Here is a 71,321-nt window from a genome sequence, read left to right on the forward strand (position 1 = left end):
AGTTGTAATCCTTAATACTTCTTTTGTTTTCATAGTGATGCCAGATATTCTAAGCAGGTTACATGGATTAATTTATTTAATCCTTAAGAATACCTCTATGACGCTGTTTCTATTATTATCTCCAAATAATAACGTCTCATACATTTCAGTTGTCATCCACACAAAAGCCATGTGACTTGGTGGAAACCTTCTAAGTTCTCTGAGCTCCAGACTCCTGGTCCACAAAATGCAAGTAAAGAATCATAGTTCATGTTTTAGATCATAGTTATCAGCAAAATAATAATAAAATGAGACTATCGGGGTACAGAGATGTTAAAGAATTTTCCTGAGGTGCAGTGGCAGTGGTAGTCTAATCCAGAGCTCCAAGCCATTTAAAGCTCACTCATGTTTGCATTTGTTTATGAAGTTCAGATGTTACTCACTAGGGCTTCACCCCATAGGGCCTGCTGCTGCTTCCAATGAGACACCCACTCTCGCAACAGGAAGGACCAGCTGGCTTCTGATCCGTTACTGGGCCCACTCGCATGGCTTAGGAACCGGTTTGACTGTTGGCCCCTCCCTACTGTGAGCTCCTTGAGGGCTTTGTCTATACCTGGCGCATGCGAGAAGCCCCAGTCCCAGCCCAGGGGATTCCTTGGAGGCCCCTGAATGAGTGACCCCACAAGTGCATATTCAACTCCGGTTTAGAGGGTAAAGGGATCTGGGATTGGGTTGCCAGTATGGAGGCCAAATTCAAAGAAGGATCATGAAAGGTATTAATTGTTATTATTACTACATTTAAACAGTGTTTATAAGCTCAGAGAGGACTTTCCCTTAGCCTGTTTTACATGTATTGTTCACTATTTCATAAGTGAGGAAGCTGAATAAATGTAGCTTAAGACTGTTGGTCAGTGACCCATCCCAATGCAACCAGAACTGATATGGGTACCACCTCACTGAATTCCACATTCAATGTTGGTGCCTTGGTAGGGTGGTATGCCAGATCTGGTACTGCTTTCTTTGCTGCCTGGATTAATTTCAGCAAACCATTTCTTTCCCTCTCCCTTCCCTGTATTCATCTCCCCACACCATCTTTCCCAGCAGTGTTTTGTCCCCTCCCTGTGTTTTTACATTTACTCTCCCAGCAGCTGTCTACAAGCTTATATGGGATCCCTTGTATTTTATAGAAGCTCTTCCTTTTGTAGACCTTGTGAATTCTTAGAATGCTATGCTCCAAATCTTCTGTATATCACATTCTCAATTACATGGAGATTTTTGCTGTTTGCAAGAACGTCAGTCTTAAAAGAGTGTGAAGATAAGCATTCTATCCCTGGCAACCCCATTCATTTAGGCCGTTCCTTTCCCTTCTAACCTCCCCTCCCAGGTTTCTCCTAATTTACGCAAGTGTAACTCTCCCAGCTTTGTTGAGAACATTGATTAAGGTAATGCATGTGAAGACGCTTTGTAAGCTCTAAAGCACTATAGAAATGTCACCGATACTGTTTATCTGTGACCTTCATATTATAAAGATCATGCCCAAGAAGCCAGCAGAGGAAGGAAATGATTCGAAGGGAGTGCCAGTAGCATCTGCCCCACAAAACTATCAGAAGCAGCTGTGCCCACCCCCCTCCCCCCACCCCCCCGCCGAGGAAAAGCAAATACCTTTAGAAGATTGACAAGAGATCTGGTAAGAGGAAACAATTCGGGAACAAACCCTCTGGCTTTCCTGGCTATGTTCAGGTGTGTGGATTGGGTGTGTGGCATGGACCCCAGACAAGCCTGGGTCCCGGCTGGGCTGAGGAGCTTGCCCAGCTCCAGAAGAGATGTTAGACATGACTTCCAGAGACACAGAGTGGAGTTGTCATCCATATACAAACCACGTGACTTGGGGCAAGTCTTCCAAATTTTCTCAACTCCAGATTCCCAGTCCATAAGATGGAAATAAAGAATCATAGTTCACAAATTCGTTGGAGGTATTAAATTTAACCTAGAAGGCCTGATGACATGAAAGGTGCTCAAGCAATTCTATCTGTAATTACCTGGGATCATGTCTTACGCAGTTCAATGCCTGACACCCAATCAGGTGTACTTCAGAGATATTTCAGGTTCGGTTCCAGACCACTGCAATAAAGTGAGTCACACATTTTTTTGTTATTGTCGTTTCGCAGTGCATGAAAACATTATGTTTACACTATAGTGTACTCTACTAAGTGTGCAATAGCATTGTCTAAAAATGTACATACCTTAATTTTAAAATAATTCATCGATAAAAATGCTAACAATCTTCTGAGCCTTCAGTGAGTCACACTCTTTTTGCTGGTGGAGGGTCTTGCCTTGGTGTTAATGGCTGCTGGCTGATCAAGGTGGTGGTTGCTGAAGACTGGAGTGGCTGTGGCAGTTTCTTAAAAGAACACAACAGTGAAATTTGCCACATTGATTAGCTCTCCCTTTCATGAAAGATTTCCCTGTAGTGTGTGATGCTATTGGATAGCATTTTACCCACAGTAGAACTTCTTTCAAATTTGGAGTCAATCCTCTCTAGCTACGAAAGTCCTAGATGGCATCTCCTTCCAATAGAAGGCTATTTTATCTACATTGAAAATCTGTTGTTTCGTATAGTGATATTAGCTAGATCTCCTGGATAACTTGCTGCAGCTTCTCCATCAGGGTTTGCTGCTTCACCTTGCACTTTTATGTTATGGAGTTGGCTTCTTTCCTTAAACCTCACGAACCAACTTCTACTAGCTTCACATGTTTCTCCTGCAGCTTCTTCACCTCTCTCAGCTTTCATGGACGTGAAGAGAGTTCAGGTCTTTCTCCGAATTAGACTTTGGCTTAAGGGAATGTTGTGGCTGGTTTCATGTTCTATCCTGACCACGCAATCTTCCTCTATTTGAGCAGTAAGGCTGCTTTACTTTCTTATTCGTGTGTTCACTGGAGTGTTAGTATTATTATTTCCTTCAAGACCTTTCCTTTGCGTTATATGCTATTATTTCCTTCAAGAACTTTTCCTTTGCAATCACACCTTGGCTGTTTGGTGGAAGAGGCCGAGCTTTCAGCCTGTCTTGGCTTTCAGCATGCCTTCCTCACTAAGCTTAGCCATTTCTAGCTTGTGATTTAGAGTGAGAGACATGCGACCCTTCCCTTCCTTTGAACACTTAGTGGCCACTGTAGGGTTGTTCATTGTCCTAATTTCAGTATTGCTGTGTCTCAGGAAATAGGGAGGCCCAAGAAAAGGAAGGTAGGCAAGGAAGAGGTAATCGGTGGAGCAGTCAGAACACACACAACCTTGATCAATTAAGTTTGTCATCTTCTGTGGGTGCAGTTCCTGTTACCCCTAAAACAATTACCCACAACAGGGTGATTATTGTCAATAATAACTTAATTGTACATTTAAAAAAACTAACACAGTGTAAATGGATTGTTTGTAACACAAGGATAAATGGTTGAGGGGATGGATACCCTATTTTCCATGATGTGATTATTACGCATTGCATGCGTGTATCAAAACATCTCACGTACCCCATAAGTATATACGCCTACTGTGTACCCACAAAAATAAAAAAATTATTTTAAAAGACTAAAGAACAACAAAACAATTGCAATCATAATATCAAAGCCCACTGATCACAGATCACTATAACAGATATAATAATAATGGAAAAGTGTAAAATTGGTGAGAATTTCAAAAACAAAATTGCAGTACCTGCAAAGCAGGATAAAAATGAGGTGCCATAAAACAAGGTTTGCCTTGTGCCCTTAACAAATACGTGCAGCATGAAAGGAAGTATGGGTGAATGTTCCCATAAGTGAAGAGGTTGGGAATTTAAACCTGACAACGGAAGGAGCCAGAAGCTAAAACTTTAATTGGTATTTATCGTGTATTGGTGTGGACCTAAGGCCTCAGCCTCTCTAAGCCAGAGAATGTGAAAAACTGGATAAAGAAGGCCCATGGGCACTTGGTGGTGGGGAGGCATCTCCTTTTTTGAGAAAACAGAGCCTAACACTCTCCAACCCACCCAACCCTCACTTTCCAACTATTCTCCATCATAGGACCCAAAAGGGGGAAACATGCCTGGACCCACAGACTGCGTGAGAGAAAGCAGCTAGTGATTTATGAAGCGATCAGCGACCCTGAGGAAGATGACGAGTAACTCCGTAAGTGAACCTTTGGCTCATCCCCCACATCCCTGCAGATGTGCTATTCTGTTATGATACTGGTATCCCATCTTCTCACTTGTTCCCCAAATAATTCCCTTTTCTAGGGTACAGCATTGAGGCTGAATGATGAGATTTCCCATTCTCTTTCTTTCTTTCTTTCTTTTTTTTTTGGAGGGATTCTTGCTCTGTCGCCCAGGCTGGATATGGTGGGGCAATTTCGCCTCACTGCAACTTCTGCATCCGGGTTCAAGTGATTTTCCTGCTTCAGCAACCTGAGTAGCTGGGATTACACGTGTGCACCCCACACAACCCGGCTAATTTTTGTATTTTTAGTAGAGACAAACTTTCACCATGTTGGTCAGGCTGGTCTCGAACTCCTGACCTCGGGATCCACCTGCCTCGGTCTCCCAAAGTGCTGGGTTTACAGGCGTGAGCCACCGCACCCGGCCGATTTCCCATGCTCTTTCTACTCCCTACTCTGTATATCCAGGGATGCTCCCTACCCAGGATGCTGTGGGTTCCCAAACCCCAGGTCAGCCCTGATATGCCGGCCACACCTTCCTCTAGCCTAGGAATGGATAAACCAGGTGAGGAAGTCACTGTGGCATGAGCAGAGGGTTCACTTCGAGGAACCGTGGAAGGCATGTGCAGGTCCTGGGGTAGGGCAGAATCAGAGTGTGCAGGGTCTGCAGGTCAGGAGGAGTTGAGATTGAGTTGTCACGTGGTGGGAACTCACTGCCACTTACTTTCCTTCTCTCTTCTTGCCTCAGCCTCGGGGATATGACACATGCCCATGATGAGAAGCAGAATGTGGTGACCTTTCACGAACATCAGCGTGGCTGCGGACCCCTCGTCATCAGGTGTATAGCAAGCGAAAGCAAGTGTTCACAACAGTGAAAAGTTGAGCGTCATTTTTCTTAGTGTGCCAAGAGTTCGATGTTAGAGTTTACGTTGTACTTTCTTACAGTGTGCCATTCTGTTAGATATTAACATTTTCACTGATCAGCAAGACATGCTTAATGCATATTTCGGTTTGTGTATTCATGCACCTACCTTAGAAAACAAGTGTAGTCAGGTATTCTCTCCGTAGAACAGCATTACCCTCCTCTCTCCCCAGATGTGACTGCTGAGGGGAGGTCTGAGTGTTTAATTTCAGATTTTTTCCTCTGCATTTACACACCGCACACACACACACAAACACCAAGTAACACGATAAGCATCTCCCTTCTGCTTGTACTCCCCTCATCTGATTCCCCTCTATCAGTCACTGACAGTTAATAAACATTTGCAGACGTTCCCCAGTTGTTTGCTCCTCTCATTATTGTGCACACAGCTCTCTGCATGTGTATGAATATTTCTTTAGGAAAGATTCTTAGAAGTGGAATTGCTGTGTCAAACGAGTCACTTATTCAACAAAAAACTAATGAGTGCATACTCATGCTGAGCGCTGTTCTAGGTGCTGGAGAGACATCAGGGAACAAGGCAGACAGATGTTTCTGACCCCCATTTTAGAGGAAGATGTTTCCGGTTGTTGGGTTTCTTGGTTTGTTTGTTTGTTTCTTCTAGAGATGGGGTCTTGCTCTATCCAGGCTAGAGTGCAGTGGCATGATCATAGCTCAATGCAGCCTTCAACTCCTGGGATCAAGTGATCCTCCCACAGCAGCCTCCGGAGTAGCTGTGACTACAGGCATGCACCATCACGCCCCACTGATTTTTTCAGGTTTTGTCTAGAGAGTCTCACTATGTTACCCAGGCAGGTTTCCAACTCCTGGGCTCAAGCAATCCTCCCACCTTGGCCTCCTAATATATTGGGATTACAGGCGTAAGTCACCACACCTGGCCTCCAGTTTTTATTTTGATAGAGACTATACACTTCAGTCCTGGAGCAGGATTCTGCAGCAGGTGTTTGGGCATCTTGGCCTTCGCTCTCTGAACCATTTTCGGGTTCTAGGGCTGGGACGGTCCATTTGGGAGTATGTGGGAGGAGACACAGATGAAATCGTCATCTGGGGAACGCAGAGGGATGAGGAAGATGCGTGCACTCTAGACCCCGTGATGCACAGGGAATAGAAGAGTCCGCTTAGTCTCCATGCAGAGGAGCAACGGTGGGAAAGTCCCCTGGACAGAAGCATGAGACTGCCCATCAAGGGTCTCACCAACCAAGGGCCTGGGGGCTGGGGTGGGGACGATGATTTGGGAATGGGAGAGTTCTTTCTCACAGGTACCATTGCACGGTACAGAGGGGAAACAATTGTGGGGAAGGAAGGGCAGAGGGGAGTCCATTTTAGAACAAACCAGTGTGTGTGAATGAAGACATTAAACCTCCATCCACACACAACAGACTTGAAACACCAGCCCCAGGTGGAGGCAGGATTGGAGCTGTTTTGACCATTCATACCCCATCACCTTGGCCTCCTGGTTCTCCCCAGCCTTGGAAGGAGGACACTATCATCATTATGCCTATATGACAGATGAGAGACGGAGTCCCAGACAGATGGTAGGCGTCTTGTCGCGGGTCCTACAGCTGGCAGGTGCAGGAGGAGCTGAGTTTGGAGCTCACTGACTTCAAAAACATTAAGGAGGAAAGGTGTGTGTGGTGGAGGGAGGGGGAATTGAACAAGCCCCGGGTTCTGTCCCCAATTGCAAGGTAGAGGTTGTGGGTTCATTTTCGAAGACAAGGAGCCCTTAGAGATGGAGAGTGCAGGGAGGGAGAAGCAATCGTGGACATAGTGGGGACAGCGGGAGACAGAGATGTGCAGCCTGGGCAGAAGAAAGGCAGGCAAAGAAGCAGGGGATACCCAAGACCAAATGTGGGCTGTCACAGCCACCAGAGGGAGAGGGTGCCAGGAAGGAGATTGTGGGGCTCCAGGAGCAAGAGGTTCCCCAGATCTGTGAGCATGCCCTGCCTGGCACTGCAGGAAGAGGTGGCTGCCACCCAGGTCAGTGTGGGCGTACCTCTACCTGTGTCTCAGAGGAAACAAATTCTATTTTATCCCAATATAGTTCTGTATTACACAAATGTAACATTCGGCTACTAGATATCGGGTGCCTTATCCTCCATGCAAATAGAGGAGAGGATACCCTAAAAGAGATACTGAAGGATTTGATTTTTCTTTCTCCCTGGGAAGATGGGATCCATAAGTTGAGTCCCCCAGCCCACAAGACAGGTGCAAGGAAGGGTGGCTGGAAGATTGTGAGTCATGACAGGGGACATTTTTCCTTAGGTTCCATGGGTATATAAAGCTCCCGACTATCTGTCTATCATGGATAAAGAGTGAACATGGTCCCCTCTCCACAAATGTGTTTCTCTCCTTCACTATTACAATGAAGGTCTGAAGTTCCGTCAAGTTCTGATACATTACTTTTATTATTATTATTTGTTTTTTTCTTTTTTTTCTGAGACAGAATGTCACTCTGTCGCCCAGGCTGGGGTGCAGTGGCGAGATCTCCCACTGCTCTTCCAAGTTCGAAGGAATGTTGAGTAGGGCACGGGATCTATCTGCCATCTTGCTCCAATCATCTGGTTTTAGATATTTTATGTACTTTTGTCGCTATATATGTGTAGTTTTTCTCAATTTGGATTTCTAAATGGTTATTATTGGTATGTAGAAAAGCTATCTATTACTGTATATAATATTTTGTTACCTGTCTGGGTGCAGCATCCCCTGCATTTTGGCACAAGACTCAATCTGTTTTATTCTAAAAAAAAAAACAAAAAAACAAAAAAAAAACCTGATAGCCTGGATGCGGTGGCTCATGCCTGTAATCCCAGCACTTTGGTAGGCCGAGGTGTGTAGATCACCTGAGGTCAGGAGTTCGAGACCAGCGTGGCCAAGATGGTGAAACCGCATCTCTACTAAAAATACAAAATAAAAAAAAAATTAGCCACGCCTGGTGGCCGCACGCCTGTATTCCCGGCTACTAGGGCAGCTGAGACGGGAGGATCACTTGAACTCGGGAGGCAGAGATTGCAGTGAGCCAAGGTGGCACCACTGCACTCCAGCCTGGGCGACAGAGATTCTATCTCTAAAGAAAAAGAAAAAGAAAAAAAGAAAAATCACTTCACAGGCAATAGATAGTTATAAAAGGATACTTTATGGAAGATTTCATAGAGGAGACTGATGGAAGGAAAGAAGTGTGTATTTTACAGAGCTGAGCAGTTCACAGCAAAAATCACCAGAACTGCCTTTTTCTCCAAAATTATTACCCCTAAGCTATTCTACTACTGGTTCTTCTAGTCCTTCCCTCTATTCCAAATCCTCAAATTGTCCATTTTCTTATTGCAATAATTTTCCTCTGCCCAGATCTAGGTCCTCCACAACACTTAGCACTCTCTTCGAGTGTTTGAATGCCCATTATTTTAGCTCAGGTTCCCAAGGAAACAGAATTTGGGCCATTCTGGACACCTCTAGACAGACTATACTGAGAAACCATGCCTGGAACGGTGCATGAGGAGAGGAGAGGAGAGGAGAGGGAATTTACGTACCTGGTTCTCGCTCCTGGTTCCTTTTCTTAATGGTCAAAATGTATCCCACAGGCACGAGCTCCCCTACACTTCTAGATTGCATCATCTGCCCCCTTGGCAGCTGTCTGGGAAGACAGATGCCACACTTGGAAGTGTAGTTTTTCATACAATCCAAAAGTGGTAGCAGAAGCCAGGTGTGGTGGCTCACGCCTGTAATTCCAGCACTTTGGGAGGCCGATGCAGGCAGATCATGAGGTCAGGAGTTCGAGACCAGCCTCGATAGCATGGTGAAACCCCGTCTATACTAAAAGTACAAATTTAGCTGGGCATGGTGGCGTGCACCCGTAATCCCAGATACTCCAGAGGCTGAGGTGGGAGAATCGCTTGACCTCGAGAGGCAGAAGTTGCACTGAGCTGAGATCTCACCATTACACTCCAGCCTGCACGACAGAGCGAGACTCAATCTCAAAAACAAAACAAAACAAACAAACAAACAAACAAACACAAAAGCGGTAGCAGAAGTCAGAAAGCCCAGGTATGTAGCTACTTTGCCTAGTTGTAAAGCAGCAGCCAAGGGTGAAAACTGAATCCTCCCAGGCAAGTCCTAAGTTCACTGAGTAACTGGAGTACCCACCTGTGTTAGTTAATTGCCTTTATCTGAAGGAAAAGTAAAACTCGTGTCTCTATGACAACCAGCTGCTTACAGCTTGGAGCGAGGCACCTAGGCTAAACTCCTCTGGTGACAGGGAGACAAGGACATCATGTTCCTCAATGTTCACATTTCAAAAAGATGGCTCCAAGGCCCTGAAGAAAGACATTCCTAGGGTACGGGCTTGGTGGCTCATGCCTGTAATCCCAACACTTTGGGAGGCTGAGACTGGAGGCTCACTTGAGGCCTGGAGTTCAAGTTCAAGACATTCCTGGGTTCTAGGATGGCCAGAGGCTTACAGATCAGAGGAAGAATTTACAAATACAAATTTTCTCAAGAAAATGCTCTAAGGAAAGTGAAATGGGGAAAGGTCTCTTTTTCCCTTATGGCATTGGACAGCCTGGTGAACATTTTGTGTGGTCCATACAGCAGGCACAAGACTTGTTCCTTAAAATTATGCACTTTTATCTTATAGAACTTGTAGATCAAAAATAAAATCCTATCCCCCGCCATCCCGCAACCGTTTGAATGGACTTCTTCCTCAGCCAGGGCTCTTTTAAAATTTAACCTGAGAGACGGTTTCAGGCCATGACAGGAAGTGGGGGTCAGGCATGCCTCATTATACCTCTCTGGCATCAACATCAACACAGACTTTCAGTCAACCTAGTCTCTCTGAAGCCTAGTACCCGAAGGCTTCCTCTGCAAATAAGAACTTGGGTCTCCACAGTCCTTTATCTTAACCCAGGCATTCCTTTCTGTTGATCCTAGGGCTTTGTTTTGAGATGGAGTCTCTCTCTGTCGCCCAGGCTGGAGTGCAATGGGCGGGATCTTGGCTCACTGCAACCTTTGTCTCCCGGGTTCAAGCAATTATTTTGCCTCCTGTAGCTGGGACCAGAGGCGCGGGCCACGACACCCAGCTAATATTTTGTCCTTTTAGTAGAAAAGGGGTTTTGCCATGTCGCTCAGCCTGGTCTTGAACTCCTGGCCTCAAGTGATCTGTCCGCCTCAGCCTCCCAAAGTGCTGGGATTCCAGGCGTGAGCCAACACGCCCGGCCTACTAATTAGGTTTCTTCTTGCTTAGGAAAACTGAGCTTTGAAAGGGTAAGTTTTTAAGTCCATGTAACTTTCTGTACTGCTTTTGAAGTCTGTGGACTATCACTCTGGTTAAATGAGTGACTATTATTTCACAGTGACCCGTGATCCTGTTTTGCACAAGTGTTTTGAGCCTTTTAACATCTTTGACAAACTTCCCCAAAATGCAGTTCTCTTTTAATTTATCTACTGCTGTTGAACAAACTAATCAAATTCTAATTTAAGTCTTTTTAACCTAAAATTGACTTTGAGATTTACCAGTGAGGCCCCTGGAGAGCCTCAAAGAATGTGTCTCTCATTAGGCTTATTTGATGTGTTAGAGTATATGAAAAGCAATGTCAGATAATAAAAAATACTAATTGGTGTTTACATTTATATAGATATATTATTGATGTTAATGTTCAGAAGATCATATAAAATTTACAGAGGTCTGATGGCCCTGGTGTGATGCTATTAGTCATGATTCTGGTTGTTATCTTAAAATGCTCTCTATAATAGAAATAACTGAATTTTCTTGTCAATTATTGAACTTTCATCAGATTTTAATCGTTACTATTCTAAGCTTTATCATCTACAGTGCTGATTCTTCTCTAAAGGCATCCAGAATCAGATTCATAAAAAATATTTTAACAAGTACTGTTGAATATAGATTTGTAATGACTTTCAGAGCAATGAACTAAATAAATTATTTTTGAAAACTCTAACGAAAACTGAGGGGTTCATGCAACTGGTTATCAAGATCAAGCAGAACAAACATTAATTATATGAGGCCAAATAACCAATAATGTTTTGTGACCTTTATTTAAAACTTGATTTATTCTTGGGCTGGGTGCAGTGGCTCACACCTCTGATCCCAGCACTTTTGGAGGCCGGAACGGGAGGATCCCTTGAGTGCAGGAGTTCAAGACCAACCTGGGAAATATAGGAGACCCGGTTTCCGAAAGAAATTAAGAAAATAAAACTTTATTTGTTTTTTACCTAAATGTTTTGTTTTCTACATTTAAGAAAATTTTCTGGTAGGATGTGGTGGCTCACTTTGGAAGCCAAGGCAGGAGGATCACTTGAGCCCAGGAGTTCAAGACCAGATTGGGCAACATGGCAAAACCCTGTCTCTACAAAAACAAAAACAAAAATAAAAAGATTAGCTGGGCATGGTGGCACGCGCCTGTGGTCCCAGCTACTTGCAAGGCCGAGGTGGGAGGATCACTTGAGTCGGGACGCAGAGGTTACAGGGAGCCGTGTTTGCACCACTGTCCTCCAGCATGGGCAACGGGGCACAATCCTTTCTCAAAAAAATGAAAAAAAGGAGAAAATTTTCTCTGTTAAACTATCTATAGTTTATAATAATTTTGTGAAGTATACTTTTGTAAACTGAGATGGAAATGTTTGCTTTTTCTTACTACTCAATTCCTCCAGAATTCGAAAACTATTTGTAAATATTCCTATGGCAATAGGGTTATTTACACAGGTCTAGTAAAAACCTATTCTTGGTGCCGCATTCAACTCCAACATGGCAAAAGTCTCCAGCCCTACAGAGAGTCCCTGATTGCTATTTTCCAGAAATAAGCTGGAAAGGATGGTTACGATAGTATTCACTCCAAGACGGAGTTCCCAAGCTTCATGAATACAGAACTGGATGCCTTCATGAAGAACCAGAGGGCCCCAGTGTCTTTGACCACATGATGAAGAAACTGGACCTCACTAGTGATGGGCAGCTAGATTTCCAAGAATGTCTGCATCTGATGGATGGCATGACTGTGGCTTACCATGACTCTTTTCTCAAGGCTGCCCATTCCAAGAAGCAGATCTGAGGATCCCTTGGGCCTGGTTTCCAAGCAACCTCCTTTCCTTCCAGCCTCACCATCACCATCTCCTCACAGCCCACATGTACCCTGGGCCCAGCACACCCACCACCTCATGCAGGCCCTGCCTGCAGGTAGTAATAAAACCATTCCCTCCTCCGTGCCGTTCCACCGCTCCCCCTCCCCTGTCTCCTTCCTCCCCATCCCCTCGCCCTTCTCCCCTACTTTCCTCCCCTCCCCTCTCCTCTCCTCCTTTCCTCTTCTCTTCTCTCAAGTACACCCACCACCTCATGCAGGCCCTACCTGCAGGTAGTTATAAAACCATACTTCTTTCCTCTTTTCTATCTTTCTTTCTTTTTTTTTCCTTTTCTTTTTCTTTTTTTTTTTTTCTTTTATTTTTTTTTTAGCAATGGGGGTCTAGTTATGTTGCCCAGGTTGATCTTGAACTTCTGGGCTCAAGTGGCCTCCCAAAGCTCTGGGATTTTAGGTGTGAGCCATTGCACCTGACCCACCTTTTTGCTAAACACACACACATAAATCTGCTCTCTCTTTATAGACAGATACAATTAAAAACATTGGTTATAGGGCCGGGCATGGTGGCTCACACCTGTAATCCCAGCACTTCGGGAGGCTGAGGTGGGTGGATCACCTGAGGTCAGGAGTTTGAGACCAGCCTGGCCAACATGGGGAAACCACATCTCTACTAAAAATTATAAAGAAAAAATGTAGTAGGGCATGGTGGTGTACATGTGTAATCCTAGCTACTCAGGAGGCTGAAGCAGGAGAATTGCTTGAACCCAGGAGGTGGAGGCTGCAGCGAACTGAGATCTCAGCAGTCTGGGTGACAGAGCAAGACTCTGTCTCAAAAAGAAAAAAAAAATTGGTTATATTACCAAGGCTTTCATCAAAATGCATGGAATGCCTGACTTCAAGTGTTTTTAGCTTTAGAGTGGGTGAATAAAAGCGGTCACTTTCTGTCAGGCCCAGGAACCTTAAGAAGGTAGGTGAAATCTAAAGTCGGCCTTGGTTTGACTTTCTATCCTCAAGAGGTTTTTAAATCTGAGATTCCTAAGTGATCAATGTATAGAGAAAAATTATGTTGCTAAAGAAAAACTCTAATAGACCAGTTATTAGATTGTAGCTCTTTGCATTTTTTCGAGTTCTTGTTTTTTTTTTGTTTTTTTTTTTTTTCTTTTTGTGTTGTTGTTGTTGTTTTTGAGACAGAGTCTCGCTCTGTCACCAGGCTGGAGTGCAGTGGCGGGATCTAGGCTCACTGCAACCTCCGCCTCCCGCATTCAAGCGATTCTCCTGCCTCAGCCTCCTGAGTAGCTGGGACTACAGGTGCATGCCACCACGCCCAGCTAATTTTTGTATTTTCAGTAGAGACGGTGTTTCACCATGTTGGCCAGGATGGTCTCGATCTCTTGACCACGTGATCTGCCTGCCTCAGTCTCCCAAAGTGGTGGGAATACAGGCCTGAGCCACTGCGCCTGGCCGAGTTCTTGTTACCTACATATAGACTAGACTAGATCCAACTTTTTCCCATAAAATTACTAAAAACAGAAATTGCTCTGTTCCTGAAGTCTGCTGATGAAAAGAGTCAAACTCTGGAAAACACTTGAAGAGACTTATTCTGAGCCAAATAGGAGCGACCATGGCCCATGACACAGCCTCAGGAGGTCCTGAGTTGCCCAAGGAGGTTGGGGTGCAGCTTGGTTTTATAGATTTTACGGAGACTCAAGCAAATACAGTTAAGAAATACATTGGTTTGGTCCAGAAAGGCAGGACAACTCGAAGCAGGGGCTTCCAGCTTATAGGTAGATTAAAAAATTTTCTAGTTGACAATTGATTGGGTTTTCTAAAAACCTAGGATCGGCCGGGCCTGGTGGCTCATGCCTATAATCCCAGCACTTTGGGAGGCTGAGGCAGATGAATCACCTCAGGTCAGGAGATGGAGACCAGCCTGGCCAACATGGTGAAACCCCGTCTCTACTAAAAATACAAAAAATTTAGCTGGGTGTGATGGTGGGTGCCTGTAACCCCAACTACCGGGTAGACTGAGACAGGAGAATTGCTTGAATCCGGGTGGCAGAGGTTACAGTTGGCAGAGAACGCACCATTGTACTCCAGCCTGGGCAACAGATCTAGACTCTGTCTCAAAACAAAAACAAACAAACAAACAAACAAACATGCCTAGGATCAACAGAAAGGAATGTCTGGGTTAAGATAAAGGATTGTGGTGACCCAGGTTCTTATTTGCAGAGGAAGCCTTCAGGTACTGGGCTTCAGAGAGACTAGGTTGTAACATGTTTCTTATGAGATTTAAGTCTGTGTTGATATTGATGCCAGAGAGGTATAATGAGGCATGTCTGACCCACACGTCCTGTCATGGCCTAAAACAGTCTCCCAGGTTAATTTTAAAAGAGCTCTGGCTGAGGAAGACGTCCATTCAGATGGTTAAGGGTGGGGGTGCTTAGGATGCTGTTTTTGGTTTACAAATACTCTAAGATAAAAACTGCATAATTTTTTTTTTTTTTGAGATGGAGTCTCACACTGTCGCCAAGGCTGGAGTGCAGTGGTGAGATCTCGGCTCACTGCAACCTCCGCTTCCCGGGTTCAAGCGATTCTCCTGCCCAAACCTCTCGAGTAGCTGGGACTACAGGCACGTGACAACATCCCCGGCTAATTTTTTGTATTTTTAGTAGAGGCGGGGTTTCACCGAGTTACCCAGGATGGTCTCTATCTCCTGACCTCGTGATCTGCTCACCTCAGCCTCCCAAAATGCTGGGATTACAGGCATGAACCACTGCACCTAGCCAAACTGCATAAATTTTAAGGAACAAGTCTCGTGTCTGATGTATGGACCACACAAAGAGTTCACCAAACTGTCGAATGCCATAACCAGAGACATTCGAACGACAAATCAGGATGAGAAGTTGACGATTCCACATTGTAGACAGCTTTTCCCAAGACATCAGAATAAGTCTTCATATCATAATGGGACTCTTATCCCCTTAATGTCTACATTTTTCACTTGACGGACCATGACTCCCAAATCCTTTGATTCACCTAGTGAATCCTTTTTATAGAGTGGTCCCTTTTATAGAGTTGGCACTCTGCTTTAATTCAACCCAGTCCTAAAATGCTACTCAAAGACTATAAGAGGTCTCATTCAATTCCCCCATAGTCTTTTGATTTGTTTAGCTGGTGGCCCTTAGGCTTGGGATCTTAGTTCAAAATCATTGTACAAACTAAATTTATTATACTATTGCTAATTATAGCTGGGTGCAGTGGCTTGTGCCTGTAATCCCAGCACTTTGGGATGCCAAGGAGGGCGGATCACTTGAGGTCAGGAGTTCGAGACCAGCCTGGCCAACATGATGAAACCCCGTCTCTACTGAAAGGACAAAAATTAGCCGGGCGTGGTGGTGAGCACTTGTAATCCAAACTACTCGAGAGGCTGAGGCAGGAGATTCGCTTGAACCCAGGAGGTGGAGGTTGCAGTGAGCCGGGATCACGACACTGCACTCTAGCCTGGGCGACAGAGCAAGACTGCATTTCAATAAAACAAAACAAAATAAAATAAAATAAAACGATAGCCAATTACTTTTGTATTATGATCTTTGAGCTCCATTCTTGTTGCCTGTCTAATATTTGTTAAGCCAGTTCTACCAACAGGAAAATGTTGGCCTAGTGCTTCAAGATGAATGCTAATATAGATGGGACTAATAAGATGGAATTTGATGCTGAACTCCAGACAAACCTGCCTGAATTTTTGTTTTTCCTTCTGGCCTCTTTGTGGCTCAAATATGGCCCATGTCCCTGATCTAGACTCCCTTACCTTTCCCTTGACGTGGGACAAAGACAACCGGCCCATGTCCATCCTGGCATGGAGTGACAATGAAGCCTCACTTTAATATGGTTAATCAGTGAGGTTTTCAAACAAAGATGTTGATCAAAAGAGGGAATGTGAAAGCTGATTGTGCGAATGAACCAGCTTCTCCAAGGCCAATGAGCCTCATTTCAAAACAATATGTAACATTTTTCTTTCTAATAAAGCTTCCAACTTCTGTTTGTTCGTTGGACATTCTGAAGACCGCGCCAGTCCTTGTATATGCCGTGGATTGCAATTTTGTGATTCCCAAATACAGCATTTGATTTAGGGATTTGTCTCTATAATTTATTTTGACTTTGACACAATTAACCAGTATGATGTGTTTAAAGGTCCCCCCGCCCAAAAAAGGGGAGTATCATACTGAATTTAAGAATTCTTTCTAGGCAGGGCACGGTGGCTCACATTTGTAATCCTAACACTTTGGGAAGCCGAGGTGGGTGGATCACCTAGGGTGAGGAGTTGAAGACCAGCCTGGCTAAAATGGTGAAATCCCATCTCTAAAAAAATAGAAAATTAGCTGGGCGTGTGGCACATGCCTGTAATCCCAGCTACTCAGGAGGCTGAGGCAGGAGAATTGCTTGAACTTAGGAGACAGAGGTTACAGTGAGCCGACGTCGCACCATTGCACTCCAGCCTGGGCAACAAGAGCAAAACTCCATCCCGAAAAAAAAATCATTCTATGACAATCTTGATAATTGCTTTGTTTGCATTTTACTATGGACTTGTTGGATATGTAGGTGGCTGTAAACTACGCAGAGAAAGATAGAAACAGCAGTGGAGATAATTAGAAAATTGCAGTGTTCCTGTAAAACAATTAACAAAAGGGGGAAATCGTAAGGGTAACTAAACATAAAGTTGAATTTTTCCTGTTGCCAAGAGAGAAGAAGAAACCTGTCTCCATTTCACTTTCCTTAGAGCATTTCCTTTAGAAAATTTGTATTTGTAAATTCTTCCTTTGATACGTAAGCCTCTGGCCATCCTAGGACCCAGGAATGTCTTGAACTTGAACTCCAGGCCTCAAGTGATCCTCCAGCCTCAGCCTCCCAAAGTGTTGGGATTACAGGCGTGAGCCACCACACCCGTCCCTTAGGAATGTCTTTCTTCAGGGCCATGGAGCCATCTCTTTGGAATGTGAACATCGAGGAACATGATGTCCCTGTCTCCCTGTCACCAGGGGAGTTTAACCTAGATGCCTTGCTCTAAGCTGTAAGCACCTGCTTGTCATAGAGACACGAGTTTTATTTTTCCTTCAGATAAAGGCAATTAACTAATACAGATGGGTACTCCAGTTACTCGGTGAACTTAGGACTTGCTTGGGAGCATTTAGTGTTCACCCTTGGCTGCTGCCGTACAGCCAGGCCAATTACCTACATATCTGGACTTTTTCTGATTTCTGCTACCACTTTTTATTGTTTGTTTGGTTTTTTTTTTTTTTTTTTTTTTGAGGCGGAGTCGCCCTCTGTTGCAGTGGTGTGATCTCAGCTCACAGAAACCTCTGCCTCCCAGATTCGAGCGATTCTCCTACCTCAGCTTCCCGAGTAGCTGGGATTACAGGCGCGTACCACCATGCCCAACTAATTTCTGTATTTTTAGTAGAGACGGGGTTTCTCCATTCCGGCCAGGCTGATCTCCAACTCCTGACCTCATGATCCGCCTGCCTTGGCCCCCCAGAGTGCTGGGATTACAGGTGTGAGCCACCACGCCTGGCCTCTGCTACCACTTTTGGATTATATGAAACACTACACTTCCAAGTGTGGGATCTGGCTTCCCAGACAGCTGCCAAAGGGGCGGGTGATGCAATCTAGAAGTGTAGGGGAGTTCGTGCCTGTGGGATATCTACTGCCTGTGAAGTGAATTTTCTTTTTTTTCTTTTTCTTTTTTATTTAGAGACAGAGTCTCTGTCGCCCGGGCTGGAGTGCAGTGGCCCGATCTCGGCTCACTGCAATCTCTGCCTCCTGAGTTTATGTGATCCTCCCTCCTCAGCTGCCCTGGTAGCTGGCACTACAGGCATGCAACACCAATGCCTGGCTAATTTTTTCATTTGTATGTTTAGTAGAGAAGGGGGTTCACCATCTTGGCCAGGCTGGTCTGGAACTCCTGACCTCAGGTGTTCCACCCGCCTCAGTCTCCCAAAGTGCTGGGATTACAGGCGTGAGCCACCGCACCCAGCCTGTCACATTTATTTTGGAGAATTAAACAGGTTGAGTCTTGTGCCAAAATGCAGGGGAAGTTGCACCCAGACGGGTAACAAAATATTATATACATTAATAGATAGGTTTTCTACATACCAGTAATAACCATTTAGAAAACCAAATTGAGAAAAATTACACTTTCATAGTGACAAAAGTACATACAATATCTAAAACCAGATGATTGGAGCAAGATGGCAGATAGATCCCGTGCCCCACTCACCATTCCATTGAACTGGGAAGAAAATGTTTTCAAGGGTCAACTCTTAACAGTAGAGGAAAATAAGAAAACGTGTCAGTGGTCCACCAGAAATATTGAGGCATTCCTGGGAGATAGAGTAGATGGGATCAGACTGATAGAGAAACCCAAGGAGACAAGACCACAGCTCAAATCACTGTAGGCGAGAGATGCTGTTTGAGACAGAGACTTACTCTGTCTCCCAGGCTGGAGTGCAGTGGCGTGATCTCGGCTCACTGCACCCTCCGTCTCCCAGGTTCAAGGGATTCTTCCGCCTCACTCCCCGCAGTAACTGGAATTCACAGAGGCCAGCCACCACTACTGGCTAATTTTTGTATTTTTAGTAGAGACGGAGGTTTCACCCTGTTGGCCAGGCTGGTCTCAAACTCCTGACATCAAGTGATCTGCCTGCCTCGGCCTCCCAAAGTGCTGATATTACAGAGTGGGTCACCGTGCCCGCCCAGGAGATTCTCTTTGTAACAAAGCCTCTGAAAATCTCCAAACCCTGAATCAAAAAAAAACATGGAGCTGGTAAGGGCCTTAGGATAATCATCATGTAGGTTAATTTAAAAGTTCATTAGAGGAACCAACCCAAATATCCAACAATGATAGACTGGATTAAGAAAATGTGGCACCTATACACCATGGAATACTATGCAGCCATAAAAAAGGATGAGTTCGTGTCCTTTTTAGGGACATGGATGAAGCTGGAAACCATCATTCTCAGCAAACTATCCCAAGGACAAAAAACCAAACACCGCATGTTCTCCCTCATAGGTGGGAGTTGAACAATGAGAACACATGGACCCAGGAAGGGGAACATCACACACCAGGGCCTGTTGTGGGGTGGGGGGAGGGTGGAGGGATAGCATTAGGAGATATACCTCATGTTAAATAACGAGTTAATGGGTGCAGCACAGCAACATGGGACATGTATACATATGTAACAAACCTGCACGTTGTGCACATGTACCCTAAAACTTAAAGTACAATAAAAAAAAAATCATTAGAAACACCTGAATCAGCCAGATTCCCCTCCAACACCACAGACAGATTGGCTGGCAGTAGCCACTTTTGCCTGTAAGATGAAACTCTGATAATTGTTCATTAAAGAAAGTGAAGGCCTGGAGAGGTGGCTCACACTTGTCATCCCAGCACTTTGGGAGGCTGAGGCAGGAGGATGCCAGAGGCCAGGGGATCCAGACCACCCTGGGCAACATAGTGGATGCCGTCTCTACAAACAAATACAAAAACTAGCTGGGTGTGGTGGCGTGTGCCTGTAGTCCCAGCTAGATCGGAAACTGAAGTGGGAGGATCCCTTGAGCCTGGGAGATCGAGGCTGCAGTGAGCTGTAATTGCATCACTGCACTCCAGCCTCAGCGACAGACTGCGATTCTGTCTCAAAAAAAAAAAAAAAAAAAAAAAAACTCACGAAAAAGTAATGTATGAGGACTTGGTGTAACTTCAGCCCTTTACAGTAATAATCGAGGAGAGAAACACATTTGTGGAGAGGGGACCATGTTCACTCTTTATCTATCCATGATAGACAGATAGTCCGGAGCTTTATATACCCATGGAACCTAAGGAAAAATGTTCCCTGTCATAACTCACAATCTTCCAGCCACCCTTCCTTGCACCTGTCTTGTGGGCTGGGGGACCCCACTTACGGATCCCATCATCCCAGGGAGAAAGAAAAATCAAATCCTTCAGTATCTCTTTTAGGATATCCTCTCCTCTATTTGCATGGAGGATAAGGCTCTCGATATCTAGTATCGGAATGTTACATTTGTGTAATACAGAACTATATTGGGATAAAATAGAATTTGTTTCCTCTGAGACACAGGTAGAGGTACGTCCACACTGACCTGGGTGGCAGCCACCTCTTCCTGCAGTGCCAGGCAGGGCATGCTCACACATCTGGGGAACCTCTACTGCTCCTGGAGCTCCACAACCTCCTTCCAGGCACCCTCTCCCTCTGGTGACTGTGACAGCCCACATGTGGCTTTGTGTCTCCCCTGCTTCTTTGCCTGCCTCTCTTCTGCCCACCCTGCATATCTCTGTCTCCCACTGTCCCCGCTGTGACCACGACTGCCTGTCCCTCTCTGCACTCTCTCTCCCCTAGGGCTCCTTGTCTTCGGTAAGTGAACCCACAGCCTTCACATTGTGATTGGGGACAGAACCCGGGGCTTGTTCAATTCCCCCTCCCTCCACCACACACACCTTTCCTCCTTAAAGTTTCTGAAGTCAGTGAGCTCCAAACTCAGCTCCTCCTGCACCTGCCAGCTGTAGGACCTGTGACAAGATGCCTACCATCTGTCTGGGACTTCATCTCTCATCTATTATATTGGCATAATGATGACAGTGTCCTCCTTCGAAGGCTGGGGAGAACCAGAAGGCCAAGGTGATGGTCCATGGACGGTCAAAACTGCTCCAGTCCTGCCTCCACCTGGGTCTGGTGTTTCAAGTCCATTATGTGTGAATGGAGCTTTGATGTCTTCATTCACACACAATGGTTTGTTCTAAAATAGACTCCCCTCTGCCCTTCCCTTCCCCACAACTGTTTCCCCTCCACACCGTGCAATGGTACATGTGAGAAAGAACTGTCCCATTCCCAAATCATCGTTCCCACCCCAGCCCCCAGGCCCCTGGTTGGTGAGACCCTTGATGGGCAGCCTCATGCTTCTGTCCTGGGGACTTTCGCACCGATTGCTCCCCTGCATGGAGACTAAATGGACTCTTCTATTCCCTGGCCATCACAGGGTCTACAGTGCGCCCATCTTCCTCATTCCTTCATGTTCCCCAGATGACGATTTCATCTGTGTCTCCTCCCACATACTCCCAAATGGACCGTCCCAGATCTTGAACCCGAAAATCATTCAGAGAGCAAAGGCCAAGATGCCTAAACACCTGCTGCAGAATCCTGCTCCAGGACTGAAATGTATAGTCTCTATCAAAATAAAAACTGAGGGCCGGACATGGTGGCTCACTGCTGTAATCCTAGTACTTTAGGAGGCCAAGGTGGGAGGATCGCTTTGGCCCAGGACTTTGAGACCGGCCTGGGTAACGGAGCGAGACTTTCTTGACAAAACCTAAAAAAATTAGTGGATCATGATGGTGCATGCGTGTAGTCACAGCTTCTCTGGAGGCTGAGGAGGGAGGATTGCTTGAGCCCAGGAGTTCAAGGCTGCATTGAGCTATGATTGTGCCACTGCACTCCAGCCTGGACAGAGCAAGACCCCCATCTCTAGAAGAAACAAACAAACAAACAAAGAAAACCCAACAACTGGAAACATCCTCCTCTAGAATGGGGGTCAGGAACTTCTGTCTGCCTTGTTTCCTGATGTCGCTCCAGCACCTAGAACAGCGCTCAGTACGAGGACGCACTCATTAGGGTTTTGTTGAATAAATGACTCCTTTGACACAGCAATTCCACTTCTAAGAATCTTTCCTAAAGAAATATTCACACACGTGCACAGAGCTGTGTGCACAATAATGAGAGGAGCAAACAACTGGGGAACGTTTGCAAAAGTTTATTAACTATCAGTAACTGATACAGGGGAATTGGATGAGGGGAGTACATGCTGAACAGGAAACAGAATGAGGGGGGCTTGACCAGGACGCATGGCAATGGAGAAAAGCAGATGGGAGATGCTTATACTGGTACTTGGTGTGTGTGTGTGTTTGTGTGTGTGTGTGGTGTATGGTTTGTGTGTGTGTGGTGTGGTTTGTGTGTGTGTGTAAATGCAGAGGAAAAAATCTGAAATTAAACACTCAGAACTGCCCTCAGTAGTCACATCTGGGGAGAGAGGAGGGTAGTGCTGTTCTATGCAGAGATACCTGACAATACTTGTTTTCTGAGGTAGGTGCATGGATACACAAACCGAAATATGCACTAAGCATGTCTTGCTCATCAATGAAAACGTTAATATCTAACAGAAAGACACAGTGTAAGAAAATACAGCATAAATGCTAACATCGAACTCTTGGCACACTAAGAAAAATGACGCTCAACTTTTCACTGTTGTGAACACTTGCTTTCACTTGCTATACACCTGATGACGAGGGGTCCGCAGCCATGCCCATGTTCGTGAAAGGTCACCACGTTCTGCTTCTCATCATGGGCATGTGTCATACCCCTGAGGCTGAGGCAAGAAGAGAGAAGGAAAGTAAGTGGCAGTGAGTTCCCACCATGTGACAACTCAATCTCAACTCCTCCTGACCTGCAGACCCTGCACACTCCGATTCTGCCCTACCTCAGGACCTGGACACACTTTCCACGGTTCCTCGAAGTGAACCCTCTGTTCATGCCACAGTGACTTCCTTGCCTGGGTTATCAATTCCTAGGCTAGAGGAAGGTGTGGCCCGCATATCAGGGCTGACCTGGGGTTTGGGAACGCACAGCATCCTGGGTAGGGAGGATCCCTGGATATACAGGGCAGGGAGTAGAAAGAGCATGGGAAATCTCATCGTTCAGCCTCAATGCTGTACACTAGAAAATTTTAAGAAGGGAATGATTTGGGGAGCAAGTGACAGATGGGATACCAGTATCATAACAGAATAGCACATCTGCAGGGATGTGGGGGATGAGCCGAAGGTTCTCTTACGGAGTTACTCGTCATCTTCCTCAGGATCGCTGATCTCTTCATAAATCACCAGCTGCTTTCTCTCACGCAGTCTGTGGGTCCAGGCATGTTTCCCCCTTTTGGGTCCTATGACGGAGAATAGTTGCAAAGTGAGGGTTGGGTAGGTTGGAGAGTGTTAGGCTCTGTTTACTCAAAAAAAGGAGATGCCTCCTTCCTCCCAAGTGCCCATGGGCCTTCTTTACCCAGTTTTTCACATTCTCTGGCTTAGAAAGGCTGAGACCTTAGACCCACACCAGTATAGGCCAAATGCCAATTAAAGTTTTAGCTTCTGGCTCCTTCCCTTCTCAGGCTTAGATTCCCAACCTCTTCACTTACGGGAACATTCACCCATACCTCCTTTCATCCAGCACGTATTTTTTAAGGCCATACAGGCATACCTTGTTTTGTTGCACCTCATGCTCATACTGCTTCGCAGATGCTGCAATTTTTTTTTTGGAAATTCTCACCAATTTTACAGTTTTCCATTATTATTATATCTGTTATAGTGATCTGTGATCAGTGAGCTTTGATATTATTACTACAATTGTTTTTATTGTTTTTTAGTGTTTTAAAATAATTTCTGTTCTTTATTTTGTGGGTACACAGTAGGTGTATATTCTTATGGGGTACATGAGATGCTTTGATACAGGCATGCAATGCGTAATAATCACATCATGGAAAATAGGGTATCCATCCTCAAGCATTTATCCCTGCCTTACAAACAATCCATTTACACTCTTTTAGTTTTTTTAATGTACAAGTAAGTTATAATTGACTATAATCACCCTGCTGTAATTGTTTTAGGGGTACCATGAACTGCACCCATAGAAGTTGACAAACTTAATCGACCAATGTTGTATGTGTTCTGACTGCTCCACCGATGAGCTGTTCCGCGTCTCTCTTCCTTTTCTTGGGCCTCCCTATTTCCTGGGACACAGCAATACTGAAATGAGGATTATTAACAACCTTACAATGGCCGTTAAGTGTTCAAATGAAAGAGAGAGTCGCATGTCTCTCACTCTAAATCACAAGCTGGAAATGGCTAAGCTTAGTGAGGAATCATGCTGAAAGCCAAGACAGGCTGAAAGCTAGGCCTCTTGTACCAAACAGCCAAGCTGTGAATGCAAAGGAAAAGTTCTTGAAGGAAATAATAGTATGTAATGTAAAGGAAAAGTTCTTGAAGGAAATAATAATACTAATACTCCAGTGAACACACGAATAAGAAAGCAAAACAGCCTTACTGCTCAAATAGAGGAAGTTTGAGTGGTCAGGATAGAACATGAAACCAGCCACAACATTCCCTTAAGCCAAAGTCTAATTCAGAGCAAGACCTGAACTCTCTTCAAGTCCATGAAAGCTGAGAGAGGTGAAGAAGCTGCAGGAGAAACGTGTGAAGCTAGCAGAGGTTGGTTCATGAGGTTTAAGGAATGATGCCGTTTCCATAACATAAAAGTGCAAGGTGAAGCAGCAAACCCTGATGGAGAAGCTGCAGCAAGTTATCTGGAAGATCTAGCTAAGATCACTGATGAAGGTGGCTACACGAAACAACAGATTTTCAATGTAGATAAAATAGCCTTCTATTGGAAGGAGATGCCATCTAGGACTTTCATAGCTAAAGAGGATTGATTTCAACTTTGAAAGAAGTTCTACCGTGGGTAAAATGCTATCCAATAGCATCACATACTACAGAGAAATCCTTCATGAAAGGGAGAGCTAACCGACGTGGCAAATTTCATTGTTGCGTTCTTTTAAGAAACTGCCACAGCCACTCCAATCTTCAGCAACCACCACCTTGATCAGCCAGCAGCCATCAACACCGAGGCAAGACCCTCCACCAGCGAAAAGAGTGTGACTCACTGAAGGCTCAGAAGATTGTTAGCATTTTTAACAATGAATTATTTTAAAATTAAAGTATATACGTTTTTAGACATAACGCTATTGCACACTTAGTAGACTGCAGTATAGTGTAAACGTAATGTTTTTATGCACTGCAAAACAAAACAAAAATGTGTGTGACTCACTTTATTGCAGTGGTCTGGAACGGAACCTGCAATATCTCTGAAGTACACCTGTATTGGGTAACAGGCATCGAGCTGAGTAAGATATGATCCCAGGTAATCACAGATAGAATTGCTTGAGCACCTTTCATGTCATCAGGCCTTTCATGTCATCATCTAGATTAAGTTTAATGCCTCCAAACAATTTATGAACTATGATTCTTTATTTCCATCTTATGGACTAAGAATCTGGAGCTGAGAAAATATGAAAGACTTGCCCCAAGACACGTGGTTTTTTCTATGGGTGACAAATCAAGTCTGTCTCTGGAAGTCATGTCTAACATCTCATCTGGAGCTGGGCGAGCTCCTCAGCCCAGCCTGGACCCAGGGTTATCTGGGATCAATGCCACACACCCAGTCCACACACGTGAACATCGCCAGGGGAGCCAGAGGGATTGTTCCTGACTTGCTTCCTCTTACCAGATATCGTGTTAATCTTCCCAGAGGTAGTTGGGTTTCCCGGGGAGCACAGCTGTTTCCCATCGTTTTGTGGGCCAGAGGCTTCTGGCACTTCCTTCGAAACATTTCCTTCCTCTGCTGGCTTCTTGGGCATGATCTTTATAATGTGAAGGTCACAGATAAATAGTATCAGTGACATTTCTATAGTGCTTTAGAGCTTACAAAGGGTCTTCACATGCATTAGCTTATTCAATGTTCTCAAAAACACTGGGAGAGTTACACATGCCTAAATTAGGAGAAACCTGGGAGGGGAGGTTAGAAGGGAAAGGAATGGCCTAAGTGAATATGGTTTCCAGGGATAGAATGCTTATCTTCCCACTCTTTTAGGACTGACATTCTTGCAAACAGCAAAAATCTCCATGTAATTGAGAGTGTGACATACAGATGATTTGGAGAAGAGTAGCATTCTAAGAATTCACAAGGTCTACAAAGGGAAGATGTTCTGTAAAATACAAGGGATGCCATATAAGCTTGTAGACAGCTGCTGGGAGAGTAAATGTAAAAGCATAGGGAGGCGACAAAACACTGCTGGGAAAGATGGTGTGGGGAGATGAATACAAGGAAGGGAGAGGGAAATAAATGGTTTGCTGAAATTAATCTAGGCAGCAAACAAAGCAGTACCAGATATGACATACTACCCTACCGAGGCACCAATTCAATGTGGAATTAAGTGAGGTGGTACCCATACCAACTCTGGTTGCATTGGGATGTGTCACTGACCAACAATCTTAAGCTACTTTTTTTTTCTTTTCTTTTTCTTTTTTTTTTTTTTTTTTTTTTTTCTGAGACGGAGTCTCGCTGTGTTGCCAGACTGGAGAGCCGTGGCATGATATCGGCTCAAGGCAACATCCGACTCCCGCGTTTAAGCGATTTTCCTTCCTTAGCCTCCAGAGTATCTGGGACTACAGGCAGGCACTACCACGCCCCACTAAGTTTTGTATTTTTAGTAGAGACGAGGTTTCACCATGTTGGGCAGGATGGTCTCGGTCTCTTGACCTCGTGATCTGCCCGCCTCAGCCTCCCAAAGTGCTGGGATTACAGTCATGAGCCACCGCGCCCGGCCCTTAAGCTACTTTTAATTCAGCTTCCTCCCTTATGAAATAGTGAACCATACATGTAAAATAGGCTACAGGAAAGTCCTCTCTGAGCTTGTAAACACTGTTTAAATGTAGTAACAATAACAATTAATACCTTTCACAATCCTTCTTTGAATTCAGTCTCCACACTGTCAACCCAACTCCCAGATCCCTTTACCCTCCAAACCAGAGTTGAATCTGCACTTGTGGGATCACTCATTCAGGGGCCTCCGAGGGATCCCCTGGGCTGGGACTGGGGCTTTCCAGATTCCCCAGGTGCAGACAAGGCACTCAAGGAGCTCACAGTAGGGAGGGGCCAACAATCAAAGCGATCCCTAAGCCATGCGAGTGGCCCCAGTAACACAGCAGAGACCAGGTAGTCCTTCCTGTTGGGAGAGTTGGTGTCTCAATGGAAGCACCAGCAGGCCCTATGGGGTGAAGCCTTAGTGAGCAACATCTGAACTTCATAAACAAATGCAAACGTGAATGAGCTTTAAATGGCTTGGAGCTCTGGATTAGACTACCACTGCCACTGCACCCCAGGAAAATTCTTTAACATCTCTGTACCCCGATAGTCTCATTTTATTATTATGTTGCTGATAACTATGATTCTTTACTTCCATTTCATGGACCAGGAATCTGGATCTCAGAGAAGTTAGATTTGCGCCAAGTTACATGGCTTTTATATGGGTGACAATTGAAGTGTGTGGCTCGATAGTATTCGGAGATAGTAATAGAAACATCGTCATAGAGGTCTTCTTTTTTTTTTTTTTAATGATGAAAAGGTCTTTAATGAGGTTTGAAATACAGTTAGAATATTACAGATAGAAAATCAATTTGAAAAATGCTGTCAGCTTAGGATTAAATAAATTAACCCATGTGAACTGCTTAAAATAGTATCTGGCATCACTATGAAAACAAAAGAAGTATTAAGGATCACAACTGTTAGTATTATCAAGCCGTTGGTGCTACATAAGTTGTTGTGATAGACATGGAGAGAAGGATGCAGTGAGGGCATTTTTGATATTCTCCCACTCTTACCAGTGTTTGCATCCGTGGAGGGACAAAGGTTCTCTGGTCCTTTAGATTTGAGAGATACTCACCTTCGGGACAATTCTCTGGAGCCTGCCGAAAGTCATCTGAGGACGTTCAACTGAAAGAGAATACATCAGAATTTTTCTTTGTTGGTAAACATTTCCAAACTCTAGAGAGACTTCTGTCGCATGAGGGCATTCTGCAGCAGAGGTTATGAGTCCACTCATTGTTGAGGAGTTATTTGAGATTTGCTTCTGAATTATGTTTAGTCATGGTCGGTGCATTTATCTGTGGCTTCAATTCAGAATTTTCCGTCTCGTGGTTTATCACATGGGGACTAAACCCCATCACAGTCTCACCTTATTCCATTACATATCTTTTACTTTTTCCCAAATAATTAAATTGATTGGTTAGGAATCTGAACTGTATCCACTCAAGATGTGCAACATCATTGTACAGTTCAAATGGGTGAATCTTATGGTATGTGAATTAAGCTGTTAAATGTGTGATGAACCATGGATGATTTGGTCCAGTGGCTCTGAAATATTTTCAGTGTAAGGACACTCCTTTAACGTCAAAAACTTGGCAGATACTCAAGCACTGGCTTTTCAGATCTCTTATAGTGATTGTGGGAGATTGTAGAATCTGGCCTGTTTAGTTGGCGAGTAATAGGTCTATTGGAGACGGTTTGGACATTCTGACCTTGTCTTATAATTATGCTGTCAGAGTAGAAGAGCAAGTAAACACATATGTCCCCTTTATATTCCTGAAATGTACAAAGATCTCTACCCAACAACCTGTCTTTTTTTCACCCTATGTTATCTCTGCTCACTGAGAAGTGGGAAAGCTCTCTGTGTGTTGGATGAGGGATCACTCTTTCAAACTCTCTTCCAAGCTCATCACGGAGAATCAGGGTTCTTTGGGAATGAGAAGACTATTTGGTTTTGATAAAATACAGAGAAACAGCGATCTTTATTGCATAATGTGTTCATCACCCTCACTCCTAAGATACCTATCCAATACCTACATGCTGTTAATGAAACAACCTCTGGAAGTTTTTGGCGGATCTACAGTTTTAGCACTTTCTTTCTTTTTTTTTTTTTCACTTGTAACATTTTCTTAACTGTCCTTTGATTCATTAACAGTGCTTAGGAAGAACAACATGTCACTTAAAAAAGAAATATTTCAAACACACAGAAAAGTATGGGGAATAATATTGAGTCCAGTCGGATCTCAACATTACCCCACAGCTATGTTAGGTCTGATCTATTTATTCAGAATATTAGAAAAACTGCAAACAGGCCGGGCGTGGTAGCTCACACTTGTAATCCCAGCACTTTGGGAGGCTGAGGCGGGTGGATCACCCGAGGTCAGGAAGTTTGAGACCAGCCTGGCCAACATGGTGAAACCCCGTCTCTACCATAAATTTAAAAATGAGCTGGGCGTGGGGGCACGTGCCTGTAACCCCAGCTACTCGGGAGGCTGAGGTAGGAGAATCACTTGAACCCAGGAGGTGAAAGTTGGAGTGAGCTGAGATTGCCTTGTTGCACTCCACCCTGGCCGAGAAGAGTGAAACTCCATCTCAAAAACAAAAACAAACAAAACACACTATCAACAAGTCACAGCTGAAGCTGTCTGTGCAGCACTCAGCAATCCCTGCCCTCCCTCCCTCCCCCACTTACAGCCAGTCACCTTAATTTGATGGCTTTTTATTCACATTCATGTTTGTATACATTTACCATTTACTTATTATCCATAAAAATATATATTCTTCTTTTGCATGTTTTAAAATTTTATATGAATGACCTCTGTAGTTAACTTTCTGCATGCAATTTTTTTTTTTTCCACTCAGCCCTGATGTGTATGAGGGAACAAATGCCTGAGGATCTTTCTCAGGTAGCTGAGCTGAAAAGCAATTGGGCTTGGGGAGACCCTTTCCAGCCCCTTCCCATCTACTCACCCTGATTCCCACGGTTAGGGTCATTATCAGAATCATTCCCCTGGAAGTCTTCGGCCCGTTTATTACGCATGAAAGGTGGGAGGGTGGCCTTGAAACCTAGAAAGAAGCAAAATGTTTATTCCTTAAGAGACAAGCTTGGGCCTGGTATGGTGGCTCACGTCTATAGTACCAACACTTTGGGAGGCTAAGGCTGGAGGATTGCTTGAGGCCAGGAATTCAAGGCTGCAGTAAGCTATGATTGCACTACTGCCCTCTAGCCTAGGTGACAGACTGAGACTGACTCAAAAAAAAAAAAAAAAAAAAAAAAAAGAAAGAAAGAAAAAGAGACAAGCCGAGAGAAGGTAGGGTGGGTATGTGTGGGGTGGGGGTAGGGGGGTTGCCGGGATGCCACAGAGACAGTTGGGCTCATCAGAACAGAAGCCTAAGGGAGAGAAACGTGCAGGATCCAGGTATAAGCTCCACTGTGGCCAGTCCCTGCCCTCAGCCCTGACAGGATACAGAAGAGCAGAACACCCAGAAGCTGCCTTGCGATTTTTCGCAAGAATGTCTTTCGTAAGGTTCCTGCACAAAAGGAAAATGTGAGGTACTTTCTGCAGCCTAAGAAGTAGCCAAAGCAGGAAAAGGGATGCTCATGTGTCCCCAGACTTGTCTGTACCTAGAACTTTCTGTTACCTAGTTTAGTCATGGCCTCATAGTTTCTCTTCATATACACATAGATGATTTTCTCCGAGGCTTTCATCTTTTCCCACTCTTCCTTAGAGAAGTATTTGGCAATATCATCAAAGGCCTACAAAAAAAAAAAAAAAAAAAAGGAATTATGGCAGGGACTCAGCTAGGCATGTCTGCCATTCAGCTGGAGCCGCTTCCTGTGTGCTGGATCTGGGAAGTGGGGATGATAGTCCTTCCTGGTTGATGCCATGGCTAACTGATAGAACATGGGGACCTTCCCTAGCTTCACCCCTGCCACACAGTAGGGCTTCAATGATGCTGGCTGGCTCTCTTCCCACCTTCCAGAATGGACTGAGAGTCACCAAACGTAGTGCAAGGTCACAGACTTGTCTCCAGGGATGCTAGGTGATGACAGAGCGAGGGTGGGAGGCTCCCAAGGGTCCAGATCTCCCCTGAGACCCTGCTCCTTGTCTCCAGTATCTCTGTCCTCCCCTCCTCAGAAACCTGGTCACCCCACACTGTCCCCTGGGCCACTACTCTGCTCCCTCCAGGTCACCTCACCTTTTGCATCTTCTCTGGTATTTGAGCACCAACCGTGGGTCTCCTTGCAAAGGCATCGTCTCCGTTCATGGCTCCGGGAGCAGTCTGACCTGCAAGAGAAATAGCCTGAGTCTTTCCGGCCACAGCAGCTTTGATCCTGTGGAGGGAGAAATCAGTGAAGGCTGGCCACACTCAGTCACCTGGAATCAGCTGCTGCGTTTCTCCATCCGGGGCTTATCTGTCCCTGAGTAAGGATATGGGGAGAAATCAGATGAAAACAGGGAACCAGGGGTCTCTGGGAGAAGTGTTGATAGGGGATGACAGGTTTCCTATGGGCAAAGCAGCCTTGAGTCTTTGGGAGGGGGTTGGCTAGTGTTGTTAGTAGTTTCCCTGGAGCTAGGCTTACCCTGAAAGATGTACAGACCCTTGTTGGGGAGGCAGGGACATGACTGTGTAATTTTATTCAGTGGGGGCATGCTGACACCCCCACTCAATAAATAAAGGAAGGGAAGTTAGTCCCAGAGATAACATGGTCTCTTTGGTGATGGATCTGATCAGGCAGAGGGATGGGGGGTTCTGTTCTGTCGAAGAGAAATGAGCATCGCTAATATGAACGTGTTCAGAGGCTATTACTCGGTGATTTGTAAATTATTAGAAGGAAGAGAGCTAGAATTTCTGAGACTACAAGAGCCCGCCATCACTTAGAGAGAATGTGGGGCATTTCAAGATGCAGCAATCAGCCAGGCGCAGTGGCTCACGCCTGTAATCCCAGCACTTTGGGAGGCCGAGGCGGGCAGGTCGCTTGAGCCCAGGAGGTCGAGACCAGGCTGGGAAACACAGCAAAACTCCCGTCTACAAAATATACAAAAAATTAGCTGGGGTTGGTGGAGCAGGCCTGTACCATCCCAGCACTTTGGAAGGCCAAGGTGGGCGGATCGCCTTAGCCCAAGAGCTTCAGACCAGGCTCGCAAACGTAGCAAAACCATCTCTACTAAAAAAAACAAGCAAACAAAATTTAGCAGAAGCGGGGTGGTGCGCGCCTGTAGTCCCAAGGCCTAGGCGAGAGGATCACTTGAGCCCAGGAGGAAAGATTTGAGTGAGCTCTTTTTTTTTTTTTTTTTTTTTTTCAGACAGGGTCTCACTCTGTTGCCCAGTCGGGAGTGCACTGGCGTGATCGTGGCTCACCACAACCTCCGCCTCTTGGGTTCAGGCGATCCACCAGCTGTGGCTTCCAAAAGTGCAGGGATTACAAGTGTAAGCCACCGCGCCCAGCCTAAATTTCTTAAGTTACTACAGAGCTCCTAGGAAAAATCCCGTACCTGAAAAAGTTAGAAACTGACAGGAAAGATTTGAGATGGCGGCCTGCCTCATATACGCTCCTTATTAAAACTAGATAGCAAATGCACCGCGGAGGAAGGGAGGGGTAGGAAGAACGGAAAAAGAAAATCAGCATATGCTTACTCTGATTTTGGAAGAATCGAAAGAGAAAATCAGACCGTGCGTACTCGGAGTATGGAAGAATCGAAAGAGAGAGAAAGTCAGAGCATGCGTACTCTGAACTTAAAGTAGCCAATCCCAGGGGATGCTTTAGGCGGGAAAATTAGAGTCTCCACCCCCGCTTTGAGAAGGTTCTGTCCCTGGAGCCTGGACTGATAGAAGCCACATCCTCTTCGCTTGTTCCGCCTACTGTTCTGACTTCTAATTGGCCAGATGGAGTTCACTAACTGCCCTGATTGGTCCATCATCCTTGGGCAGTGACATAGCAGAATAATGTCTCCTCCTCCAGCCACACTTTGTCGCCACTGCAAAAAAGTGGGTGGTCCTCAGGAGCCGTCAGATTTTGAACTCTCTGAAGACCATTCCTGGACCTTGGGTTAAAAATCTGGATTCTAGTCTGAACTGTGGGAAGAAAAAAAATAGTCAATCTGTGATTTTTCTACTTGAAAGACACAATGTTTTCCAAACTAGCACATTTGCGGAGGTTTGCTATACTTAGTCGTGGAGTTCATTCTTCATTGGCTTCTATATCTGTTGCCACTGAAAAAACAGTCCAAGGCCCTGCAACCTCTGCTTACATTTTTGAAAGGGAATCTAAGTATGGTGCGCACAATTACCATCCTTTACCTGTAGCCCTGAAGAGAGGAAAATGCATTTACTTATGGGATGTGATTGTGGTATGGGTTACATCTGCCTTGGCCAATCCTCCCGCCTCGGTCTCGGGACTACAGGCGGGAACAACCCCACCCCCACTAATATTTTTTATTTTTTGATTTTTTTAATAGAGAAGGTTTCTCTGTGTTGGCCAGGCTGGTCTTGACGTCCTGGGCTCAAGCGATCCTCCCACCTCGGCCTCGGGACTACAGGCATTCACCACCCTGCCCACGCTTTTTTTTTTTTTTTTTTTTTTTTTAAGTAGAAACCAGGTTTTGCTATGTTGGCCAGGCTGGTCTCATCGTCCTGGGCTCAAGGGATCCTTCTGCCACGGCCTCGAGACTACAGGCATGCACCACCCTACCCACGCTTTTTTTTTTTTTTTTTTTTTTTTTAGTAGAAACCGTGTTTCCCTATGTTGGCCAGGCCGGCATCATCAAGCTCCTGGGCTCAAGGGATCCTCCCGCCTCAGGACTACAGCCATGCACCACCCTGCCCAAGCTATTTTTTTGTTTTGTTTTGTTCGTTTTAGTAGAAACCGGGTTTTGATATGTTGCCCAGGCTGGCCTCAATCTCTTAGGCTCAGATGATGCTTCCACCTCGGCCTCAGGACTATATGCGTGTGCCATTCTGCCACGCTCATTTTTATTTTTTTATTTTTTTATTATTTATTTATTTATTTATATTTATTTATTTATTTTTTTAGGAGAGGCAGGCTTTCGCTTTGTTGGCCAGGCTGGTATCAAACTCCTGGGCTCAAGCAATCCTCCCACCTTGGCCTCAAAACTACAGGAGTGAGCCACCCCGCCCACGCTATTTTTTTGTTGTTCTTGTTGTTAGCAGAAATGGGGTTTCGCTATGTTGGCCAGGCTGGCCTCGACCTCCTAGGCTCAAGCAATCATCCCGCCTCGGCCTCGGGACTACAGGCTCGCACCACTCCGCCCCCACTAATATTTTTAATTTTTCTTTTTTTTTTCTTTTATTATTATTATTATTATTATTATTATACTTTAGGCTCTATGGTACATGTGCGCAATGTGCAGGTAAGTTACATATGTATACATGTGCCATGCTGGTGCGCTGCACCCACCAACTCGTCATCTAGCATTAGGTATATCTCCCAATGCTATCCCTCCCCCCTCCCCCCACCCCACAACAGTCCCCGAAGTGTGATGTTCCCCTTCCTGTGTCCGTGTGTTCTCATTGTTCAATTCCCACCTATGAGTGAGAATATGCGGTGTTTGGTTTTTTGTTCTTGCGATAATTTACTGAGAATGATGATTTCCAATTTCATCCATGTCCCTACAAAGGACATGAACTCATCATTTTTTATGGCTGCATAGTATTCCATGGTGTATATGTGCCACATTTTCTTAATCCAGTCTATCATTGTTGGACATTTGGGTTGGTTCCAAGTCTTTGCTATTGTGAATAATGCTGCAATAAACATACGTGTGCATGTGTCTTTATAGCAGCATGATTTATAGTCCTTTGGGTATATACCCAGTAATGGGATGGCTGGGTCAAATGGAATTTCTAGTTCTAGATCCCTGAGGAATTTTTCTATTAGAGACAGTTTCGCTATGTTGTCCAGGCTGGTCTCTACCTCCGGGACTCAAGTGATTCTCCCGCCTCGGCCTTGGGACTACAGGCATGCACCACCCTGCCTTTTGCTATGTTTCCCAGGTTGGTCTTGACCTCCTGGGCTCACTCAATGATTTGAACCCGGGAAGTGGAGGTTGCATTGAGCTGAGATCACATCACTGCACTCCAGCTTGGGCGACAGAGCAAGACTGAAAAAAAAAAAAAAAAAAAAAAAAAACCAGAAAGAAAGAGCGAGAGAGAGACCAGCTGAATCTCCGTAAGAACAGTGAGCTTTGTAGTATTTTTACTTACCCTCGTCCCATCTCAGGCTCCCAGCTTGGTTCTGTTCATTGCTGATGAAATACAGATAGGATTGGCCAGAACTGGTAGATGACTGGCTGTTGATCATGAAAATGTCGGACCTGACATAGTCTTCCTTGGAAAGGCCCTTTCTGGGGGTTGATACTCTGTGTCTGCAGTGCTGTGGGACGATGGCATAATGCTGACCATTAAGCCAGAGGAACATGGGTCCACATATGGTGGCAATCCACTAGGCTGCTGAGTGACCATCGCAGCCCTTGAGGTTTTAGAACAAGAAAATCTTGCTGAAAATGCAGAAAAAAAATGGGTATTATCTTGAGAAGTGAACCCATGAAGCTGCCTTTCGATGTTGTAACTGCCGTTAAGAGGAACAGAATTATTATTATTGTTATTATTTTGAGTCAGAGGTTCACTCTGGTTGCCCAGGATGGAGTGCAATGGTGCGATCTTGGCTCACTGCAACCTCTGCCTCCTGGGTTCTAGCGGTTCTCCTGCCTCAGCCTCCTGAGTAGCTGGGATTACAGGCACGCGCCATTATGCCTGGCTAATTTTTGTATTTTTAGTAGAGACGGGGTTTCGCCATGTTGGCCAGGCTGGTCTCAAACTCCTGACCTCAGGCGATCCACCCGCCTCAGCCTCCCAAAGTGTTGGGATTACAGGCGTGAGCCACTGTGCCCGGGAGGAAAATAATTATTAAATGCTATTGTTATTAAAGAAACCATAGACCGTAATGCTTGGGAGGTGTGTCTATGACTTTGAGATTATGGACTTCTGGCCAAGCCTACCCATGGTGACATCATCAGGTTTCACCTCTGCTGATGATCAAGGAGGATGAGATTCGAGAGTCCAGTGAGATCATTAACAAGACCATCTTGTCCTTCTGGGGGTAGCAGCTGTTTTCAGTGGTCCCTGGGAGCTGGCTGGAGACAGGTGGTCCTGTAAAAGCTCTGCTCTAAATGTAGGCACATTCCACTCCCATGCGCCTTCAAAATCTTTTTGTGTATATATGTTTTTTTTTCAGTTGATACACAATAGAACAATGTTTATGAACCTGCCATTTGCTTTGTAATGTTAAGTAAGAGAATGTAACGGCATCTATATTCAGTGAAAGTGTTTTGATGTGCATGTGTACTTTATAAGGTGAAATGCATCTGTATATACAGACAGCCTTTAAATCACATCCTTCAGTATACTTTATATATATGTTTTTATAATTTCCTTGCTGGTATAAAGGTTTTGTATTTGAAAAAGTTATCTCTAGCGTATTACATAAAAGGCTTCACCTTATAAAGTCAAATCATTGTTTTCATTGAATTTGAGGAAGGATCAATGGTTAAGCATAAAAAAATACTAGTTTTTCTGTTTTCTTTTGTTTTTTGTTTTTGGTTTTGTTTTGAGACGGAGTCTCGCTCTGTCGCCCAGGCTGGAGTGCAGTGGCTCGATCTCCGCTCACTGCAAGCTCTGCCTCCTGGGTTCACGCCGTTCTCCTGCCTCAGCCTCCCGAGTGGCTGGGACTACAGGTGCCCACCAAAACGCCTGGCTAATTTTTTGTATTCTTAGTAGAGACGGGGTTTCATCGTGTTAGCCAGGATGGTCTCGATCTCCTGACCTCGTGATCTGCCCGCCTCGACCTCCCAAAGTGTTGGGATTACAGGTGTGAGCCACTGCGCCCGGCCTATAAAATACTAATATTAAGTAAACTTTATGTTGACCAACACCAGGATATATTCTATGGATGTCATTATTTTGAATTAAGAATTAGTGTTTAACATCTCTAAATTGTTTTGAGTGCTTGATTATAATTTGTAAAAAAAAGTTTATTTTTAATATTTCTTTACATTTTAAACAAAGCTTATGTTTCAGAAAAAAAAAAAAAAAAAAAAAGAGACAGGACATGGCCGGGTGCAGTGGTTCACGCTTGTAATCCCAGCACTTTGGGAGGCCGAGGTGGGCAGATCACTTGAGGTCAGGAGTTTGAGACCAGCCTGGCCAACATGGAGAAACCCCGTCTCTACTAAAAGTACAAAAATTAGCCAGGCATGGTGGCACCCGCCTGTAGTCCCAGCTACATGGGAGGCTGAGACAGGAGGATAGCTCGAACCCGGGAGGCAGAGGTTGCAGTGAGCTCGAGAGCGTGCCACTGCACTATAGCCTAGGAGGCAGAGTGAGAAACCCTCTTGAAAAAAAAATGTACAGTACATTTTCATCACCACAATGCTATCCCTTCTGCTACTCATTTTTTAGTAATACTCTCCTCCCATCGGCCGTCCCTAATCCCTGGCAACCACAAATCTGTTTTTCGTTTCCACAATTTTGTCTTTTCTACAATGCTGTACAAGTGAAATCTTATAGTATATAATGTTTTACGGGCTTATTTCACTCAGCGTAATTCCATGGAGATTCCTCCAAGATATTGATATTTGTGTATCAATAGTTCATTGTTGTTGCTGTTGTTGTTGTTGTTGTTGTTGTTGAGACAGAGTCTCACTCTGTCACCCAGGCTAGAGTGCAGTGTCTCGGCTCACTGCAACCTCTGCCTCCCGGGTTCAAGCAATTTTCCAGCCTCAGCCTCCTGAGTAGCTGTGACTACAGGTGCGTGCCACCATGCCCGGGTAATTTTTGTATTATTAGTAAAGACGGGGTTTCAACATACTGGCAAGGCTGGTCTTGAACTCCTGACGTCATCATCTGCCCGCCTCGACCTCCCAAAGTGCTGTGATAACAGGGTGAGCCACTGTGCCCTGACAATAGTTCATTTTTATTGCTGAGTAGTATTCCAGGGGATGGATGTACCACAGTTTGATCATTCACTTATTTTAGGACATATTGATTATTTCCAGCTATTGGCTATTACAAGTAAAGCTGCTATGAACAATTATGTACAAGTTTCTGGATGGGCATACATTTTAATTTCTCTGAAGTGTAATTGTTGAATTGTATGGTCACTGCGTTGTTTAGTTTTATAAGAAACTACCAAACTGCTTTCCAGAGTGGCTGTAAGATTTTATCTTCCCAGCAGCACTTAATGAGATGTCCATTTTCTCTGCATCCTTGTCACCATTTGGTGTTGTCACTGTGTCTTTTATTTTAGCTATTGTAATAAGTGTGTAGCGATACCTCATCGTGGTGTTATTTTGCATCTAGTGAAGCAAATGAGTGTTGAACATCTTTTCGTGTGCTTATTTGCTTATTTCCTCTTCAGTGAAATGTATGTTCATATCTTTTCATGATTTTCTAATTGGATTATTTGTTTGTATTTTTTACCTTTGAGGTTTTTATTATTATTTTTTTCTTGAAGCAGAGGCTTGCTCTGTTACCCAGGCTGGAGTGCAGTGGCACGATCTTGGCTCACTCCAACCTCCGCCTCCCAGGTTCAAGTGATTCTTGTGCCTCAGCCTCCAGAGTAGCTGGGATTACAGGCACGCATCATCATGCTTGTCTAATTTTTGTATTTTTAGTAGAGATGGGTTTTTTGCCATGTTGCCCAGGCTGGTCTTGAACTCCTGGCCTCAAGGAATCTGCCCTCCATCCACCTCGACCTTTCAAAGTGCTGGGATTACAAGTGTGAGCCACCACGCTCAGCCTACTGTTGAGTTTTGAGAGTACTATACGTATCCATTACATATTCTGGATGTGAGTCCTTTCTTGGATATGTGGTTTGCAAACATTTTCTTTCAGATCGTACCCTATTTTTTCACCCTTTTAACAAGATTTCTTGCAGAGCAAAAAGTTTTAAATTGGATGAAATCTAATTTATTTTTTTCCTTATGTATTATGCTTTTTGAACCATTCACTATGCCCTAGATCTCAGACGTTTCTCCTATATTTTCTTGTAAAACTTTTTCTTTTAGTTTTGTTTGTTTGTTTGTTTGTTTGTGTTTTGAGATGCAGTCTCGCTCTGTTGCCCAGGATGGAGTGCAGTGGCAGGATCTCGGCTCACTGCAAGCTCCACCTCCCGGGTTCACGCCATTCTCCTGCCTCAGCCTCCCGAGTAGCTGGGACTACAGGCGCCTGCCACCACGCCTGGCTAACTTGTTTGTATTTTTAGTAGAGACAGGGTTTCACTGTGTTAGCCAGGATGGTCTCCATCTCCTGACCTCGTGATCCACCCACTTCGACCTCCCAAAGTGCTGGGATTACAGGGGTGAGCCACCGTGCCCAGCCTTTTTTAGTTTTATATTTTAGATTTAAATCTATGATCCCCTTGACTTACTTTTTTGTATAAAGGTATGAAGATTAGGCCTTTTTTTTTTTTTTTTTTGGCCTATGGCTCTGCAACTGCCCCAGCACCATTTGTTAAGCAGATGATCTTTCCCTATTTTTGTCTCTTGGTAAAAAATCAGTGTGGGGCTGTTTCTAGGTTGTCTATTTTGTTACGGTGATCTATGTGTCTATTTTTCTCCCAATGGTATATAGTCTTGATTTCTGTAGCTATATAAGAAGTATTGAAATATGGTAGAGCAATTCCTCCCACCTTATTCTTCTTTTTCAAAAATTGTCTTAGCTATGTAAATATTTTTTGAGATGGAGTCTCACTTTTGTCCCCCAAGCTGGAGGGCAGTGGGGTGATCTCGGCTCACCGCAACCTCTGTCTGCTGTGTTCAAGCGGTTCTCCTGTCTCAGCTTCCCGAGTAGCTGGGATTTCAGGTGCACGCCACCACACCCGGCTAATTTTTGTATTTTTAGTAGAGACAGGGTTTCGCCATGTTGGCCAGGCTGGTCTCAAACTCCTGACCTCAAGCGATCTGCCCGTCTCAGCCTGCCAAAGTGCTGGGAATACAGGCGTGAGACACCTGGCCCAGTGTTGTCTTAGCTGTTGACAATTTGTTACAGCAGCAATCAAAAATGAATACACATAGAAATAGATTAATTAGTGAAACAAAATAAAAAGTCAAGAAACAGACTAATTTATATACAAACTTCAGCATGCATTTCCAAAGAGTGGGCAAAAGATGGGTTGTATAATAAAGGATTGTATAATAAAGGATTGTTGTCTATCCATTTGGAAAAATAAACATTAAATCCTTACTTTCAACCACATAAAATAATAAATTCTAAAAATTGAGAGACTTAAATGTGAAAACGTGAAGTCATAAAGAACTAGATGAAATTTTAGGAAAATATTACAGTGTAAGACATCTTGAGTTGGCATAGGCACTTCCTGACATTACACCAAGGCTATAAACAATGAATCTGACATATTTAAAGATGTAAAAATTAAAGTATCATCTAAGTCAAAAGACACCATAAAAAACTGTTTAAAAAGGCAAATTTTAGGCCAGGCACAGTGGCTCATGCCTGTAATCCCAGTACTTTGGGAGGCCAAGGCGGGCAGATCACGAGGTCAGCAGATCAAGACCATCCTGGCTACCACGGTGAAACCCCGTATCTACTAAAAATACAAAAAATTAGCCAGGTGTGGTGGTGGGCGCCTGTAGTCCCAGCTACTCGGGAGGCTGAGGCAGGAGAATGGTATGAACCCGGCAGGAGAATGGCGTGAACCTGGGAGGCGGAGCTTGCGGTGAGCCGAGATTGCACCACTGCACTCCATCCTGGGCAATAGAGTGAGACTCCGTCTCAAAAAAAAAAAAAAAAAAAAAAAAAAAAGGCAAATTTTGGGGAAAATGAAGCATCCCCAGTAAATTAACAGTAACCATCTCTAATATGTAACAAATAAGAGAAACTGGAACAACCAAATGAAAAAATGTGTTCAGGCATGGCACTACTTTATCGTATAGCAGAAAAGGATTACAGAATAGAACTTACGAAAGGAAAATAATAAAGGAAATGGAGAAGAGCTCCAAGAACTTTCAACGTTCATCCAATAGAAGATCCAGAGGTAGAGAATAGAAAGACTGGGACAGGCGCGGTGGCTCACGCCTGTTATTACAACACTTTGGGAGGCCAAGGCAGGCAGATTACCTGAGGTCAGGAGTTCGAGACCAGCCTGTCCAACATGGTGAAACCCCGTCTGTACTAAAAATACAAAAATTAGCCCAGTGTGGTGGTGGGCGCCTGAAATCCCAGCTACTCGGGAGGCTGAAGCAGGAGAATCACTTGAACCCAGGAAACAGATGTTGCAGTGAGCTGAGGTCCTGCCACAGCACTCCAACCTCGGTGTCAGAGCAAAACTCCATCTCAAAAATGAAAAAAAAAAACAACAATAGAAAGACTGGAGAGAAGGCACTACTTGAAGAAATAATGTTCTAGAATTTTCCCAACTGAACAAAGACATGAATCTTCAAACTGAAAAGAGCTACCTAGTTCTGAGCCTGATTAACACACATGTGCACACACACCTGCGAACGCACGAGCGCACACACACACACACCCGCTCGGGGTAAAATTTCTAGGATAAAGATAAAATCCTGAAAGGTCCCAGAGAGAAAAAGAGAAGAGAGAATGCAATGGAGAAGTTTTTCAAGGAGCTGATTTAAAATAACTTTGGTAGTGTGATGCCTCCAGCTTTGTTCTTTTGGCTTAGGATTGACTTGGCGATGCGGGCTCTTTTTTGGTTCCATATGAACTTTAGAGTAGTTTTTTCCAATTCTGTGAAGAAAGTCATTGGTAGCTTGATGGGGATGGCATTGAATCTGTAAATTACCTTGGGAAGGATGGCCATTTTCATGATATTGATTCTTCCTACCCATGAGCATGGAATGTTCTTCCATTTGTTTGTATCCTCTTTTATTTCCTTGAGCAGTGGTTTGTAGTTCTCCTTGAAGAGGTCTTTCACATCCCTTGTGAGGGGGGAGGGATAGCATTGGGAGATATACCTAATGCGAGATGACGAGTTGGTGGGTGCAGCGCACCAGCATGGCACATGTATACATATGTAACTTACCGGCACATTGCGCACATGTACCATAAAACCTAAAGTATAATAATAATAATAATAATAATAAAAGAAAAAAAAAAAAAATAACTTTGGGCCAGGCGCAGTGGCTCATGCCTGTAGTCCCAGCGCTTTGGGCGCCAACACCGGATGCTCGCTTGAGCTCAGGAGTTTGAGACCAGCCTGGCCAACAAGGCGAAACCCACTTCTACAAAAAATACAAGTAACCAGGTGTGGTGCCACATGCCTGTAGTCCCAGCTACTTGGGAGGCTGAGGCAGGAGAATTGCTTGAGTCCGGGAGGTGGAGATTGCAGTGAGCCGAGATTGTGCCATTGCATTCCAGCCTGGGTGACAGAGCCAGGCACTGTCTCAAAAAAACAAAACAACAACAAACAATAAAAAAGTTGAACCTAGATATCTATAAACAGCCAGGATAATCCAGAATGAGGGGAAAAATATTTCAGAAAATTCATGACGCATATACCCTTCAGAAATAATTATTGGTATACAGTCCTGTGAGAAGGGAAAACTAAATTTAGGAGGAAGGAGGTGATTTCAGTAAGCAGTGGTGAGGAGAAAAATAGTAAAATTTACTAAAAAGTGTAAACTTTAGATTGAAAAGTTTAAAAATTACAGTCTTGAACTAAAATTCCCAGTATTATAAACTTGGAAGACGGGAGCAGGGACAGGAAAGAAAAGATAAGTTCTTTGGGTGTTCAAGGAACGGATACAGATGCTAATGAATGATAGAATGCGGTGGTGCACGCCTGTAACCCGAGATACTCAGGAGGCTGGGGCAGGAGAATCACTTGAACCTGGGAGGTGGAGGTTGCATTGAGGTGAGATCACACCATTGCACTCCAGCCTGGGAAACAAGAGTGAAACTCTGGAAGACAAAAAAAAAAAAAAAAAGGCCAGGCACAGTGGCTCAAGCCTGCAATCCCAGCACTTTGGGAGGCCGAGACAGGTGGATCCCTTGAGTTCAGGAGTTCGAGACCAGTCTGGCCAACAAGGTGAAACTCCATCTCTACTAAAAATACAAAAATTAGCCTGGCACAGTGTCACATGCCTGTGGTTCCAGCTACTCAAGAAGCTGAGGCAGGAGACTTGTTTGGACTCGGGAGGCAGAGGTTCAGTGAGCCAAGATCGTGCCACTGTGCTCCAACCTGGGCGACAGAGGAAGACTCTGTCTCAAATAAATAAATAAATAAATAAAAAAGTAAATAGAAAACCTATTGGATAGATTGGATATGAAAACATTAACTGCTCAAATAAATAATTCAGCGGAATAGATTGGATGTTAAAACTGATATAGTTGAAAAAGCAATTACTGAGCTGAGGAAATGCGTCTAAAGAATTCATAAAAGTAATCAGTAATGGATAGAGAAGAAGTAAATGAAAGAAAAGTTAATTAATAGAGAGGATAGAAGAATAAATGTCAAAACACATCTAATAGTAGCCTTATAAGAGGAGAATATAGTTATTAAAAGGGAGAGTGTACTTAAATAAGTAATCAATGAGAATTTCTCAGATTTAAAAAAATGACTTAAGGTTTAAAGATATTATAGTACACACACACACACACACACACAGGAAAAGTGAAATGTAAAATTGTGAAAGACAAAGAAAAAAATATTTTAAAAACGATCAGAGAGAAATAGCAGGTTACTTACAGAGGAAAAATAATTAAACTGACATCGGATCTCTCAAATACCACACTGGAAGCAAGGATACAATGGTGTAATAACTCCGAGGTGTTGAAAAAAATGATTTTTTTTTTTTTTGAGACAGAATCTCGCTTTCTCACCCAGGCTGGAGTGCAGTGGCATGATCTCAGCTCACTGCAACCTCTGCTTCCTGGGTTCAAGCAAATCTCCTGCCTCAGCCTCCTGAGTAGCTGGGGCTACAGGCGCACACCACCACACCCGGCTAATTTTTGTACTTTTAGTAGAGATGGGGTCTTGCCATGTTGGCCAGGCTGGTCTGGAACTCCTGACCTCAGGTTATCTGCCTGCCTCGGCCTCCCAAAGCGCTGGGATTACAGGCGTAAGCCACTGCACCCGACGAAAGAAAGGAATTTTTATACTGGGTGGAGTAAAGACGATGTCAGCCACATGACTTCAGGAGATTGAAGACACAGGGAAATGTTAAAGCAAACAAGTATTTATTGCACTTATTAGAGACTGTAAGGAAGGGCCAGCTGCAGTGGCTCATGCCTGTAATCCCAGCACTTTGGGAGCCTGAGGCAAGAGGATTGATTGAGCCCAGGAGTTCAAGACCAGCCTGGGCAACATGGCAAAACCCCGTCTCTACAAAAAATTCAAAAATTAGATGGGCATATCAAGTTCCTGGGTCTGTAGAGAATTAAAAAAAAAAAAAAAAATATATATATATATATATGGCTGGATTTGGTGGTGCGTACCTGTAGTCCCAGCTATTCGGGAGGCTGGGGCAGGAAGATTGCTTGGGCCCTGGAGTTTGAGGCTGCAGTGAGCTAGGATTGGGTCACTGCACTCCAGCCTGAGTTACAGAGTGAGACTTTGTCTCTGAAAATTAAAAAAAAAAAAAAAAAGATCGCAAGGACGATTTTACTCAGAGGAGGGACTACTGTGATAGTTACAGGGACCACCGCAATGGGGTCTTGCGGTGGGAGAGTGATATTGGGATCGACTTCAACTCCACCAAGGACAAGTGGGGATTTGTAGTCAAGGAGTAGGGTCGGGGTGGGGGTCAGAAGATGGGAAATTACTTGGAGGAAACCTCAGGTGCAGGGGGATTCTGGCTAAACTGACTTGACAGGATTTTTGCTGAAACAGGCTAAATGGGCAGAGTCCCTGGATGAAGGACAGAGCCTGAAGTTGAGACCTAGTCAGAAACGGGACTCAGAGGAGCCCGATTCAAGTTTGGTCAAAGGAGAGTGTCTCTGTCTGAAAGCAAAAGCAAGAAAGTCAACAGCAGTAAAATGAATGGATCACAAAGGAGAATTTTTGTGCATTGCTAAACCGGACTCTGCTTTAAACATTGTGAAAGTTGGTTATGTGAAGTGAGTCGCTCTTAGTTGTTTTTTTGTTTGTTTTGTTTTGTTTTTTGTTTGTTTGTTTTTTTTTTTTGGTTTTTTTTTGAGATGAAGTCTCTCTGTGTCACCCAGGCTGGAGTGCCGTGCGTGATCTCGGCTCACTGAAATCTCAGCTTCCTGGGCTGAAGCGATTCTCCCGCCTCAGCCTCCCCAGTAGCTGGGACTACAGCCACGTGCCACCACACCCGACTAATTTTGTATTTTTTCTAGAGACAGGGTTTTGCCGTGTTGACCAGGCTGGTCTCAAACTCCTGGCCTCAAGCCATCTGTCCGCCTTGGCCTCCCAAAGTGCTGTGATTACAGGCGTGCTCCACCGCAACCCATCCGAATTGAATCGTTTCCGACATCCACAACTATGTCAGAGTTGAGTGGCCAGGGGAAAAAGCACTCAGGGCACATTGCACCTGCCCCAAGAATTGAATTTTCCATAAGGCTGGTGGCTGAAATGGCCTGCTGCCACCCTAAGACCACTTTTACCTAGTAACTGCTGCAACAACCTGCAATGACTCTAAGGCTTGTTTTACCTATTGTCCGCACTCACCAATCAGAGCTTCCAGCTCCTGAAAGCTTCTCTGGTGCCAACGGACTTGCTTTAAAAACTATAGGTAACATTTCTGTTTCTAATAAAACTCTCAACTTTCTCTCTGTTCTTTGGACATACCAAAGACCAGCCAGTTTGGGTGTATGCCTCAGATCACAATTCTATGATTCCCAAATAAAATGTTTAGAGATTCATGGCCGGGCATGGTGGCTCACCCTGTAATCCCAGCCCTTTGGGAGGCTGAGGCCGGTGGATCGCTTGAGCCCAGGGGTTCGTGACCTGCCTGGACAACGTGGTGAAACCCTGTCACCACAAAAAAATACAAAAATTAGCTGGATGTGGTGGTGCATGCCTGTAATCCCAGCTATTCCAGAGGCTGAGTCGGGGAGGCAGAGGTTCCAGTGAGCCGAGATTGTGCCACTGCACTCCAGGGTGGGCGACAGAGTGAGACCCGGTCTTAAAACAAAAAACAAAAACAAAAACATAATATAACATCCTTAATATTGTAGTTAAAAAAAGAGATTCATCTCCATAGTCTTTGGTTTTGCTATTTGTGGTGTCAGAAATCGGGTCCGAAGCTGACTCACCTTGGAGATATCAATGACCTCTGGAACTATGGCGTGAGGTCTGCACACTTGGTCCCCTTGAGCTTTTGCTTTTCTGGTTGCCTCTTTCCCCCCGGTGAGTCTTTCTTGGATCAAACTGCCATTTGTTGGGGAGTTGAGTTCAGTTTTATCTGGGAATTTGTTAGGAAGGGTCTTTCTCTCTCTCCTGGTTATGAAACCTCCTCTTTTCTTTTCTTTTCCTTTCTTTTCTTGTCTTGTCTTTTTCATCTTGTCTTTCTCTTTTCTTCTTTTTTTGAGACAGTGTTTTGCTCTGTCACACAGGCTGCATTGCAGTGGTGTGATCTGGGCTCACTGCAACCTTCACCTCCCAGGCTCAAGTGATTCTCGTGCATCGTCCTCCCGAGTAACTGGGATTACAGGTGTGCACCATTACGCCTGGATAATTTTTGTGTTTTTTCGTAGACATGTGGTTTCACCCTGTTAGCCAGGCTGGTCTTGAAGTCCTGAGCTCAAGTGATCTGTCCGCCTCGGCCTCCCAAAGTGCTGGGATTACAGGCATGAGCCACTACACTCATCCAGAGACGGCCTGTTTGAGAGGGATTTTCTCCCTCCTGGTTATGAGGCCTGGTTACAGAGATTTTTCTGTTAGAGAAGGCTTCTCATGCTTCCTGGTAAGTTTGTACTTTATTCTCTGAATCGTTTGCATGCTCAGAGTTTAATTTGGCTTTTGTGTATTAGGCATTAAACCGAATCACCTAGATTAATTTATTGACACACAGGCTCTCAAAGTTCAAAGGCATGCCAACGTAGTTCCCTCTTTCTGGGACGCCAGCTGGTAACATGTGCCAACATTATGCAGATCACTCACGCAGTCTGTTTTCCTCAAACTGAACTAAAATAATACAGTCCAAATGGGACTCCTATCTCAGTTGGTATCTTGAGGCTCCAGAACACATTCAAGACTCAAAGGCTGCCTCACTGCAAGATACTGTCTAAAGCTAGCTGAGATTTTCTTCTCCAAAGCCTTCCCCTCTCCTTCGTTTACCTCTTCCTCTTTATCCTTCTTTAAGCAAAACTCTTTTTCCAAAACTCCTCAGCTACTCTGGCATACTGACTATTAAAATAAAGACAGTTGAAAGACATCAGATACAAATAAACTAAAATCACTGACCTTTGTAGTGTTTCTTAAAAGCAAAAGATGAAATTCCCATGTAAAAGCTCTCCTTCCTATACTAAAAGGAAAGACAACAACACTCTTATCTTCAAGGATGAGGAATTGAGACCAAGAGAACACTATAGAAAGCTTATTGGAATACCACTTATCTTTTGGGCCTCCTCACATAATTCAGTCACATTTTTACAGTTAACAATTCTTTGTCTAATTCAACATGTTGGTAACTGACTCAAACTGCTTTACCCAAAATTTGGGTCACCACCTTCATAAGATTACCTATTGAGGAGAAAAATCTTAAATAAAGTTTAGCCTTCTTCCATTTTGTCAGAAATATAATTTAGATCCAACGTCTTTTATAAATCGGTGAGTTTGTATGTTTTACTGTCCCATAATCAAAATCCTAAAATGAAAGATATCTTTGTTTATGTACGTATCTGTGTTTGGGCGTATTCATGCATATGTACATGTGTTATGTTAAATGTGTCTACATGGTAAAATCTGGAATCGCTGGCAAACAATTATTTAAAGAATCCTATTTGGATTGGCTTAAATAGGTGCTCATATAAATATACAGTAATTAACTAAAACGCATTTAGTTCATGCAACTTAATTAAGTAGTTGAAAAATAAGCTGGTTTTAAAATTGTTGGTGAAATAAAATGAGAAATGTTTTCAAAATTGTGAGCACACGTTTTTGGCTGGGTTTACTGGTTCTATATTTGTCTCTGTTGGATGTTTTAAGGTTATGAAACATAAACCTAACCTAAAAACAGAATGGTCTTTTATGTGCAATTCTTTGGTAAGTAAGACTAATTTAATATTGTGGGTGTAATAAAACAGCTGTATTTTCTGAGTTATTGGCAATATACTCATATATTTAAGGTTTTTGCTCAGGTGGATACCTGATATTTACAGGCTATAAAAATGTTTTAATAGGAAAATAACTCCAAATGACTAGCTTTATTTATTTATTTATTTATTTAGAGCAGAGTCTCCCCCTGTCGCCCAGGCTGGAGTGCAGTGGTGCTATCTCGGCTCGCTGCAGCCTCTGCCTCCCGGGTTCAAGAGATTGCCCTGTCTCAGCCTCCCAAGTAGCTGGGACTCTAGGCGTGCGCCCCCATGCCTGGATAATTTTTGTATATTTAGTAGAGATGGGGTTTTACCTTGTTGGCCAGGCTGGTCTTGAACTCCTGACCTCAAGTGATCTGCCTTTCTTGGCCTCCCTAAGTGCTGGGATTGCAGGCGTGAGCCACCGACCCCGGCCGACTGGCTTTGTTTAATATGTCAGTTTTCATAAGTAATCTAGGTACAATTGTTAAAATGAATAAATGAGGTAACTGTGAGATACATGTTTATAAGTGAACTTTTCATGTAATTTGAAATGCTTTTTTCCCTTGCTCTTACCATATGGAGATGAAATATTAAAGTTATGTTACGTTAGATTAAGTAATAGGTACTCGCTAAATGCCGGGATCGTTTCCAACTAAGAAAACAACGGATACAAATCGCTGAACATAAATACAAGTTTGTTCTTGGCCCTTAAGTTTTATAAAAGACAAAAGGTATTTGGATCTGTTAATAAAATGCCACATTGAAAACTGTTCTATAGAAATATTTTTAAAGATTATAAAATATATATTCATGAGATGTTAATATATAACAGTTCCAAACTACTTCCTAGGTTTCTACTAAAAATTAAGGGTACTAAAAATTGAAAGTTCTTAGTATACGTAATTCTATATACAAAATGTGCCAAAAGTAATTTTTATATGACAAAATTGTGTGGTCTGAGTGACAATACATTTTTATCCTAAAATAAAATGATTGGTTGTTTTAATATAAAGAATAGTCTATGTTCATACCACCCAGAATGCGCCAAATCTTGTCTCATCTCAGAAGTTAAACAGGGTTGGGCTTGGTTAGTACTTGGAATGGAGTCCAATATAAAAATAAAAATTTATACAGCTAAGACTGGGGGTAAAAAAATGATGGAATGTCTAGGCAAGTTGCTAAGGGTTTATGAAGGATGAGCCTTGGGAAGGGGGTCTTATATATCATCAGATAGGTTGGGATTGAAAAGAAATTGTTTATCAGTTTTTCTAAAAATTGAACATTAGTGTCAAGGGTGAACTGAAGCAGGGCGAGTCTGCTCCTCTATGTTTGAAAAAGGTTTTCTTAATATGTTGATCTGTTTTTCTTTACCTTTTAAATAATCCGTCTTTAAAAATGGAGATTTTGCATTTTAAGTTAGTTTCTTAACTGTATTTATTAAGTTTTTGTTTTTGTTTTTGTTTTTGTTTTTGTTTTCTGGAGTCTCGCTCTGTCACCCAGGCTGGAGTGCAGTGGTGCGATACAGCCACTGCAGTGAGCAAAGTTGCTCGATGCAACCTCCACCTCCCGGGTTCAAGCAGTTCTCCTGTCTCAGCTTCCCAAGTAGCTGGGATTACAGGGGCCCACCACCACGCCCTGCTAATTTTTGTCTTTTTAGTAGAGACGGGGTTTTACCAAGTTGGCCAGGCTGGTCTCGAACTCCTGACCTCAAGTGATTTGCCTGCCTTGGCATCCCAAAGTGCTGGGATTACAGGCGTGAGCCACTGCACTCAGCTATAATTAGCAATAGTATAATAAATTTAGTTTGTACCATGGTTTTGAACCAAGATCCCAAGCCACCAGCTAAACAAATCAAAAGACTATGGGGGAATTGAATGAGACCTTTTGTAGTCTTTGAGTAGCATTTTAGGACTGGGTTGAATTAAAGCAGAGTGCCAACTCTATAAAAGGGACCACTAGGTGAATTAAAGGATTTGGGAATTAGGTTCTGTCAAGTGAAAAATGCAGACATTAAGCGGGTAAGAGTCTCATTATGATATGAAGACTTATTCTGACGTCTTGGGAAAAGCTGTCTACAGTGTGGAAATACCATCTTCTCACCCTGATTTGTCGTTCGAATGTCTCTGGTTATGGCACTGGACAGTTTGGTGAACTTTTTGTATGGTCCATACATCAGGCAGAAGACTTGTTCCTTAAAATTTATCTTATAGGACTTGTAAACCAAAAGTAAAATCCTAAGCCCCCATGCCCCTGCAACCATCTGAATGGACTTCCTCCTAAGCCACGACTCTTTTAAAATTTAACCTGAGAGATGGTTTCAGGCCATGACAGGAAGTGGGGGTCAGACATACCTCAATATACCTCTGGCATCAACATCAACACAGAATTTCAGTCTGATAAGAAACATGTTATGGCCGGGTGCGGTGGCTCACGACTGTAATCCTAGCACTTTGGGAAGCTGAGGTGGGTCGATCACCTGAAGTCAGGAGTTCGAGACCAGCCTGACCAATATGGTGACACCCCCGTCTCTACCAAAAATACAAAAATTAGCTGGGTGCGGTGGCGGGCACCTGTAATCCCAGCTACTCAGGAGGTTGAGACAGGAGAATCGCTTGAACCCGGGAGGCGGAGGTTGCAGTGAGCTGAGATCACGCTGCTGCATTCTGGCCTGGGCAACAGAGTGAGACTCCATCTGAAGAAAAAAAAAAAAAAAAAGAAAGAAAAAAACCTGTTACAACCTATTCTCTCTGAAGCCTAGTACCTGAAGGCTTCCTCTGCAAATATGAACTTGGGTCTCCACAATCCTTTATGTTAACTCTGGCATTCCTTTCTGTTGATCCTAGGGTTTTGTTTTGTTTTGTTTTTGTTTTGAGACAGAGTGTCTCTCTGTCATGCAGGCTGGAGTGCAATGGCGCGATCTTGGCCCACTGCAACTTCCATCTCCCGGGTTCAAGCAATTCTCCTGCTCCAGAGTAGCTGAAACCACAGGCACAGGCCACCGCGCACAGCTAACTTTTTGTCCTTTTAAGAGAGACGGGGTTTTACTATGTTGCTCAGGCTGGTCTTGAACTCCTGACCTCAAGTGATCTGCCTGCCTTGGCCTCCCAAAGTGCTGGGATTCCAGACATGAGCTGACACGCCCAGCCTATTAATTAGGTTTCTGATTTCTTAGGAAAACTGAGCTTTGGAAGGGTTATGTTTTTAAGTCCATGTAACTTTCTGTATTGCTGTTGAAGTCTGTTGACTATCACTCTGGTTAAATAAGTGACTATTTTCTTTTTTCCCTTTTTCTTTCCTTTTTTTTTAGAATTTATTTTTGGCCTGTGACACAGCCCTCAGGAGGTCTTGAGAACATGTGCCCCTAAATGAGTGACTATTATTTCACAGTGACCCATGATCCTGTTTTGAGCAAATGTTTTGAGCCTTTTAACATCTTTGACAAACTTCCCCCAAATCAAATTGTTTTAATTTATCTATTGCTATTGAACAAAATAACCAAATTCTAATTTAAGTCTTTTTAACCTGAAATTGACTTTGAGCTTTACCAGTGAGGCCGCTGGAGAGCCTCAAAGAATGTGTCTCTCATTAGGCTTATTTGATATGTTAGATTATATGAAAAGCAATTTCAAATAATAAAATAATACGAATTGCTGTTTACATTTATATAGATATGATATTGATGTTAATGTTATATGTTTACACTTATATAGATATGTTATTTATATTAATATTTATATGTTCTGAAGATCATATAAAATTTACAGTGGTCTGATGGTCCTGGTGTGATGCTATCAGTCATGATTCTGGTTGTTATCTTAAAATGCTCTATATAATAGAAATAGCTGAACTTTCTTGTCAAATATTGAACTTTCATCAGATTTTAGTCATCACTATTCTAACTTTTTCATCTACAGTGCTGATTCTTCTCTAAAGGCATCTAGAATCAGATTCATAAAAAAGATTCTAACAAGTACTGTTGAATATAGATTTCTAATAAATAACTTTCAGATCAATGAACTAAATAATTTTTTTTCAAAACTCTAGCAGAAACTCATGGGCTCATGCAACTGATCATCAAGATCGAGCAGAACAAAAATTAATTACATGAGGCTAAATAACTGATAAAGTTAATGTATTTTTGACCTTTATTTAAAACTTTATTTGTTCTTGGGCTGGGCGAGGTGGCTCACACCTGTAATCCCAGCAGTTTGGGAGGCCGAGACAGGAGGATCCCTTGAGTGCAGGAGTTCAAGACCAACCTGGGAAATATAGGCGACCCGGATTCTAGAAAAAAATTAAGAAAATAAAAAGTTTGTTTTTTACTTAAATGTTTTGTTTTCCACATATAAGAAAATTTTCTGGTGAGATGTGGTGGCTCAGTTTGGAAGGCCAAGGTGGGAAGATCGCTTGAGCCCAGGAGTTCAAGACCAGTCTGGGCAACATGGCAAAACCCTGTCTCTACAAAAAAAATACAAAAAAATTAGCTGGGCATGGTGGCACACGCCTGTGGTCCCAGCTGCTTGGGAGGCTGAGGTGGGAGGATCACTTGAGCCAGGAGGCAGAGGTTGCAGGGAGCCGTGTTTGTACCACTGCACTCCAGCCTGTGCAACAGAGCACAGCCCTTTCTCAAAAAAGTGAAAAAAAAAAGAAAATTTTCTCTGTTAAACTATCTATAGTTTATAACAATTTTGTAAAGTATACTTTTGTAAACTAAGATGGAAATGTTTGCTTTTTCTTTCTACTCGATTCCTACAGAATTCGAAAACTATTTGCAAATATTCTTATGGCAATATGGTTATTTACACAGGTCCAGTAAAAACCTGCTTTTGGTGCCTCATTCAACTCCAACATGGCAAAAATCTCCAGCCCTTCAGAGAGGGAGCAGTGCATTAAGGCCCTGATTGCTGTTTTCCAGAAATAGGCTGGAAAGGATGGTTACAACAGCATTCACCCCAAGACGGAGTTCCCAAGCTTCATGAATAGAGAACTGGATGCCTTCATGAAGAACCAGAGGGCCCCAGTGTCCTTGACCACATGATGAAGAAACTGGACCTCACTAGTGACGGGCAGCTAGATTTCCAAGAATGTCTGCATCTAATGGATGACATGACTGTGGCTTACCATGACTCTTTTTTAAAGGCTGCCCATTCCAAGAAGCCGATCTGAGGATCCCTTGGGCCTGGTTTCCAAGCCACCCCCTTTCCTTCTAGCCTCGCCATCACCATCTCCTCACAGCCCACATGTCTTCTGAGCCCAGCACACCCACCATCTCATGCAGGCCCTGCCTGCAGGTAGTAATAAAACCATTCCCTCCCCCTCCCTCTTTTCCCCTCCCCTCCCCTTATCTCCTCTCCTCTCCTCTCTTCTCTGAAGCATACACACCACCTCATGCAGGCCCTGCATGCAGGTATACAGGTAGTAATAAAACCATACTTTTCTTCACTTCTTTTCTATTCTCTTTTCTTTCTTTTCTTTTCTTTTTTTTTGAGATGGGGGTCTCCTTATGTTGGCCAGGCTGGTCTTGAACTCCTGGGCTCAAGTGACCTCCCAAAGTTCTGGGATTACAGGTGTGAGCCATTGAACCTAGCTCACCTTTTTTTTTAACACACACACACAGACAGACACCTCTGCTCAATATCTCTACAGGGATACAATTAAAAACATTGGTTATAGGGCCGGGCACAGTGGCTTGCACCTGTAATCCCAGCACTTTGGGAGGCTGAGGAGGGTGGATCACCTGAGGTCAGGAGTTTGAGACCAGCCTGGCCAACATGGTGAAACCACATATCTACTAAAAATACAAAAAAAATTTTAGCCAGACATGGTGACACACACCTATAATCCTGGCTACTCAGGAGGCTGAGGCAGGATAATTGGTTGAACCGAGGAGGTGGAGGCTGCAGTGAGCTGAGATCTCGCCACTGCACATCAGCCTGGGCAACAGAGCAAGGCCCTGCCTGTCTCAAAAAGAAAAAAAATAAAACATTGGTTATATTACCAAGGCTTTCATCAAAACGCATGGAATGGCTAACCTCAAGTGTTTTTAACTTTACAGTGAGTACATAAAAACGGTCACTTTTACTATTTTGAGATACGTCCCATCAATACCTAGTTTATTGAGAGTTTTTAGCATGAAGGGCTGTTGAATTTTGTTGAAGGTCTTTTCTACATCTAGTGAGATAATCATGTGGTTTTGGTCTTTGGTTCTGTTTATGTGATGGATTACGTTTATTGATTTGCATATGTTGAACCAGCCTTGCACCCCAGGGATGAAGCCAACTTGACCATTGTGGATAAGCTTTTTGATGTGCTGCTGGATTCAGTTTGCCAGTATTTTATTGAGGATTTTCACATCGATGTTCATCAGGGCTATTGGTCTAAAATTCTCTTTTTTTTGTTGTGTCTCTGCCAGGCTTTGGTGTCAGGATGAAGCTGGCCTGATAAAATGAAGGAATGGTACCAGCTCCTCTTTGTACCTCTGGTAGAATTTGGCTGTGAATCTGTCTGGTCCTGGACTTTTTTGATTGCTATGCTATTAATTATTGCCTCAATTTCAGAGCCTGTTATTGGTCTATTCAGGGATTCAACTTCTTTCTGGTTTAGTCTTGGGAGGGTGTATGTGTCCAGGAATTTATCCATTTCTTCTAGATTTTCTAGTTTATTTGCATAGAGGTGTTTATAGTATTCTCTGATGGTAGTTTGTATTTCTGTGGGATCAGTGGTGATATCCCCCTTATCATTTTTTATTGCGTCTATTTGATTCTTCTCTCTTTTCTTCTTTATTATTCTTGCTAGCAGTCTATCTATTTTGTTGATCTTTTCAAAAAACCAGCGTCTGGATTCACTGATTTTTGAAAGGTTTTTTGTGTCTCTATCTCCTTCAGTTCTTCTCTGATCTTAGTTATTTCTTGCCTTCTGCTAGCTTTTGAATGTGTTTGCTCTTGCTTCTCTAGTTCTTTTAATTGTGATGTTAGGGTGTCGATTTTAGATCTTTCCTGCTTTCTCTTGTGGGCATTTAGTGCTATAAATTTCCCTCTACACACTGCTTTAAATGTGTCCCAGAGATTTTGATATGTTGTGTCTTTGTTCACTTTGGTTTCAAAGAACATCTTTATATCTGCCTTCATTTCGTTATGTACCCAGGAGTCATTCAGGAGCAGGTTGTTCAGTTTCCATGTAGTTGTATGGTTTTGAGTAAGTTTCTTAATCCTGAATTCTAATTTGATTGCACTGTGGTCTGAGAGACAGTCTGTTGTGACTTCTGTTCTTCTACATTTGCTGAGGAGTGCTTTACTTCCAACTATGTGGTCAATTTTGGAATAAGTGTGATGTGATGCCGAGAAGAATGTATATTCTGTTGATTTGGGGTGGGGAGTTCTGTAGAAGTCTATTAGGTCCGCTTGGCATTATATGCTCAGGGAGAGGAAGAATCAATATTGTGAAAATGGCCATACTGCCCAAGGTAATTTATAGATTCAGTGCCATCCCCATCAAGCTGCCAATGACTTTCTTCACAGAAGTGGAAAAAACTGCTTTAAAGTTCATATGGAACCAAAAAAGAGCCCGCATTGCCAAGTCAATCCTAAGCCTAAAGAATAAAGCTAGAGGCATTGCACTACCTGACTTCAAACTATGCTACAAGTCTACAGTAAACAAAACAGCGTGGTACTGGTACCAAAACAGAGATATAGACCAATGGGACAGAACAGAGCCCTCAGAAATAATGCCACATATCTACAACCATCTGACCTTTGACAAACCTGACAAAAACAAGAAATGGGGAAATGATTCCCTATTTAATAAATGGTGCTGGGAAAACTGGCTAGCCATATGTAGAAAGCTGAAACTGGATCCCTTCCTTACACCTTATACAAAAATTAATTCAACATGGATTAAAGACTTAAATGTTAGACCTAAAACCATAAAAACCCTAGAAGAAAACCTAGGCAATACCATTCAGGACATAGGCATGGGCAAGGACTTCATGTCTAAAACACCAAAAGCAATGGCAACAAAAGCCAAAATTGACAAATGGGATCTAATTAAACTCAAGAGCTTCTGCACAGCAAAAGAAACTACCATCAGAGTGAACAGGAAACCTACAAAATGGGAGAAAATTTTTGCAATCTACTCATCTGACAAAGGGCCAATATCCAGAATCTACAAAGAACTCAAACAAATTTACAAGAAAAAAACAAACAACCCCATCAAAAAGTGGGCGAAGGATATGAACAAACACTTCTCAAAAGAAGACATTTATGCAGCCAAAAGACATGAAAAATGCTCATCATCACTGGCCATCAGAGAAATGCAAATAAAAACCATAATGAGATACCATCTCACACCAGTTAGAATGGCGATCATTAAAAAGTCAGGAAACAACAGGTGCTGGAGAGGATATGGAGAAATAGGAACACTTTTACACTGTTGGTGGGACTGGAAACTAGTTCAACCATTGTGGAAGTCAGTGTGGCGATTCCTCAGGGATCTGGAACTAGAAATACCATTTGACCCAGCCATCCCATTACTGGGTATATACCCAGAGGATTATAAACCATGCTGCTATAAAGACACATGCACACATATGTTTATTGTGGCAGTATTCACAACAGCAAAGACTTGGAACCAACCCAAATGTCCAACAATGATAGACTGGATCAAGAAAATGTGGCACATATACACCATGGAATACTATGCAGCCATAAAAAATGATGAGTTCATGTCCTTTGTAGGGACATGGATGAAGCTCATTCTCAGCAAACTATCGCAAGGACAAAAAACCAAACACCGCATATTCTCACTCATAGGTGGGAATTGAACAATGAGAATACATGGCCACAGGAAGGGGAACATCACACACCGGGGCCTGTTGTGGGGTGGGGGGAGGGGGGAGGGATAGCATTGGGAGATATACCTAATGTTAAATGAACAGTTAATGGGTGCAGCACACCAACATGGCACATGTTTACATATGTAACAAATCTGCACGTTGTGCACATGTACCCTAAAACTTAAAGTATAATAAAAAAATTTTTTTGGGTAAACAAATTCAGAAAACAATTTTAAAAGGTAATAAGGTAATTGAAAAGTGTTATTTTCAGCAATTGTAATCAGTTTCTGACCTACTCTATTTGATGTGGCCTTTTAGTGTTTTGTTTGTTATTTTTTCTTTCTATAACATGACATGACAGGGTTTTATTCTCACTGTTAATTGCAGACCAGAGTACAAAAAATCATTGAAAGTTTGGTTGTGAGCATTTAATAAATGGAATTGTTGAACTCTAGACAACATCTGGGGTTCACTAAAAAAATTATATACGTTAATACCAATCTTCTTTTGTTTCGTTTGTGTTTAGATGACAGTCACGGGAATACAATAAATTGGTTGTGTCTGGAGGTCAGCAGGGTATTTCGCTAGGCCTCTCTTGATTTTAGGGTGTATGAAGTAAAGATATGTGAGCCTGATGAACACTGAAACAAAATCCCAGGGTCTGTTTCTCTTGTGTTTTATTTTTTAAATTTATTTTCCATTATCGAGTTTTGTTACTTCCTATAGAGGATGAGACAAGTCTCAACCAGTGAGAAGAATCTAGGGCCATGCCTTCTCTGTATTTGCCCTCTCTCTTATTGCCTTTTAAAATATTTTTAGCTTTTTATTTTGAAACAATTATAAGTTCACAAGAAGTTTCAAAGATATGTACATGGAGTCTTTATGTACCTTTCAACCAGTCTCTCCCAATACTACACTCTTCAGTACGCTACCACATTACACTATTAAAACTAGAACACTGACATTAATATAATCCAGAGCTTTTTCAGATTCAACACTTGTCTTTTGGGTATTCTAGGCACTTTACATTTCCATGTTGATGTTGTAATTATCTTGTCAATTTCTATTAAAAACTATTTTAGGATTTTGGTTAGATTGAGTTGAAACTATAGATGAATTTGGAAATAACTGGCATCTTACAATATTGAATATTCCAACCAAAAATCAAAAATACATTTTAATTTTTTCTTATGCCACTAATTTATCTTTGCACTTTTTTTGTAGTTTTCAGTATACAAGTCATTTACATCTTTGTTCAGATTTGTCCCTAAGCCTGACTATTTTTAGTGATATTTTAAGTTGCACTGTTCTTAGTTTCAACTTTCAGTTGTTGAAATTAACTTCCAGTCCACCCTAGGACTACCATTGGCTGAAACACTGTCTCTTCTAATATATAAATTTCTAATATATAACTTCTAATAGATAAACATACAATTGATTTACATGTTGATCGCTTACTCTGCAATCTTGCGAGCCTCAATTATTGTAGAAGCATTATTTTTTAGATTGACTTTTCTATATACACTCTCATGTAGTCTTTGACAAAAGATACTTTTACTTGTCCCTTCCAATCTGAATGCATTTTTTTTTTTGGCACTGGACACAATCTCCAGTACAAAGCTTAACTATGCCCACATTCTTGCACGTTAGTCTTAGATTGTAGTATCCTGCAGGTAAATACTCAGAACAACTTCCAGCACTTGAATATTTACTCCTTCCCCCACCCCACATACTGGTAGAATTCATGTTGGGATACTACATTTACTATGAACATGCACCCCTGATTTGAAACAAGACTAGGATACATGGCAAAGAATGTTTATTCACTAAAGTTTTGACAGACTGAAGGCCATTGTTTCAGATTGGAAATAGGAAATTTAAAAGAACTACATGGACATTGGGTAAAAGAACATGGATTGAAATTTGCCTGGCAGTAGCCCAAAAGTAAATGGTCTTCAAGGTGCATATGAAGGAACTGTAAGAGGGAAATGGGATAATACACATCTCCACCAATAATTAAATGTAGCCACACTAGCTTGGGGGATTTGAGGTGAGACATCTAAAATACTAAGTCATGGTGAGGGCTGGAAGACAAAACAATGAATCACTTAATAGGAATGGCTGTGGGGAAGGACTTGAAGGAATCATCCTGTCACTTCCATGTGAACCATGAACATTAAACATGGAGAAATGAGGAGCGGCAGCAGATCAGTTTGGGATGCATCTTCAGGGGATGCTGAAACAACAACAGCATTTGGTTTCCTCTACACCCCTGTCACCCCTCCCCCACAAGCCCAGGGAGTGGTCAGCAGTGGTGCTTTGTGATGTCTAAGCCACCCTAGGACTGTTATTGGCTGGGACACTGCCTGTATGATCAAACACAGCTCAAGGGTGTGGCTTTGCCTTGTCACCAGCAGGGTATATATAGGGAGGGCAAGAGCTCTGGGCCACTGGGAAGCTTCAATATAGCTGTGGAAGTCTGGACTCCACAAGATCCTGCTGTGGACATTCAACAACCAACCAGAATCATGGAAAAGCCCACTTCAAGCACCAATGGGGAGAAGAGGAAGAGCCCCTGCGACTCCAACAACAGAAATGATGAGGTAAGATTGTTAGGTTTTGAAGCGAAGGCGAGGATGAAAGAAAGACACACAGAGAGGGGGCAGCTCAAACAGCAACACAGGAATACTGCAGACGCTTGTGGAAGTGGGGGACCAGCTTAATGCCAGATCCCACCACCGCTTACAGCCTGGGGTACTTACAGGTATGGGTGGGAGGGATCTGGGCAGTATGGCTTGCTGCCCGGCAGGATATTGATAAGATGTTCTTATGATCAGGTGGTTTGGCCCTTTTCTGGTGGAATATCATCGTGGTGTTCCTTAGAACTTTGCCAAGCAAGATACGATAGGGATGTTTCTTTAGCTGGGCCTTTGTCTGCCTTGTGGACAGGTGGTTAGGCAGGATGTTTCTCATGGCCTGAACCCCCATGGGATGTTTCACTTTGACCAAGGTCTGCAAAATAGCAAAGAACTTACAAAATGGTGCAGTTTGGACTAACAGACGACTCTACCCATGCTCCTCTTCTTCTTCCCCATAGATCCCTACCCTGTGATTCAACCTTGTTCTTCTCTGGATCAAACCCCTTCCTCAACCTGCATTCCTTCTCATAAAGCCCCCCTTGCTATCCAGTCTCTATCCTATTCACCCACAATAATGTCTTTCTGGCCTCTCCCTGTTTTCTTAACAGATGCAGGAGACACCAAACAGGGACTTAGCCCTCGAACCGAGTTTGAAAAAGATGAAAACATCAGAATATTCAACAGTATTAGTATTGTGCTACAGGAAGACTAAGAAAATACATTCAAATCAACTGGAGAATGACCAGTCCCAAGAGAACTCCGTCAATCCAGTCCAAGAGGAGGAGGACGAAGGATCCTCACAGGAGGACGAAGACCTAGACTCATCTGCAGAATCTTCAAAGCAGGATGAAGACCTACAATTACCTGAAGGATCTTTCCAGGAGGATAAAGACGTAGGGTTATCTGAAGGATCTTCACAAGAGGACGAAGACCTAGACTCATCTGAAGGATCTTCACAGGAGGAAAAAGACCCAGACGCATCTGAAGGATCGTCAGAGGAGGGTGAGGAAGACTAATTAAACATGGAGAAACCAAATTGGACAAATCCTCACCACCAACGGCGATGATTACAATAAAATCAAGTTTGAGAAGCTGATGGCTGTGTATATCTCTGCCTGTTCTCTGATGGTGGCGGGGAAGGGAAGGGAAGAGGTAGGCATTTGGGAAGGGAGGGATATGAGGTCCTGTAGGGTTGGTGGACAGACTCACAGGTTGACAGTAAGCCAGACATTGTAAATAAGGCCTGGGGGAGCACTGATTCCTAAAGAAAATTTTCTTCTTAAAATTTTATCTCACAGGAAGTGGAGATGTGTATATGTTCATGCGACTGTACCCGGCAGCACATAGTTCTGCTGAAGGTACATATCAAAGGTATTCCCATCCCTTTTCCATTTGATATTTTCCTAGGTTAGAAATATATGCTTTATAAAGAGTAAATGTTCTGTAAAACACAAAGCACAATACAGACATACACAGACCCCTCTGCTCACTCTCTCTAGAGGGATACACAATTAAAAACATTGGTTATAGGGCCGGGCACAGTGGCTTGTGCCTGTAATCCCAGCACTTTGGGAGGCTGAGGCAGGTGGATCACCTGAGGTTTGTGAGGTTTTCAAAGAAAGATCTTGATCAAAAGAGAGAATGTGAAAGCTGACTGTGCGAATGAAACAGCTTCTCCAGTGCCACTGAGCCTCATTTCAAAGCAGTGGAGATAATTAGAAAATTGTACTGTTACTATAAAAGAATAACAAAAGGGGGAAATTGTAAGGGTAACTAAACATAAAATTGAGATTTTCCTGTTGCCAAAAGAGCAAGAAGAGACCTTCCCCATTGCACTTTCCTTAGAGCATTTCCTTGAGAAAATTTGTATTTATAAATTCTTCCTTTGATATGTAAGCCTCTGGCCACCCTACAACCCAGGAATGTCTTGAACTTGAACTCCAGGCCTCAAGTGATCCTCCAGCCTCAGCCTCCCAAAATGTTGGGATTACAGGCGTGAGCCACCACACCCGGCCCCTGGAAATGTCTTTCTTCAAGGCTTTGGAGTCATCTTTGAAATGTGAACACTGAGGAAGATGATGTCCTTTTCTCGCTGTCACCAGGGGAGTTTAGCCTAGGTGACTTGCTCTAAGCTGTAAGCACCTGTTTGCCATAGAGATAGGAGTTTTATTTTTCCTTCAGATAAAGGCAATTAATTATCACAGATGGGTACTGCAATTACTTGGTGAACTTAGGACTTCTGTGGGAATATTCAGTTTTCCCCCTTGGCTGCTGCTATACAACCAGGCAAAGTAGCTACATAGCTGGACTTTCTGATTCCTGCTACCACTTTGGTTTGTTTGTTTGTTTTTGAGAAGGAGCCTTGCTCTGTCGCCCAGGCTGAAGTGCAGTGGTGCAATCTCAGCTCACTGCAGCCTCTGCTCCTGGGGTCAGGTGATTCTTCTACCTCAGCCTCCCCAGTAGCTGAGATTAGAGGAATGCACCACCATGCCTGGCTAATTGTTGTATATTTGCTAGAGACGGGGTTTCACCATGCTGGCCAGGCTGGTCTCAAACTCCTGACCTCATGATCCGCCTGCCTCGGCCTCCCAAATTGCTGGGATTATAGACGTGAGGCACCATGCCTGGCCTCTGCTACCACTTTCGGATTGTATGAAACACTACACTTCAAAGTGTGGGATCTGGCTTCCCAGACAGCTGTGAAAGGGGCAGATGATGCAATCTAGTAGTGTGGGTGAGTTCGTGCCTGTGGGGTAAATTTTGACTAATAAGAAAAGGAACCAGGAGTGAGAGTCAGCTACGTAAATTCCCTCTCCTCTCCTCTCCCCCTGCACCGTTCCAGGTAAGGTTTCTCAGTATAGTCTGCCTAGATGTGTCCTGTATGGCCCAAAGCCTGTTTCCTTGGGAACCTGAGCTAAAACAATGGGCATTCAAACACCCAAAGACAGTGTTAAGTGTTGTGGAGGACCCAGATCTGGGCAGAGGAAAATTATCCCAATAAGGAAATGGACAATTTGAGGATTTGGAATAGGGGGGAGGACTAGAAGAACCAGTAGTAATATAGCTTAGGGGTACTATTTTTGGAGAAAAAGGCAGTTCTGTTGATTTTTGCAGTGAACTGCTTAGCTCTGTAAAATATATACTTCTTTCTTTCCATCAGTCTTTCCTGTGAAATCTTTCATAAAGTATCCTTTTATAACTATCTATTGCCTGTGATGTGAACTTTCTTTTTCTTTTCTTTTCTTTTTTTTTTTTTTTTTTTTTTTTTTAGAGATAGAATTGCTGTCGCCCAGGCTGGAGTGCAGTGGGGCGATCTCGGCTCACTGCAATCTCCACCTCCTGAGTTCAAGCGATCCTCTTGCCTCAGCTGCCCCAGTAGCTGGGACTACAGGCGTGCGCCAACAACGCTTGGCTAATTTTTTTTTTTGTATTTTTAGTAGAGATGGGGTTTCACCATTTTGGCCAGGCTGGTCTCGAACTCCTGACCTCAGGTGTTCCACCCTCCTTAGTCTCCCAAAGTGCTGGGATTACAGGCGTGAACCACCACGCCCAGCCTGTCAGTTTTCTTTTGGAGAATAAAACAGATTGAGTCTTGTGCCAAAATGCAGGGGAAGCTGTACCCAGACAGGTAACAAAATATTATGTACAGTAATAGATAGGTTTTCTACATACCAATAATAACCATTTAGAAAACTAAATTGAGAAAAATTACACGTATATAGTGACAAAAGTACATAAAATATCTAAAACCAGATGATTGGAGCAAGATGGCAGATAGATCCTGTGCCCCACTCAACATTCTACTGAACTGGGAAGAATCAATTCTTAACAGTAGAGGAAAATAGGAAAGCGTGTGAGTGGTCCACCAGAAATATTGAGGCATTCCTGGGAGATAGAGTAGATGGGGTCAGACTGATAGAGAAGCCCAAGAAAACAAGACCACAGCTCAAATCACTGTAGGTGAGAGATGCTGTTTGTTTTTTGAGATGGAGACTTACTCTGTCGCCCAGGCTGGAGTGCAGTGGTGTGATCTCAGCTCACTGCACCCTGCGTCTCCCAGGTTCAAGGGTTTCTCCTGCCTCAGCCCCTGCAGTAACTGGAATTCACAGGAGCCTGCCACCATGGCTGGCTAATTTTCGTATTTTTAGTAGAGACGGGGGTTTCACCCTGTTGGCCAGGCTGGTCTCAAACTCCTGACCTCAAGTGATCTGCCTGCCTCGGCCTCCCAAAGTGCTGGCACTACAGTGTGAGTCACTGTGCCCAACCAGGAGATGCTCTTTGTAACAAAGCCTCTGAAAAACTCCAAACCCTGAATGAAAAAAACACGGAGCAGGAAACGGCCTTAGGATAATCATCATGTAGGTTAATTTAAAAGTTCATTAGAAACATCTGAATCAGCCAGATTCCCCTCCAACACCACAGACAGATTGGCTGGCATAGTCACTTTTGCCTCTAAGATGAAACTCTGATAATTGTTCATTAAAGAAAGTGAAGGCCTGGAGAGGTGGCTCACACTTGTCATCCCAGCACTTTGGGAGGCTGAGGCAGGAGGATTGCCTGAGGCCAGGAGATCGACACCAGCCTGGGCAACATAGTGGATGCCGTCTCTACCAAAAATACAAAAATTAGCTGAGTGTGGTGGCGTGTGCCTGTAGTCCCAGCTAGTTCAGAAGCTGAAGTGGGTGAATCCCTTAAGCCTGGGAGATCGAGGCTGCAGTGAGCTGTAATTGCATCACTGCACTCCAGCCTGGGTTACAGACTGTAATCCTGTCTCAAAAATAACACAAAAAAGTAATGTATCAGAACTTGGTGTAACTTCAGCCCTTTACAGTAATAATCGAGGAGAGAAACACATTTGTGGAGAGGGGACCATGCTCACTCTTTATCCAAGATAGACAGATAGTCGGGAGCTTTATATACCCATGTAACCTAAGAGGTAATGTTCCCTGTCATAACTCACAATCTTCCAGCCACCCTTCCTTGCACCTGTCTTGTGGGCTGGGGGACCCAACTATGGATCCCATCATCCCAGGGAGAAAGAAAAATCAAATCCTTCAGTATCTCTTTTAGGATATCCTCTGCTGTATTTACATGGAGGATAAGGCACTCGATATCTAGTAGCCGAATGTTACATTTGTGTAATACAGAACTATATTGGGATGAAACAGAATTTGTTTCCTCTGAGACACAGGTAGAGGTACGTCCACACTGACCTGGGTGGCAGCCACCTCTTCCTGCAGTGCCAGGCAGGGCATGCTCACAGATCTGGGGAACCTCTGTTGCTCCTGGAGCCCCACAACCTCCTTCCAGGCACCCTCTCCCTCTGGTGACTGTGACAGCCCACACGTGGCCTTGGGTGTCCCCTGCTTCTTTGCCTGCCCCTCTTCTGCCCACCCTGCATATCTCTGTCTCCCACTGTCCCTGCTGTGACCACGACTGCCTCTCCCTCCCTGCACTCTCTCTCCCCTAGGGCTCCTTGTCTTGGGAAAATGAACCCACGACCTCTACCTTGTGACTGGGGACAGAAGCTGGGACTTGTTCAATTCTCCCTCCCTCCACCACACACACCTGTCCTCCTTAATGTTTCTGAAGTCAGTGAGCTCCAAACTCAGCCCCTCCTGCACCTGCCAGCTGTGGGACCTCAGACAAGATGCCTACCATCAGTCTGGGACTCCGTCTCTCATCTAACATATAAGCATAAAGATGATAGTGTCCTCCTTCCAAGGCTGGGGAGAACCGGGAGGCCTTGATGTCTCCATTCACACACAATGGTTTGTTCGAAAATAGACTCCCATCTGCGCTCCCCTTCTGCAGACCTGTTTCCCCTCCACACTGTGCAATGGTACATGTGAGAAAGAACTGGCCCCTTCTGAAATCATCGTCCCCACCCCCGCCCCCAGGCCCCTGGTTGGTGAGACCCTTGATGGGCAGCCTCATGCTTCTGTCCAGGGAACTTTCCCACCGTTGCTCCCCTGCATGGAGACTAAGTGGACTCTTCTATTCCCTGTCCATCACAGGGTCTACAGCGCACTCATCTTCCTCATTCATTCATGTTCCCCAGATGACGATTTCATCTGTGTCTCCTCCCACATACTCCCAAATGGACCGTCCCAGATCTTGAACCCGAAAATCATTCAGAGAGCAAAGGCCAAGATGCCCAACCACCTGCTGCAGAATCCTGCTCCAGGACTGAAGTGTATAGTCTCTATCAAAATAAAAACTGGAGGCCAGGTGCAGCGGCTCACTCCTGTAATCCCAGCACTTTAGGAGGCCAAGGTGGGAGGATTACTTTGGCCCAGGAGTTTGAGACCAGCCTGGGTAACATAGCGAGACTTTCTTGACAAAAGCTAAAAAAAACTAGTGGGTCATGTTGGTGCGTGGCTGTAGTCACAGCTTCTCTGGAGGCTGAGGTGGGAGGATCCCTTGAGCCTACAAGTTCAAGGCTGCATTAAGCTATGATCATGCCACTCCACTCTAGCCTGGACAGAGCAAGACCCCATCTCTAGAAGAAACAAAGAAACAAACAATACCAACAACTGGAAATATCCTCCTCTAGAATGGTGGTCAGGAACTTCTGTCTGCCTTGTTCCCTGATGTCTCTCCAGCACCTCCAACAGTGCTCAGCACTAGTACACACACATTATTTTTTGTTGAATAAATGACTCCTTTGACACAGCAATTCCACTTCTAAGAATCTTTCCTAAAGAAATATTCACACAGGTGCACACAGCTGTGTGCACAATAATAAGAGGAGCAAACAACTGGGGAATGTTTGCAAAGGTTTATTACCTGTCAGTGACTGAGAGAGGGAAATCAGATGAGGGAAGTGCATGCTGAACAGGAAACAGAGTGAGGGGGGCTTGACCAGGATGCATGGCAATGGAGAAAAGCATATGGGAGATGCTTATACTGGTACTTGGTGTGTGTGCATGCGTTTGTGGTGTGTGTGTAAATGCAGAGGAAAAAATCGGAAATTAAACACTCAGATCTCCCCTCAGTAGTCACATCTGGGGAGATAGGAGGGTAGTACTGTTCTATGGAGAGAATACCTGACAATAGTTGTTTTCTGAGGTAGGTGCATGGATACACAAACCGAAATATGCATTAAGTAGGTCTTGCTCATCAATGAAAACGCTAATGTCTAACAGAACGGCACATTGTAAGAAAATACAACAGAAATGCTAACATTGAACTCTTGTCACACTAAGAAAAATGACGCTCAACTTTTCACTGTTGTGAACACTTGCTTTCACTTGCTATACACCTGATGACGAGGGGTCCACAGCCATGCCCATGTTCATGAAAGGTCACCACGTTCTGCTTCTCATTATGGGCATGTGTCATATCCCTGAGGCTGAGGCAAGAAGAGAGAAGGAAAGTAAGTGGCAGTGAGTTCCCACTGCCTGATAACTCAATCTCAACTCCTCCTGACCTGCAGACCCTGCACACTCCGATTCTGCCCTACCCCAGGACCTGCACACGCCTTCCACAGTTCCTCGAAGTGAACCATCTGTTCATGCCACAGTGACTTCCTCGCCTGGGTTATCAATTCCTAGGCTAGAGAAAGGTGTGGCCTGCATATCAGGGCTGACCTGGGGTTTGGGAACCCACAGCATCCTGGGTAGGGAGCAACCTTGGATATCCAGGGCAGGGAGCAGAAAGAGCATAGGAAATTGGCTGGGCATGGTGGCTCATGCCTGTAAACCCAGCACTTTGGGAGGCCGAGGCAGGTGAATCACGAGGTCAGGAGTTCAAGACCAGCCTGACCAACATGGTGAAACCCCGTCTCTACTAAAAACACAAAAGTTACCCTGGTGTGGTGGTGTGCACCTGTAATCCCAGCTACTCAGGAGGCTGAGGCAGGAGAATTGCTTGAACCTGAGAGGCACAAGTTGCAGTGAGCCATGATCGCGCCACTACACTCCAGCGTAGGCGACAGAGCAATACTCCCTCTCAAAAAGGAAAAAAAAAAATAGAAAGAAAGCATGGGAAATCTCATCATTCAGCCTCAATGCTGTACCCTAGAAAATTATGAGAAGGGAATGATTTGGGGAACAAGTGATAAGATGGGATACCAGTACCATAAAAGAATAGCACATCTGCAAGGATGTGGAGGATGGTCTGAAAGTTCACTTACGGAGTTACTCGTCGTCTTCCTCAGGGTCGCTGATCTCTTCATAAATCACCAGCTGCTTTCTCTCACGCAGTCTGTGGGTCCAGACATGTTTCCCCCTTTTGGGTCCTATGATGGGGAAGAGTTGGAAAATGAGGGTTGGGTAGATTGGAGAGTGTTAGGCTCTGTTTTCTCAAAAGAAAGAGATGCCTCCCCCCCTCCCAAGTGCTTCAGACCTTCTTTATCCAGTTTTTCACATTCCCTTGTTTAGAGAGGCTGAGACCTTAAATCCACACCAATACAGGACAAATGCAAATTAAAATTTTAGCTTCTGGCTCCTTCCGTTGTCAGGTTAAGTTCCCAACCTCTTCACTTACGGGAACATTCACCAATACCTCCTTTCATTCAGTATGTATTTGTTAAGGGCACACAGGCATACCTTATTTTATTGCACTTCATTTTTATAGTGCTTCACAGATACTGCAATTTGGGGGGGAATTCTCACCAATTTTATACTTTTCCATTATTAATATATCTGTTATAGTGATCGGTCATTATTGAGCTTTGATATTATTATTGCAATTGCTTTGTTGTTCTTTAGTCTTTTAAAATAATTTTTGTTTTTTTATGTTAGTGGGTACACAGTAGGTGTATATACCTATGGGGTACGTAAGATGTTTTGATACATGCATGCAATGCGTAATAATCACATCGTGGAAAATAGGGTATCCATCCCCTCAAACATTTATCCTTGTGTTACAAACAATTCACTTACACTCTTTTAGTTTTTTTAAATGTGTGATTAAGTTATTATTGACTATAAACATCCTGTTGTATGTAATTGTTTTGGGGGTACCATGAACTGCACCCATAGAAGATGACAAACTTAATCGATTAATGTTGTTTGTGTTCTGACTGCTCCACTGATGAGCTCTTCCTCATCTCTCCTCCTTTTCTTGGGCTTCCCTGTTTCCTGAGACACAGCAACACTGAAATTAGGATGATTAAGAACCCTGCAATGGCTGCTAAGTGTTCAAATGAAAGGAAGAGTCGCAAGTTTCTCACTTTAAATCAGAAGCTAGAAATAGCTAAGCTTAGTGAGGAAGCATGCTGAAAGCCAAGATAGGCTGAAAGCTCGGACTTTTGCATCAAACAGCCAAGTTGTGCATGCAAAAGAAAAGTTCATGAAGGAAATAATACTATATAATGCAAAGGAAAAGTTCTTGAAGGAAATAATAATACTAATACTCCAGTGAACACACGAATAAGAAAGCAAAACTGCCTTACTGCTCAAATAGAGAAAGTTTGAGTGGTCAGGATAAAACATGAAACCAGCCACAACATTCCCTTAAGCCAAAGTCTAATTCAGAGCAACACCCAAACTCTCTTCAAGTCCATGAAAGCTGAGAGAGGTGAAGAAGCTGCAGGAGAAAGATGTGAAGCTAGCAGAGGTTGGTTCATGAGGTTTAAGGAAAGAAGCTGTCTCTATAACATTAAACTGCAAGGTGAAGCAGCAAACCCTGATGGAGAAGCTGCAGCAAGTTATCTGGAAGATCTAGCTAAGATCACTGAAGAAGGTGGCTACACGAAACAACAGATTTTCAATGTAGATAAAATAGCCTTCTATTGGAAGGAGATGCCATCTAGGACTTTCATAGCTAGAGAGAATTGACTCCAACTTTGAAAGAAGTTCTACTGTGGGTAAAATGCTATCCAATAGGATCACATACTACAGAGAAATCCTTCATGAAAGGGAGAGCTAATCGATGTGGCAAATTTCATTGTTGCGTTCTTTTAAGAAACGGCCACAGCTACTCCAATCTTCAGCAACCACCACCTTGATCAGCCAGCAGCCATCAACACCGAGGCAAGACCCTCCACCAGCAAAAAGAGTGTGACTCACTGAAGGCTCAGAAGATTGTTAACATTTTTTATCGATGAATTATTTTGAAATAAAGGTATGTACATTTTCAGACATAATGCTAATGCACACTTAGTAGACTGCAGTATAGTGTAAACGTAATGTTTTTATGCACTGCAAAACAAACAAACAAAAATGTGTGTGACTCACTTTATTGTAGTGGTCTGGAACTGAACCTGCAATATCTCTGAAGTACACCTGTATTGGGTAACAGGCATTGAGCTGAGTAAGATATGATCCCAGGTTATCACAAATAGAATTGCTTGAGCACCTTTCATGTCATCAGGTCTTCTAGGTTAAATTTAATGTCTACAAACAATTTATGAACTATGATTATTTATTTCCATCTTATGGACTAGGAACCTGGAGCTGAGGAAATTTGGAAGACTTGCCCCAAGTCACCTGGTTTTTTCTATGGATGACAACTCAGATCTGTGTCTCTGAAAGTCATGTCTAACATGTCATCTGAAGCTGGGCGAGCTCCTCAGCCCAGCCTGGACCCAGGCTTGTCTGGGATCCATGCCACACACCCAGTCCACACACCTGAACATAGCCAGGGAAGCCAGAGGGATTGTTCCCGAATTCTTTCCTCTTACCAGATGTCTTGTTAATCTTCTCAGAGGTACTTGGATTTCCTGGGGGGCACAGCTGTTTCCCATCATTCTGTGGGCCAGATGCCTCTGACACTCCCTTCAAATCATTTCCTTCCTCTGCTGGCTTCTTGGGCATGATTTTTATAATGTGAAGGTCACAAATAAACAGTATCAGTGACATTTCTATAGTGCTTTAGAGCTTACAAAGGGTCTTCACATGCATTAGCTTATTGAATGCTCTCAACAAGACTGGGAGAGTTACACAGGCCTAAATTAGGAGAAACCTGGCAGGTTAGAAGGGAAAGGAATGGCCTAAATGAATGGGCTTTCCAGGGCTAGAATGCTTATCTTCACACTCCTTTAAGACTCACATTCTTGCAAACAGCAAAAATCTCCATTTAATTGAGAGTTTGGTATACAGAAGACTTGGAGAATAGCACTCTAAGAATTCACAAGGTCTAGAAAAGGAAGAGCTTCTATAAAATACAAGGGATCCCATATAAGCTTGTAGACAACTGCTGGGAGAGTAAATGTAAAAACAGAGAGGCGATAAAACACTGCTGGGAAAAATGGTATGGGGAGATGAATACAGGGACAGGAGAGGTAAAGAAATGGTTTGCTGAAATTAAACTAGGCAGCAAAGAAAGCAGTACCAGATATGGCATACTACCCTACCGAGGCACCAACATTGAATGTGGAATTAAGTGAGGTGGTACCCATACCAATTCTGGTTGCACTGGGATGTGTCACTGACCAACAATCTTAAGCTACTTTTTTTTCCTTTTTTTTTTTTTTTGACACAGAGTCTTGCTCTGTTGCCAGGCTTGAGTACAGTGGCACAATCTCAGCTCACTGTAACCTCCGTCTCCCAGGTTCAACTATTCTCCTGCCTCAGTCCCCAGAGTATCTGGGACTACAGGCAGGCTCTAACACGCACCGCTGAGTTTTCTATTTTTAGTAGAGACGAGGTTTCACTATGTTGGGCAGGATGGTCTCGATCTCTTCACCTCGTGATCCACCTGCCTCAGCCTCCCAAAGTGCTGGGATTACAGTCGTGAGACACCGCGCCCGGCCCTTAAGCTGCTTTTTATTCAGCTTCCTCCCTTATGAAATAGTCAACAATACATGTAAAGTAGGCTAAGGGAAAGTGCTCTCTGAGCTTGCAAACACTGTTTAAATGTAGTAATAATAAAAAAACTAATACTTTTCATGATCCTTCTTTGAATTTGGTCTCCACACTGTCAACCCAACTCCCAGA

The 71,321-nt window shown here is 43.7% G+C and overlaps 3 protein-coding genes and 2 pseudogenes across 7 annotated transcripts in view; 3 read left to right on the forward strand and 2 right to left on the reverse strand.

The window, feature by feature from the left end:
* The first annotated feature begins 11,856 nt into the window (after positions 1-11,856).
* Positions 11,857-12,157, forward strand: LOC129024504 (protein S100-A11-like; annotated as a pseudogene).
* A 9,827-nt stretch (positions 12,158-21,984) lies between these two features.
* Positions 21,985-32,576, reverse strand: LOC129024503 (protein SSX3-like). 2 transcript variants are annotated; one of them, XM_054471609.1, is made up of 9 exons: positions 32,350-32,525; positions 30,910-30,998; positions 30,352-30,466; positions 29,680-29,775; positions 27,788-27,837; positions 25,570-25,705; positions 23,942-24,019; positions 23,075-23,179; positions 21,991-22,612 (listed from the first exon to the last, which is right to left on the reverse strand). In XM_054471609.1, exons 2-8 carry the CDS (start codon positions 30,976-30,978, stop codon positions 23,079-23,081), a joined length of 645 nt encoding a protein of 214 aa, XP_054327584.1. In that variant the 5' UTR covers positions 30,979-30,998; positions 32,350-32,525; the 3' UTR covers positions 21,991-22,612; positions 23,075-23,078. The 2 variants fall into 2 exon arrangements, with proteins under 2 accessions (XP_054327583.1, XP_054327584.1); XM_054471608.1 differs by lacking the exon at positions 23,942-24,019 and having other exon boundaries at positions 21,985-22,612; positions 32,350-32,576.
* LOC129024082 (ornithine aminotransferase, mitochondrial-like) lies at positions 31,498-35,834 on the forward strand (annotated as a pseudogene).
* Positions 35,835-59,252: 23,418 nt separating this feature from the next.
* On the forward strand, positions 59,253-60,532 carry LOC129024894 (sperm protein associated with the nucleus on the X chromosome N2). Its single transcript, XM_054472178.1, has 2 exons — positions 59,253-59,400; positions 60,045-60,532. The coding sequence occupies exons 1-2, from the start codon at positions 59,326-59,328 to the stop codon at positions 60,450-60,452; spliced, it is 483 nt and encodes a 160-aa protein (XP_054328153.1). The 5' UTR covers positions 59,253-59,325; the 3' UTR covers positions 60,453-60,532.
* A 7,045-nt stretch (positions 60,533-67,577) lies between these two features.
* Positions 67,578-71,321, reverse strand: part of LOC129024686 (protein SSX4-like) — an 8,270-nt gene continuing 4,526 nt past the window's right edge. For 2 of the 4 annotated variants that reach the window (XM_054471860.1, XM_054471858.1), the window contains 2 exons: positions 70,067-70,190; positions 67,578-67,678 (listed from right to left, as the gene is read on the reverse strand). In XM_054471860.1, coding sequence (XP_054327835.1) covers positions 67,578-67,678; positions 70,067-70,190 — 225 coding nt within the window. Of the gene's footprint in view, positions 67,679-70,066; positions 70,207-71,321 lie in introns of all 4 variants that reach the window. The other 2 variants (XM_054471859.1, XM_054471861.1) reach the window with 2 other exon arrangements.

The sequence above is a fragment of the Pongo pygmaeus genome, chromosome X (assembly GCF_028885625.2).
Source record: "Pongo pygmaeus isolate AG05252 chromosome X, NHGRI_mPonPyg2-v2.0_pri, whole genome shotgun sequence".
Lineage (NCBI taxonomy): Eukaryota > Metazoa > Chordata > Mammalia > Primates > Hominidae > Pongo > Pongo pygmaeus.

Excerpts from the sequence above, each read along its gene's own strand:
- LOC129024894 (XM_054472178.1), top strand. The coding sequence starts at position 59,326 with ATGGAAAAGCCCACTTCAAGCACCAATGGGGAGAAGAGGAAGAGCCCC. Across the intron at positions 59,401-60,044 it reads CCAACAACAGAAATGATGAG|ATGCAGGAGACACCAAACAG; the intron begins GTAAGATTGTTA and ends TTTTCTTAACAG.
- LOC129024503 (XM_054471609.1), bottom strand. The coding sequence starts at position 30,978 with ATGAACGGAGACGATGCCTTTGCAAGGAGACCCACGGTTGGTGCTCAA. Across the intron at positions 29,776-30,351 it reads TGAGGCCATGACTAAACTAG|GTTTCAAGGCCACCCTCCCA; the intron begins GTAACAGAAAGT and ends GCTTCTTTCTAG. Across the intron at positions 24,020-25,569 it reads GAAGATTAACACGATATCTG|GAAATAGGGAGGCCCAAGAA; the intron begins GTAAGAGGAAGC and ends GCTGTGTCCCAG.